Consider the following 72,089-nt stretch of genomic DNA (forward strand, 5'->3'; position numbering starts at 1 on the left):
TTCATATTTTAATTCGTATTCCAATTCTATTTTGGTGCATCCAAACAAAGAATTCAAAATTTTTGGAATACGTATTTCTATTCTGCTCACCAAACAGGCCCTAAGGGAGTATTGATGTTTTTATTAGTGCTAGTCAAATTAAGATGCCAACATGCATGTTTAGAAGCAAACTTGTTTGATCAAATGAACTCAACTTAAGTACCATAGTCCAGCGATATGAAAAAAATAACCTCGCATTATTAAGTGAAATCTCATTACAATATAATAATAGAAGCAGAGAGAATTATAATATAATAATAGAAACAGAGAAAGTTGCAACAGGTATTTTAATAACATTTCAAATCTGTAGACATTTGTGCCAATAAAAATGTCATGCTTTGTGATCTCACGAACCATACTTAACTTTGCCTCTAATTTTCCATATTTTTCTCTATAAATTTGTCCACTCTCTTACACTTACGTAATAAATTTCTTCAATACAATTCTATGAAGGTCAAATTTTCCTTTTGAAATTTTCAATGCATTTTTGCTACTCTTTCATCTATATGCTTGCAAAAAACCTCAATATGCAGTCATATGACAGTGATACATGTGTCACTACATTTTTTTATCTGATTTTTTTATAGAATTTTCCTTCTACTGCTTATTCCTCAATTCTCTGGTCTATTTTCGTTACCTAGATACACTCTCTATGACATAATTCCATAGAAAACCTTATTAAATTCCAACTGTAAGCTTTATTAAGGGCTAGCATTAATTCAATCCTTATTATAACTTTTCCATAGTGTTTCCTAAGGATGTTAGTTGAAGTTTAACCCTTCCCTTAAACTACATAATTAATTAAATTGTAATTGATATGAAAAACTAAAGATTAGGTTACCTCCATCCTTAATCAGCCATAAGGCTAATTTTGACCTAAAATGAGTGGATTTAGTGTTTTTGAAATTAAGAAGTAGCAAAAATGGGGGTTCACCCAAAAACATTTATAGTTCCTTGAATTTGTCAATAGTAATTGGGGCTAGTAATCAATCAAGAATCCATATACGGTGTGATTCATCTCCACCTCCTTATCATCGGTCCCTAGGTCTTGGTTAGTTTGCATAGTATGGAGTGCGGTGGTCGTTGAGTGCATGACTCGAATAGAGAAATTGGCTACCCTATTGAACTTGTCCTTCAGGTCCTCATTCCATTTAACTAACTCCATAATTGATTTTTCAAGTTCTCTAACACATGGTTCCCCTGCTCAATATTCTCACTTTTTGTCGTGGTGACTTTCTGCTAAGTGGGATTTCCCCCATGCTCATCCCAGGCATCTGGTTTCCCCCTATGCTTTCTACATGCAGTTGGCTATCCAACATGCCCATCTAAATCAGAGAGGTAACCATGCCATGCTCAACATTCTATGACTTTCTAGAATTTGGAGCAACAATTTTACACATGTCAGAAACCTTGGAGGGAAAAAGGCTAACTTTCTCCATATTCTCAACTTTCTCCTCACTTTCTATTTCTTAGAGATTCTTCAACAAATGCAATGGAAAAATATAAATAAACATTTTATGCCTTTGTCAAATGTGTTCATGGAAGTTTGGATACATTGATTGGCCATCTGTCAAAACACTTATGTTATTGAATGGACATATGTCAAAGTACTTTTGAACTAGTGCTTTTCTTGCTACATATTCATACAGTGTATTGACAATGGCTCCCATAATACTAGAATCCAATCATGAGCGTTAGGATTTGTGTTTACAATCTGACTTTAATGAATTGATATACAATGGAGGTTTGTTTGGAAAGTGCCCAAATTTCTAATTTTATTCATTAAATGGTTAAAATTAATTAAAACAATAATAATTAAGTAAATAGGTTTATTGTAGGAATTTTATTCCTTGAATTTTTATTTTTGGATGGAAATGTTGTAAGGCCTTCTAGGTTTTATGATCTTGTGTTATGTAAAAAAAAAAATTTTAATTTAAAAATTTAAAAATTTAAGATTCATTTTAGCATTGTCAATCTTATTAGATAGTTTTCAATTTTTATTTCTTCTCCAAAGTTTCTAATTCTTCCTCTATTTAACTTATATGGTTTACACACTAAGCTTTATTTTTCTCTCATTTTGGACATTATGAAGGATTTGGTTACCTATTTACAGTACCATTTTTCTAGATGCATGTAAAACTATACAAAATTTATTGAATTTTCTTTGTTGTCGCCAAATTTTGTTATTTTCTTTTTTTGTGCATGTTCATTGTTTTTGTTCATATATATATTTATGCAACAAGTTATTTCTAGCTCAAGCATTTTGAAATTTATTTTCCTTTTCCCTTTCAAACAATGTGATCATGATTGGAAATATGTTTATTTATATGAAGAAAAAAAATTTTAATTACATAATGTGTTTATTTTATACTAATAAATAAATTCCAATTAGATTAGGCAATTTTTAATGTCATTTAGGTTAGAGTAGTATGTTCATACTATTATCATTTAAAATTTAAAAAGTTCACTTGAGAAGAGTCATAGTCAAGATGCCTAAGGATTGACCTACCAAAATATGGAAAACTCGTTGTTAGTCCTTGGGTCAGTACACCAATATGGTGTCCAAAAATGGGGGTATAAGTGGAAGAACCATTTGAGGGTCATGCATTGAAAATGAGAAAATATGTAAAACATAAATATTGGAGTACTCTGAGTCTAGTTTCTAAACTACTAAGGTTTTTTAAAATGGATAAGATTAAGAGGGTCAAATATCACACGCACGAAAAACTATTCTTATATTTTGTTGAAAAACATAACATAGTTGTTCATGTGCGCTCAATAAAATATATAGTTATATTTAGTATTTTGAAAACCCCTTTGGTAGGATGATAGGTAAGAGTGAGATCTACAAATTCGGTATTTTTTCATAATTTTCTGACAAGAAGTTGTTTTCTATGATTCTTTGAAGTGACTTCAGCTTGAAATTCTGGTACCTATTGTTACATTAGGCATAACTTGCATCAAAATAATCTTTTAAAAAAAATAAAAATTAAAAGTGTAAAGAATCAGGATTAGAATAATAATATGTAATTTATTTTCCATTTTGTCAAGTAAATCAAAAGTTATGTAAAAAATGGTAGACATATGTCTAAGAGGATTGTCAAGACATTCATATAGAAAAATCAACTTCACAATGCTAATCTTGTCCAAAAATTAAAAACATTATATGGTTAGAAAGGTAAGACAATGTGTGAGATTATGGTGGTAATTTTAGAGATACTCACTTCACCATTTGCAAACCCGATAAAGTCAAAGATGAGAATTGATCTTAAAACTTTAAAAAATGTCTAAACCTATGAAAAATGGAGGGAAAACATCAACCCAAGCCTTTGGTTAGTTAAACGTACCTATTACCAAGCCTAAATGTCATTGTTTTTTTTTGTTAACAAAACACAATCATGTTACTCTCTATATAACTAAATTGTCATACTAGAAATAATGTGATCGCGTTATGTCTAGTATGACTTTACTAGACATAATGTGATTTTGTTATCTCTATGTAAAAGTATAGTCACTTGTCCAAAGGCCTAATTAGGCCTAATTAATGAAGTAACTACCTAAAAATGGCTTAATTTCATCAAATAAATGATTAGAGGGATGATACACAATGGGTTATATATAAAGAAACGAAATGGTGAAGGGACAATGCATAATGGGTTTTATAAAAAATTTCAAATTCAAATTCTATCAAGGAAAGTTTCACTTCTAGAACTTAGACTATGGGTTTTGGAATCATTCAATTTGTTATTGATCAAAATGGTGACCCTTATAGGGAAGACTAATTGCAGTGCAACATACAAAAATACAATGTAAGGTCAGGATATAGGAGACAAATTATTGTGGTTGAACTAGAAGATAAATCATTTTTTGAAGAAATGACAAAGACTTTGTGTGAAGGATTGTGTGAAGAAATCATTATTTTGTCAATGATGTCAAATCTACTACCTATTGGTGAGACAATTTTGTTTTGTTTTGAAATCTATCATTTAGTTGATTGATGAAGAGGTTTTAAAAAGAGGAGATAACAAAAGCACCTAGAGAAAGGTTGAGTTATTTGGTATGTAAAAGAAGCACTAAGACCAAGTAAGACATTGATACTATAGAGTATTGTTTATTTACTTAAAGATTGAAATGAAAGATTACTCAAGTTAAGACTAGAAGAAGATCAAGTAAGAAAAGTGTCTATCAAGCCTTGCCAAGCAGTTAGTGCAAGCCAAGTGAAAATCAAGAGGTGTCAAGCAAACATGACAAATAGTGCAAGTAAATATTGATATATGCCGAGTAAATTTTAGTTGGTGTTAAGAAACAATAAACTTTAGTGTTTTCTAATTAAACTAGTGTTGGCCAAGTGACATAATATTATAGATGTCGAGTGATAGCAAATAGTGTTAAATCGAAGATTTGATGAATCTGAGCCAACTATTTTGATTTACTGAATTATGTGAGGCATGTAGAAGATTACTATGATGAGCTAGTGGCACATAATTCAAGGTAAACCATTTTGAGGTGAATACAAGGAAGATTGTAGAGAAAGTTTCTAGACGAACCAAATAGAAAAGTGGGTAGATTCATTGAATCCTACCTAACCCTAAAATGGATGATTGTGGCTGTTAAATGAAAAAAGATCTAAATTCTCTATTTATAGAGATAGTTTATCAGAAACAAAGGTTTTCATGTGCAAGAACCTAGGTGGTGTAGGAGCACCTAACCCTTCAATCTCTAGACAATCCATCATTTCAAACTCTTTATGACTTCTACTCAAGGGTATTTGTGCCTAAGAGACATTTGTAATATGTAGAAATAGTTATCTAATAAATCAAGCCTACTTATAAATCCTAGTCACCATTGCTATTTTATAAACCATGGGTTTGTTACAATGGTCCTTAGGAACATCTTTGTCCCAGGATAGGATAGGTGTGTTTTGAGGCTTCTAAAAATTGTGTACTCAACTAACATTGGGAATCATTTGTTAATCGATCCAACTCGGCATGGTCTTGGAGCTCAACATGGTCTAGGAGCTCATCAGTGCTTGAGAATTGACTAGTATAGATTTTACATTGACTTTCCTTTGTTAACTAACCCAACTCAGTCAACACTCTCTCTGAACTTGGTCAACACTAAAATGCTCAGCACATATGGGAGAACTATCTTCAATGACCAAGTAGGCTCAGCTAATTCTAACTACTCGGCAAGGCTGATAGTTTTTTGTTACATTTAAAAAACTTTCACCTAATCACTCCTAATGGTCACAGCCTTTGAAAATTGGTTAGATTAGTTGGGAAAGATCTTCAAATAGCCCTTTCAAGTAGTTGGAAGATAGAGACACATAAAATATGTAATTTTGCATCTTGAATCAATAAACGATCCCATTTTATTTATAAAACATTTCATTTCCATAGTGTACAGACTGGTATAGATTGGCACATGTGAAATAATGATTATTCTAGGATCCTAAACATCATAGTAGAAAAATGCATGTATTTTTGGGGGTTTGAGGTACTCTGTAACTAAAGTTATCTGAACCTCTTTCTCAAGTGCAACAAAACCCTCCATTTAGTGACTAGTCTTAGTAATAATGCCCTAACTTGCATTGCCATAATGGAAACCTCATGCCACTTGGTAAAATGAAATTTTGGAAGATGTGCAATAAGGTCCCTAAAGAATAGGAGATGTGATAAGAGTTTACTATATTTTTTAGCAAGCCCTAAGCAAAACATCTCTATGTGTTTGGTGCAGGATAACAAGTACATAAGTGTTGCAGGCACTTGGGGGATTGATGAAACCATTCTAAGGGTAGAAAATGGTCAATAGTAAGATCCCTACATGTTTCTCAATTAGTGACTAACTTTTTGAAATAGTTATATTGTACTTCCTTCATAAAACCTAGCAATAATGCCTAAAGGGAAGTCTTGTTATCTATATATTTTGGGAGTAACATAGACTATTCAAACCCTCCAATTTGAGTTTTTTGAATGTTTTGGAACCTTTCCATTCCCCTATAAATTCATAGGTTCCCATTTCAAGCATAAACCAAATATTTGGAGATTTTTGTGCTTTAAGACCTAGTTGTGCTCTTTTGGGTGCCTAGGCCATGTTTTTGAAAAACTTCATTCGAAAATTGTAAAGCCCTCTCTTGACTTCATTTTTGGAGTACTTGAAGCAACCTAAGGCCACACCACACCACAGTTTCATATTTAAGGGAGAGTTATGCATCAAGTGGTATTAGAGAAACCTAAGATCCCTTAGAGTAAGAAATTTGACAACACCATGGAAGGAAACGATGAAGGAGTGTTATCTTCAAGGATAACCAATGTAGAGATTATAAAGTACTTGAAATACAAAAAAATAAGGCAAGATCAAAAAAGAGAGAAAGAGATGCAATTGATGAGGCAAGAGATGGTTAAGCCTAAAGAAGTTCTTTGTAACAGAAGTAGTGAAAACTTTGAAGAAGTTAGACAAGGGAGTGATGAAGAAGCCCTTGAGAAAAAGGAAGAAGAACGTCTTGTTGACTAGAGGCTTTTTGTAAGGACTCTGAAATCTATGGAAAGAATAACCATGGATGCTAATCTTGGCTTGCCCACATACAGTGGGAAGATGAACCCAGAGGCTGCAATGGATTGGGTAGATTCCTTAACTAGTTTCTTTGATTGTGAAGACATTCCTGAGAACCAGAGGGTGAAAATTGCCAAGTCTAGACTCAAGGGCTCTGCACTTCACTAAAGATGATAGAGTGAAGAATGAAAAGAATCCAGTCACCACATGGAAGAATATTTTGGCTCTACTTTGAGAGACATATGTCTCTATGGATTATGAATTTCAACTTCATAAGAAGAGAATGAGTTTGAGGCAAAAAGAGACTGACATCCCTACCCACACTAAAGAATTTTAGAAGTTGGTCATGAAATCCAAACTTGTTGAACCTAAAAGTGTGAAAATTACCAGGTATATGTAAGGACTAAGGCTTTCCATTCAAGATGAATTAAGTTTAACAAGCCCTACCACTATAAACTAGTGCTATCAATAGGAACTCAAGGTTGAAGAAAATTTCAAGAGAAGGAATGAATAAAGTGGTAGAAACAAGGGAAAGAATGATAGAGGAATAGGAAACTTTGGGAGTAAAGGAACAGAAGGAAATAGACCCCAAGGAGATTCTAGCAAGGAGAATATGCAAGGAGAGAACATTTCAAGAGGTGGATATAGAGGAAGGAGCAGAAATGGTAGAGGCAGAAATGGTGGAAGAAACAATGGGTAGATCAAATGTTACAATTGTAATCAGATGGGCCACTATACAAACAAATGTCCTGAGAAGTAGAACAACCAAGGAGAAATAAGAACTAGCCTTGTTCAAGAAGATGATGATGATGATGAAAGTGTCATAGATTGTACTAGTGAAGAAGGGGCTTCTCTTCTGATAAAGAGGATATTGATCCAAGCACCTATACCAGTGGAACCTCCACAAAGGAAAAGTCTCTTCAGGACCAATTACAAAAGCCATGGAAAGGTATGTAAAATAGTTATTGATTCTAATTCTACTAAAAATCTTGTCTCTAAAGAAATGGTAGATAAGTTTAATCTAGAAAGAAAACCCCACCCTAATCCCTCCCATATATCTTGGTTGACAAAAGGGAGAAAAACATTGATAAATGAATAGGCTTAGGTAGATTTTAAAATAATATATTGTAAGGATAGAGTCCTTTGTGACATTGTAGACAAGGAAATTTTCCACCTATTACTAGGTAATTTATGTCAATATGACCTTAAGGCAAAACATGATGGTGTCACTAACAAAAACCAAATCACAAAAGATGGACATAAATAAAATCTTCTTCCCAAGCTTGACCCTCACTAAGAGAAACCCAAAGAATAGTTAGTTGTCATGGTAGTGAACAAAATATGTTGAATACCATCAAAGACTTTCAAATATGGTAATCCCTAGTCCTCAAACCTAACATGAAAGTAGTCAGCCAATAAGTGCATAAAGAAGTAAAGTATCCACTATAGAAGTATAAAGGGATACTTATAGGTGATACCCCATATGAACTCCTACCTTTGAGGGACATTTAACACCATTTTGAATTCATATCAAGTGCTCCTCTTCCCAACAAGGTTGCATATAAACTTACCCTTGATCAGAGTATAGAGGTATCTAGGCATATCAGTGATCTATTGGCAAAAGGACTCATTCAAAAGAGTCATAGTCCTTATGTCGTCCCTAGTGTTTTGGCCCCTTAAAAAGATGGAAAATGGAGACTTTGCACTACCTCTAGTGAAATCAACAAGATACCCATAAGCTATCTAGGTTCCCTATAGCTAGGATTGATGATCTTCTAGACAAACTTGGAGGAGCATGCTACTTTTCCAAAATAGACCTTAAATCATGCTACCATCACATAAGGATTAGGCCTAGAGATGAGTGGAAAACAACATTCAAAACCACTGAAGGGTTATATGAATGGCTTCATGTCATTTGGCCTAAGTAATGCCCCTAGCACCTTCATGAGGATGATGAATGAAGTTATTCATGACTTCATAATTAATTTTGTGGTGGTCTATCTTGATGACATATTGATCTTCAACAAGTCCAAAGAGGAACACATGAAACATTTGGAACTAGTCCTTCAGAGGCTACATGAAAAGAAGTTGGAAATCAACCTTGAAAAGTGTGCATTCATGCAGATAGAATTGACATTCTTGGGCTTTGTCATCTCAAAGAGTACCTTGAAGATGGATCCTAAAAATGTTGAGGCTATCCTCAATCGGCCAACACGTAAGACAATAGGGGAAGTCAGAAGTTTCCATAGATTGGCAACATTCTATAGGAAATTTTCAAAAACTTTAGTCACCTATGTGTACCTCTGTTGGATACCATCAAGGGATGCAAGAAGATAAAGTTTCAATGAAAAACTCAAGCAGATGAATCATTTGAATTTTTGAAAGGTAGGGTAGAACAATACCCAATCTTGGTAATACCTACCTTCAAAAAACTATTTGCAATAGAAACTGATGCAAATAATCTTGCCATAGGAGCCTTTCTCAGTAAGGGGGAAGACTAGTGGCTTTCTTCTTTAAAAAATTCAAAGATGCCAAGAAAAACTATAGTACACATGGCCTAGAACTATATTCTATGGTTGAGGCTCTAAATAAATGGAGTCACTACCTGCTTCCTAAGGAATTCATTGTCTATATAGACAATCATGGACTAAGCTTCCTCAATAGACAAACAAGTTGAGTTGTAGACACATAAAGTGGCTTGAGCAACTCCAAGCCTTCACATTTTCATCCGAACATAAGAAAGGTACTGCAAATAAAGTAGCAAATGCTCTCAGCAGGAGAGTCACCTTATGGGAGAAGCCCAAGTGCAAAGCATGGGGATTGATGTCATTAATCAGTTATACAAGGATGAACCAAAGTTTGTTGAAATTCATAAGGTTTGTTCTACAATTTTTGATGCATATAACAAAATATAGTCTAAATATTTGTTACAGAATGGTCTATTGTTCAAAGGAGCATAGCTTTTCATTCCTAGATGCTCCATGAGGGAAAACCTTATCAAAGAGAAGCATTGTGGCACATTAGGAGTTCATTTTGGGATTAACGAAACTCTAGAACTCCTAAGGAGGAATTATCATAGGCCCAAGTTACCTACTAATGTCATAAAATTTGTTGAGACTTGCACAATATGCCAAATAGAAAAGGGAGTAAGGAAAAATCAAGGCCTTTATTAGCCCTTACCTATTCCAACCAAGCCATGGGATAGTGTCAGCATGGATTTTGTCTTAGGTCTTCCAAGGAAAATATGAGGTTTTGAAATTATTTTCCTATTGTAGACAGATTCAATAAAATTACTCATTTTATTCCTTGCAAGATCTCTAATGATGCTTCACATATTGCTAACTTATTTTCTAAGGAAGTAGTCAAGATTCATGGATTTCCTACATCCATTATCTCAGACAGAGATGTGAAATTTTAAGGTTAGTTTTGGAGGAACTTGTGGAAAAAGTTGGGAACAAATTTTTCCTTCAATTCTTCCTACCATCGACAAATAGATGGGCAGACTAAAGTAGTCAATAGAGAAAAATTTACCTTTATTGACTTAGTCAACAAGTAAATAGGGAAGACACTATTAGAAATAGGGATTACTGAGAGGGAGGGTGACTCAGTAATCTACAAACTTTAGTCACCAACTAGATATTATTACTTACTTTAAACCATGCATAACAAAGCAATAAAATAATGTTGAATAGTAACAATAACAATATACAAAGATAACTCATGACACCATATTTTGTTAACTAGGGAAACCCTGGCCAAGGGAAAACCTCAATGGGGATGATACCCACTAGATAATATATGGATATATATGTTCCTTGTTAAAGGATGGACCCTATTAGGAGTCAATGAGAAAATTTAGTATAACTAGTCCCTGTTAGGAGACTTTGAATCCCTGTTAGGAGTTGTAGTATAATGTATGCAAGAAGATTTCATTGCCCAAACATGCAATTTCAACTACAAGAAGAGCTCACTTATCAAACAAGTAATTTACTATTATTTTCCTTCCTTGTATGATCTCTAATCTTTATCTCAATCTTGGATCACCAGATAAAACTTTTCATATATTGCTTTCACAAAAGTTCACTCACTTCTCAATCTTACAAGATAGCACTAATACACCAAGATTGCATACTTCTTATCATAAGAATTCCTTTACATAAATCTTCATACAATGATCAAAAATAATCTTCAAGCTATTCATTCCTTTGTTCCATGTCTCTTTGGTAGACTTTTCTGATGTGAGAATTTCACATAATCCATATGATGCAATCTCGACTGCATTGATATATGAATATAGAAATTTTGTATATGTGTCCTTTGCCTTGACACATTCTTCTAGCTACTTCTCAACAAATGATAACTTTTGAGCAATGGATTCTCTAAAATCAAATGTTCTCCTAAATATCTGCTCTTTTTGAAGTTCTAATTTCTTGATATTGTTATGAACACTGGTAACTTGATTCTCAATATCATCAACTTTTCTAGATGGGTGCTAGATTAGGCTTGATAGATCCTCTAGCCCATTCATCTTTGCCTCTATTTGATTGTCCAAATTCTTGGTTAGTTGGTATGATAAGGTACAATTAACATATAAAGCTTTCCCTTCCTGTTGACATTTTTGAATTTCTTTTATGCATGTATCAAGATTGACTAAGTCATTCTTGATGTTTTTGTAAATGGTGCTAAATAGGTTAGCATCATGGTAAATTTGAGTCTTTTCCTCTACAACATTCATCAAATTAGTAAACTCTTCATCAAAAGACTTTAGCACTACTTGTACTCTCAGTTTAGGATATGACTTAGTATGTTTTACTATCAAAGTATTGTGCAATCTATCAGTCACTTCCATTAGTGATTTCTACAAACTCTTAATTGTCTTATTCTTCTATAAAATTTTGGATAATGATGAAATCAAATCAGTCTGATCATCATCATCAGTAGCCAAACTAGCAAGGGAGAAAAAAGTAGATGAACTTGATGGCTTATTCTCATCCTCCTATTTCTTTGCTGCTTCCTTAGCTTTCCTCTCTTCCTCTTGTTTCCTTTCCTTTTCCTCTTTTTCTTTCTTCTCTTCTAATATTTTTTTTTCTTCCTTCTCTATTTTCTTATTCTTTACTTCTTCTACAATCCTTCTCTTATCTTCATCTTCCTTTCTTTTTATATCTTCCTCAAGCAATTGTTGGTTGGCTTCCTCTATATTCTACTTTTCAACTTCTATTAGCCTCTTCTCTTCCTCAATTTGTTTCAAATTTTCCTCAACATCTTCATGTTTTGGTATATTTGGTTTAGAACCACCAAATGGATTGGTGTCATCAATGTTAAGAGTAACATTGGTTTGATCAATCTTCATAGTGTCACCACTAACTGTCACTTCTAAGGTTTTAGGAGCTGGATGAGATGTTGCATGTGACTTTGACAACATCTTGTTGATAGTTGTTGTAGTCTCCTTTCTCAACTTATCCTTCTCTCTAGCCATAAATAAGAATGGCCTCAACTTATTCCTTAGGTATGGTGTGAGGTTATTCATTAATCTCTTAATCTCATCTTCATCATCAGTCTTGCAAATTGTCCGTAGCCTAGACTTTTTAAGTTCAAGGTCTTCTTCTCTTGTTGGAGTCTTCTTTTCAATGAGTCTCTCATAGACTTTCTCGTTCACTACTCCTTTGATATCCTTCATACTTAGATCATTTATAATGATATGTCTCATAGTAGATATATCAATTTGATCTAAGTTCTCAAAATTTTTGTATAGATCATAAAACTTGGTCATCTGAAAAAAATTTACCTCATTTGCAGTTTTTGTGTTTATCTTCTCAATCTTTGGCTTCCATGGTTGTTAAGCTTTTCCTGTTGCTTGTTTAGGTGGAGTCACTTTTTCAACTTGCTTGGTTTCCTATTCCTCAACCTCTTCATCATCACTAGATTCAATTGTCAACAATGTTTTCTACCTCTTCCTAGGTCATGTAGCCATATGTTTGACTCTCTTAGTCTTTTTTGACATTGCTTCAAACAATGTCTTTGATTTTCTCTTGTGTTCACTAGGTTGAACATCAAATACTATTGCATAAGAAATTCTCTATCCTGAAGTTGTCTCAACAACTAAAACTGACAAGGGTTGTATGTTCAATACACCTTATTTCATTGTCTGTATCATGGCCTTAGATTCACTTTCTATCATTCTGGCCTCAGATAATGCCTTCTTCATGATTGACTCAACCTTCTTATGAGATGCCTTCTCCAAGGTTTCTTGATGAGCATGCTATGGAATCTCATCATATGTGCCAAATCTATACTCATATTTATCTTTGTTAGAATTTAACAAGTCAATATAGCTAACTGTAACATCATCACTCAACTTATAGCTCAAAGGATCTAAAAATGTTTGCTGAGGTTCTACTACTCTAATGTATGTGTAGTCAGTATCAACTAGAATATGTATGTCCTCCTTGAACCTATCCACAATTGCAAGTGAGATCCTGAATCTCTCTTTCATCTCATTTTGGAATGTCCTCATAATAAAATTACCACAATCTAATACCTTGTTTGCATGGTATCTTCTACATACCTCTATAATCTTTTCCATAGTGCATCTATCACTACTCATTATATCTATTATTGACAGGTAAGGAAATTTCTTCAGCACATGAAACAATATGTGATTTATCAATGATTGGAATCTAAATATACCATTCTTTATTCTCTTAAGATTTTCAAGGTTTTCCATGAGTTCCATCCTTAGTATTTCACTCACATTAACTTTCTCTTTCTCAACACATATCTTGTAAGTTGCATAAATAAATATTGCTAAAAGTTCATCTATCTTAGAACTTGCACAAACTGAATAAGCTATAACTCTACTAAGAAATATCACATCAACTTGCTTGATGAAGCTAATTACCATGGTTTTCCCATTGTATACTAAATTAGTGTGACTTTCTACTTTCTTCTTAACCATCGTTTCTCCTATTGGTATAGTGCCTTGTTTGCTAAGACCCATTACCTAATGAATTAGGTCAGCAGAAATGTCTACTACATTGTCTTGCATCCACAATTTATCATCATGTATCCTACTCAATATGATTTGAGTCCATTCATCTATATCTAGCTCGTGGTAGAAAAGATACTTAAACAAATCAAATTCCTTTAAGTGATTAAATCTAGGCCTCATAGTCATGTCGTGGTTAAGGAATAGTTCCATATCCTTATTCATATATTCACTATCAATTAACTCAAACTTTCTATTCAAATATTTTTCTACATCTTCAAGGTAAACTAAGTTGTTCAGAGTAATAGACAATGTAGAGTAAGGGTTTCAATCACTAGGTTTTATGGAAACTACCTTGAGCTTAGGTCTATCCTCACTCTCAACACTTTAAACAATTGACATATCTATGATCTTTATCAACAATATCTTTTACTGAACAAATTTTGTAGAAAAACAATAAAATACTTCTTTCCAAAAATAAGTTTTGCTACAAAATTGCTTTGACAAGTCACTTCTAGATGCTCTTCACTTTGAATGTGTTTGCAATGAATTAAAATTTAATTTTTTACTCTATTTATCCATTAACTTGAAAATTGTATTAATTTCATACTTTACAAATATGAAAAAGTTGTTATTTGCATTTTGCAATCAGATAACTTCCCAAACTTTCCTATCCAATCTTTGGATGTCACTTGAGGTTTACTAAAGCCTCCTTCCATCATGACAAACATTCTTAAAACTTTGCATCATGAAATTATCTGAAAAAATATACTTTTCATATTTTGTTACAGAATCAACTTTTATTGTAGTACCAATAACTCTGAATTTCATCATAACTTGTTTAGATAAGCTCCGAATCACAACCAATCTTAGATACCATCCAAACATTTTTGAATACACGTTTTGCCAACTTTTCTACGTCTAATTTGGTCTCTAACTAAAGTTCTCAAATTTTGATGTTGTGAACAAGCTTAATTCAACTTGATTGAATCAAACTTAACAAATGACTTCAATCTTCATGTCTCATCATCTAAATTTTCTTTTGAAATATCTATTCCTTTCATGAATGCTTCATTTAGTTCTTCTCAAAGTTCACCCATAATATTTCTTTGTTCTTCACTGTTAGATCTAAAGTTCCTTCCATGATCCCTTCTATCATTCCTTTTATTTTCAAAGTTTCTTCCATTGCTCCTTCTATCTCCAAAGTTTTCTTCCATTCTATAGTACTTCAATGTGTGTCTAAAGTTGTTGCACAACTAACATATAGGTGCTCTACTTCTAGAATTATGGTGATCATCAGGTACATAACAATTCTAAGCAATGTGTCCTAAGTTGTTACACTTATAACACATGATCTATCTTCTGGCATCATAAGATTGTCTATCTCTCAATGTCCTTTCATTTGATCTTCTTCTATCTGTAGGGTTAGTATTTCTAGACATTCTACTATTTCTTCTATTATTATCATACTTAGGTTTCCTACAATCAATTGCATTATGACCCATACCATGACAATTATGACAATAGAAGTCCTTAACATGATTAAATGACTTATTAGTATAATCTCTTTTCATATGACCTATTTCATTACATAAAAAGTACTTACCGCTAAATTCATACCTAGTTGTCTTGGGAATCTCCACTTGCTTTGGTTCATCCAAGATTTCAACTTCATTTATTTGCTCAATTTCTTTAGGTTTCTTAGAAGATTGACTGGATTCAATCTTATCATCAGATTTGTCTTTTTCTTTTAGATCTGATCTAATCTTAGGTTTCTTTGTGGACATGTTAATCAGATAACCAAGACCAGTCTTGTCATAAGAAGGTCTCTATATAGACATAGAATCATCAAATTTTTCTTTGCTAGAATAAAGTTGCTCAAGCTATTGTTTTCCCTGTATCAATTCACCTTTCACAATAGTATTGTACTTATGGAGTTCTTCACGATCTTCTTTCAATGTTTCAAACTCAAATTTTTTCTTTGCCAGACTTGTTCTCAGATCTACATTTTTAGTCTTCAAATTAGATTCAACTTTGAAAGGATCATTTCTCAAAGTCAACTTCAGATTTGTAATCTTCAATTCATGCTTCAAGATCTTGTATTTGTCTTCAACTTTGAATAATCATCATCGGTAGTTCCAAATTTAGTAGATTCAGGCTTTGATTTAAAATGTTCAACCTTTTCCTTCAACTAACCAATGTATACTTTGAAGTTTGCATATCTACCCTTTAGCTTGTCTCTTTCTTCAATAACTAGATGAATTTGTTCAAGAGCTTCTTTGAGGTTCTTCATCAACTGTTCCATATCCAAAGGGATCTTACTTAAGTTGTTAAGCCTCTTCAAAGTAAATATTGTTTGATACCAATTATTAGAAGTAGGGATTATTGAGGGGGTGGGTTGAATTAGTAATCTAAAAATTTTAGTAGCCAAATGGATATTATTACTTACTTTAAACCATGCATAATAAAGCAATAAATTAATGTTGAATAGTAACAGTAACAATACATAAAGATAACGCATGACACCATATTTTGTTAACTAGGGAAACCTTGGCCAAGGGAAAACCCTAGTGGGGATGATACCCACTAAATAACATACTAATATATATGTTCCTTGTTAGAGGATGGACCTTGTTAGGAGTCAATGAGAAAATTCAATATAACCAATCCCTATTAGGAGACTTTGAATCCCTATTAGGAGTTATAGTATAATGCATGCAAGAAGAGCCCATTGCCCAAACATTTAATTTCAACTACAAGTAGAGCTCACTTCTCAAACAAGTAATTTAATATTATTTTCCTTCCTTGTCTAATCTCTAATCTTCATCTTGATCTTAGATCACCAAATAAAGCTTCGCATATATCGCTTTCACAAAAGTTTTCTCACTTCGCAATCTTACAAGATAGCACTAATACACAAAAATTGCACACTTCTTATCACAAGAAGTCCTTTACATAAATACCATGCCTTTACATAAAATATTGTTGGTTTGGCTAAGACCATAATTCACTTTAGAGTAAACATCTAGAATGTCATCCCTAATTGGACAAGTAATTGTTTTGCAATCAAAACAATTCTTTCCTTCAATTCCATTGTCTTGCTTCATCAAAACACAATTAACTTTTTTCCATACAGTTCGTACAAACTTTTGAGGTTATACATTTCATCACCAACATGTATACTATCTCGATGTAACATTGCTTGACATAATATGATGTCTACAACATGTTATAAACAAAACAATACACTACTATAAACCAAATTCTATACTTAGACAATTTTTTGATAGCCAAATACTAAGTTTATTTTTGAGGTTTCCTATCAACATGTACATTATGTGTTATCATTAATGAAAACAATTACATATCACTAGTAGCCAATTGTCAATAGACACTATTCCAAGTAAACTATGGATTCCATCCTAGAGGAGTTATGGAACTGAGATACTTACCAAGTGAATTCAAAACTAGTGTATAAGGTGAAGAATTCTTAGAATGGATCAAAAAAATCCATGATCAAGTTAGAGATACTCTGAATCAAAAAACTGCAAGATATAAACAATAGGTAGAAAAGAAAAAGAGAGATGTTTCATTCGTAGAAGGAGATAAAGTATGGCCTTATCTAAACAAAGCAAGAATACCAAGGGGACAAAAAGTTGCACATGAGAAAGATTGGATCCTATCAGATATTGTACAAATTTGGAGAAAATGTGTATGAAATTTCATTGCCTCCTACCATATCAATTTATCATATCTTTAATGTTTCTGATCTCACCCTTTTCAAATATGATGCAAGTTATACTAATGATGTAATATAGTGTGCTAATGAGCAACAAGAATGGACCAAGGATCTACCACCTAGCCAACCACTTCAATTGGAAAAGATTTTGGATTATAAGGTGGACAAGAAGAAAAGGAAGAAGACCTATACAAACTACCTCGTCAAGTTGAAGGGTCTTCCAAACATAGATGATACATGGATGAGTGAGGAATGTATTGCCAAGAATGGCACCTTCATAAAACAACTATCCTCATGTGGGACTTCAATTTTTCAAGCAAGAGAGTATGATGCAGGAGCACCTAACCTTTCACTCTCCAAAGCATCCATCATTTCTAACTCTTTATGAGTTCTACTTAAGTAAATTTACGCCTAAGAGACATTTGTAATAGGTAGAAATAGTTATCTAATAAATCAAGCCTGCTTGTAAGGCCTAGTCACCATTGGTGTTTTATAAACCATGGGTTCTTTACTATGGTCATTAGGCACATCTTAGTCCTAGGATAGGATAGGTGTGTTCTAAGGCTTATAAAAATTGTGTACTAGGCTAACACTAGGAATCTTTTGTTAATCGACCCAACTTGGCATTGTCTTGGACCTCAGCATGGTCTGGGAGCTCGGTAGTGCTTGAGAATTGATTAGTATACAGTCTATGTTGACTTTCCTTAATTAACCAACCCAACTTAGTTGACACTAACTCTTAACTTAGTTAACACAAATTATTGGCACATATAGGGGCATTGTCTTCAATGTCCAAGGAGGCTTGCCTAATTATAACTACTCGACAAGGCTAAATTTTTTTTGTTACATTTAACAAACTTTCACCTAATAACTCCCAACGGTTACAACCTTTGAAAATTGGTTTTATTAGTTGGGAAAGGTCGTCAAAGCCCTTTCAAGTGGTGGAAGATAGAGACACATAGAATATGTAATTTTGCATTTTGAATCAATAAAAGATCTCATTTTTCTTGTAAAAAATTGCATTTCCATAGTGTACGGACTGGTTCGAATTGGCATATGCAAAATGATGATTTTTATAAAGTCATAAACATAATATTAGAAGAATGAAAGTGGTTTGGGGGTTTTAAATACTCTACAACTATAGTTATCTAAACTTCTTTCTTGAGTGCAACAAAACCCTCCATTTAGTGACTAGTCTTAGTAATAATGCTCTAACTTGCATTCCCATTGTGGAAACCTCATGTCACTTGGTAAAATGAAAGTTAGGAAGATGTAAAATAAAGTCCCTAAAGAATGTGAGATGGGACATGAGGCGATTGTATTTTCTAGCAAGCCCTAGGCCAAACATCTCTATGTTTTTGGTGTAGGACAATAGGTATTGAACTATTGTAGGCACCTGGAGGATGGATGAAACCATTCTAAGGGTGGGAAATGATCTCTAGTAATATCCCTACATGTTTCCTAGTTAGTGACTAACCTATTCAAATAGCTATTTTGTATTTCCTTCACAAAACCTAGCAATTAGGCCTAAAGGGAAGTCTTGTTATCTATAGACTTTAGGAGTAAAATGGACTATTCAAACCCACTAGTTTGAGTTTGTTGAATTTTTTGGAACCTCTCCATTCCCTTATAAACTCATAGGTTCCCATTTCAAGCATAAACCAAATATTTGGAGATTTTTGTGCTTTAAGACCTAGTTGTGCTCTTTTGGGTGCCTAAACCATATTTTTGAGTAACTTCATTCCAAAGGTGTAGAGTCCTCTCTTGACTCCATTTTTGGGGTACTTGAAGCAATCTAAGGCCACACTACACCATATTCTTCTATTTAAGGGAGAAATCTACATCACTAAGGAAGACGAGGAGTCTAGGGTATTACTTCATTCAATGGCCGAATAGAAGAGATTGTAGTTGGCATACAAAGCAAGAAGGCTTAAGGAAATAAATGCTTGAAGGTAAACAAGCTATCAGAGTTGAAGAGTATGAATATCAAGCAGAATGGAGGACTAAAAAAAAGATCTGTAATCTACAATTGTGTTGTAAGTGTTTATTATATCAAATCCTATTGTTACTTTCTAATAGATAAAATCATTTGGATTAAGGTTGACCTTAAAGTCATTTGTGAATCCTTTAACCAGGTGACATTCAAATGGAATGGTCTAAAGTTCTCTAACAAGGCTCACTCCTAATAGGGTGATTGAAATCCTTTAGCCAGGTCACATTTAATAGTGTTTATTGTACCATTTAATAGGGTTAACCTTTCATAGGGCATCACTTTAGAAGAGTGGGAATTAGTGAAACCAAGGTGAATGTTAACTAGGTCTTCCTAGTCTCAACAATCTTAGGAATTGCGTATGTGTAGGATCATGGTGTGCCAAAAAGTGGCAATGTGAAAAAAATAAAGTTTTAAAATGTCTAAAAGTGTTTCAAAATCTGCTCTGACTTTTTTCCACCCATCCTGATACCAAAGCTAAAAATTAGGCCCAACCCTTATTGGGTATCTGATTTCATATTGGATACCCAATATTATCAAATATTTGATATGAAATCAGATACTCGATACCTATATTATGATTTTAAAATTAAAAAAACATGAGTGCTATTTGTTCACACTGTGTTTTGTGTTTTGAGCTCTGATATCTTATCTGTGAATAGATACACGATATAGGTTAGTGATTTTTTGTTTTTTTTTAATGTTTTCAATCAATTTTATTATAAATTTTTCATTTTTAATTGAATTTGTTAAAATTTAGGTTTCTTTGATAGAAATTGTTGAAATTTGGGGTTTTTTTAATAGAAATTATATTTTGCAAATTAATAGGTATGGCTGATTGAAATGATGATACTAAGGCAAGAAATATTGTTCCTCATAACCCCCCACCAAAAAATCTATTGCCCCCTCAAAATCATCCACCAAATGTTCCCCTATCACCTCAAAACCCTTCTCAAATCTAGGATTTTCTATTTGAAAATTTTACCGAATAGAGGGCTTTGCAAACAACGTATAATACTGTACCCACATTGGCTCCTATGTTATCCACATTAAAAAGCATAGTGGATAACATTGAAACACTTCCAATGAACAAAATGTCACTCTTTCTTGGAAATGATGAAATGCATGAGATGTTTAATGATGAGTTGGACTATGATGGGGTTGTGGCCCTCAATATAAGTAAAGATGATTTGGTTTCCCTTTTTGCAAACCCAAGAATTGGTTTACCAGTTGACCGCAAAAAGCCCAAACTATCAATTAAATGATGCACAAATGATGCCATATGTGTGAACTTTTGGGATTGTTGGTGGATGGTTTTTGACATCCCTCCACATAGAAATTTAAAGGTACCATTTTATTTCCTTAGAAAAATGTATGCAGAATTTGTGTTGGGCCTCAAGGTGAACTATTGGAGCATGAAGCCCAACATGGGTGTAGGAGGAGGAGCTCCTTAGGATAGACTCTCTTCCCAGTGGAAGAAAGCTAACACTTTTGTCCCCCCTCCTCGATTTTAGCATCCTGATATCATTGCAAAGGCTAGCTCTTAGACTACTGGAGTCATCTATAGATTGAGTAGCCTATTGATATCCCAGGCTAGGTCAGTGCTACCTCCCTGTGTTGATGATGCTAGCGTGAGTTCATCATCAACAAGCTCATCACATGTTTGTGTGCCCCATACTTGTATAACATGCAAGAATATTTGTCTAGGTCCCATAAGTGATCTTTTTAAGTATCAATTTGTATTTGACAAGGATACACCAGATGCAAGTATAGAGGCTATAGACCATGATGTAAGAGAGGAGGGGCATACAGAGGCATGGACTCCTTTTGTGTCGGTACGTGTATATAATTTTTTGTTACGACGTATTCGATTTAAAGTTAATTTTTATAATAGAGTAATTTTAATTTTTAAGCCATACTGACTTATACATGTATGTGATCTTCATTCATGTTTAGTTGATGACTAAGGAGGAGCTAAGATAGGCTGATGATGCCATGCTCTTGGTTATTTCATTTGTCCTTGAGACTTCTATGGTACATTATGTTGTGTTCTCTTTTTTTTCTTTCTATTTGATATTGTAGCATATGGTTTCTAATCTTTCTTTTTTCTTGCAGGTATCACCTATCCCTGGGGGACAAAGTACGAGGGATGAGCCAAGACCCATTCACAAGGGAAAGGTAATTAGGTGTTTTCTATTTGATTAAATATCAATGCATTCTTGTAAAATGTTTTTGGTAATGAAATTTAATTACATTCTTTATTGTATAGGGTGTGGCTACTAGCAATGAGCCCATGCAAATTCTGTGTTGTAGACACTCTGGCATTTCCATTTGCACTAAGAGCCCCATTGTATCTATAAGTATCATTTATTTTTTATTTTCCTTATTTTCATAAATAAATTCAAAACTGATTTTCATGATATTAATAACTATTATTTTTTATCTCATAGGAAACTCCTAGTACACATGAGATTTGACAGCAAAGTTTTGTATCGTTGATGTTGTAGCCACTATATCTTGAGGAGGAGCCGAAACAGGTAAGTTATAGTTTGAATTCTTGATAATATGTTATAAATTTAGCATGCTATGAATTATAATTTTATATTTTAAGTTGTAGATTCATCCGAAAAACATATTTGAACATACACAACCCACAATTAATGAGGTACAAGCATTGCTAAGGACATATGAGAGGACTCCTAACTAGCGCAGGAGGTCAATGAGAGAGGTATGCATGATGAAAGTTTAATAGTATAAATATTCATTTAAAAAAATATCATTATGCATTTGAGTAATTCAATGTTAGATATAAATAATCATATAAATTTAGTAGTCTAACTTTAGGTTTTCCTTTTTTGTTTATGTAGGAGGCATCTGATCCCCCTATTGCAGTGAAGAGGCTACATTTTAATCATCCACTAGTAGCCTAGGATAGTATAGTTGTCATAGGATGTGTCATGAGACATTTTGAGATGGCATATACCACATTTTGTATATGGATCTATATATTTTGATATATATTTGTGTAATTTGTCTATGGATACATGAACCTTGATATATATTTTTGTATTTTGATTTTTTTTTTTTTCATTTATATGCACAATGATATACATATTAATTTAGTATCTAGTATTATTCAATTTATCATGGATCATGTGTATTATTCATGTTTATGGAATATCATTAATTTTGATCATGTTTGTTATATTTGATTCAAATGCAATGATTTGTGAATAACATTTTAACAACCTTTATTATCAAATTTGGATGCAATGTTTAATTTGAAATGCTATTATGAGTTATATGTTTTTTCTATCAAAAATTATATAGTTAATATATGAGAGTTCACTTTCTATCATGTGATTTAGAGTAAGCAAAATAGGGAAACCTTATTTATAGAGAGAAACCATAGAAATGAGTGACATACAGAAAACCATTGTTTTCTTTGTGGTTTTAGTTTTAGATTAGATTTATTCCTTATCTTGGTAGAATGATGCAGAGCCCTTCGATACACCTTTAATAAATAGTAATTTAAGTAAGGGGTTTCACAAAATGATGGTAGTCTATCAAGGAACTAGGATGAACTGAAAGGCTTCAACAAAGATCCATGGCATTTTAGACAATAACATCAACACATTTTTTAACCTCATACACAAGGTTCACATAACCCCAAATCTAATTTAAACTCCACCTTCAACCTTGAAACTAACTCTTGGCTTAAAATCTATTCTCAACACACTTAAGGACTCCACTCCTCAACCATGTATTCTATTCCCAACCATGAACTCATTCCTAGACTCATAATATTTGATAACTAGCCCTTGACTTTGTTACTATCCTCATACTACAACTTTTCAATTTCAACATAACCTCAAAATATCCCAACTTAAGAGACTTGATTGGATAAAACATTTTTAACTTCATTCCTCGATACCATATCCATATGAATAAGATCTATACATTTCTCACATTGATCAGATTACCCATACTAATCCACTTAACAAAATGTAGCAATCAAATCATCCAAAACATACCTTCCTGATGTTCTTTGTATAGACCCAAACACAATCATTCATAATTTTTGAACCATATTTCATTTCCTCAATCCAACCATTGATTAATTAGATAACTTGACCCTTCATAAAATATCCAAAAATCAGGTCAATCCAACGGTGGAAAATTGGGATATGGCCCCCACAAAAGCACTAAAAGTTTTGTGACAAAACAATCTTCCTTTGACAATCTCATTAAAAACATGTTACCAAAAAAGTGTAACAATGGAAAATGATACAAATTGCAGAAAGAAACTTTGTTTTATTACTTCTTATTAATCATACACTATACATTGTTTGCCCATTATTGATCTAATCAACATCTAAAGGCACTAATAAGACATTTTCTAGCCTATATAGTTCTATAAACTATAATCCCTTACATTCCCATGATTAGCCTTCTAGGCCATATTTTGCATATAATGAAAATTTTATGTAAATTGGCTTCATTAATGCATTCTATCATTTCACACCTTATATAAGTGTTTCCAACCTTGTATGGTCATGCTTAAACCCCTAACTAACTCTTTGCACTCATTTTCACTTTGCAAGAAAAAGTTGCAAAAGTTGCAATTTTGTAATTTTGCAAATTTTGTAATTTTGAGTAATTTTTGCTATAACATTAAATTATTAATTAGATGATTTCACCAAACTTGGTAAGGGATTATCGATAGCCCTCATAAGCTCTGAGTTACAACTCTTAGAAGATTGACCTCGATATGCACTTAGAGCACATTGGAGACCCTTTGATACGAGGTGGTTGTGAATGATGGAGGCTCTTTGTGGCTAGAACAAGGGTGTAACTAGGGTTTACCCACCCATTCAAAGCTAATGGTTCTGATAATTTGATGCCAAGATCAACAGTTTCAAAGTTAAGTTCTAGTGCACCTATGAATTGAGGCACACTATGAGTTTTGGCATCGATTGAGATCGTTGTGTCAAATCCAAATGGAATGTGATCTCTCAAAAATGAGATAGTTTCTTTTAGGCCTCAACATGACCATCCTATACCATTCAACATTTCATTGATAGCCCTCATGAGCTCCAACTTATGACCCTCAGAAGATTGACCTTGATACGCACTTAGAGCACCTTGGAGACTCTTTGGTATGGGGTGGCCGCAGATAATGAAAGCTCTTCGCAATTGGAACAAGAGTGTCATTAGGGTTCACCCACCCATCTGGAGCTAATAGCACTGATGATTCAATGCCAAGATTAGCATTTTCAAAGTTACACTATGGTGCACCTATGAACTGAGGCACACTATGAGTTTTGGTATGGAGCGAAATCATTGTGTTGAACCCAAACAAAATGTGATCTTTCAAAAATGAGATAGGTTATTTTAGGCCTTAGCATGACCATTCTATAGAATTTGATGTTTCATCAATATCCCTCATGAGTTCTAAGTTATGACCCTCAAAAGATTGACCTTGATACACACTTAGAGCACCTTGGAGACTCTTCGGTATGAGGTGGTCGCGGATGATGGAGGCTCTTTGTGGCTGAAACAAGGGTGTCACTAGGGTTCACCCACCCATCCAAAACTAATGGCATTGACAATTCGATGCTAAGATCAGTGGTTTCAAAGTTAAGTTGTGGTGCACCTATGAACTAAGGCACATTGCGAGTTTTGGCATCGAGCGACATCATTGTGCCAAATCCAAATGAAATGTGATCTCTGAAAAATGAGACAGGTTATTTTAGGCCTCGACATGACCGTCATGTAGCATTCAACATTTCATCGATATCTCTCATGAGCTCTAAGTTACAACCCTCAGAAGATCAACCTTGATACGCACTTAGAGCACCTTGGAGACTCTTCGGTATGGGGTGGCCATGGACAATGGATGCTCTTTGTGGCTAGAACAATGGTGTCATTAGGGTTCACCTGCCCATCCAAAGCTAATAGCACTGATGATTCAATGTCAAAATTAGTGGTTTCAAAGTTACGTTGTGGTGCACTTATGAACTAAGGCACACTATGAGTTTTGGCATCAAGCGAGATTGTTCTGCCGAATCCAAATGGAATTTGATCTCTCAAAAATGAGATAGTTTATTTTAGGCCTCATCATGACTATCTTATAGTATTTAACATTTCATCAATAGCCCTCACATGCTCTGAGTTACGACCCTCAGAAGATTGACCTCGATACACACTTAGAGCACCTTGGAGACTCTTTGGTACAGAGTGACTGTGGACGATGGAGGCTCTCTGGGGCTAGAAAAATGGTTTCATTAGGGTTCAATTGTCCATCTAGAGCTAATGGCACTGACAATTTGATTCCAAGATTAGTGGTTTCAAAGTTAAGCTATGGTGCACCTATGAACTGAGGCACACTACGAGTTTTGACACCGAGCAAGATTGTTGTGTCAAATTCAAATAGAATGTGATCTCTTAAAAATGAGATAGGTTATTTTAAGCCTTGACATGACCATCCTATAGTATTCAACATTTCATCGATATCCCTCACAAGTTTCGAGTTACGACCCTTAGAAGATTGACCTCGATACGCTTAAAGCACCTTGGAGACTTCGATACGGGGTGGCCACAGATGATGGAGGCTCTTTGTGACAAGAAAATGGGTGTCACTAAGGTTCACCTACCCATCCAAAGCTAATGGCACTAATAATTCAATGCCAAGATCAGTGGTTTCAAAGTTACGTTATGGTGTACCTATGAACTGAGGCACATTACAAGTTTTTGCATCAAGTGAGATCATTGTGCCAAATCCAAATGGAATGTGATTTCTCAAAAATGAGATAGGTTATTTTAGGCCTTAGTATAAGTTTCTTGTAGCATTTGATCTTTCATCGATAGTCCCCACGAGCTCCAAGTTATGACCCTCGGAAGATCAACCTCAACATGCACTTAGAGCACCTTAGAGACTCTTCAGTACGAGGTGGTTATGGATGATGGAGGCTCTCTGTGGCTGGAACAAGGGTGTCACTAGGGTTATTATTAAAAGTAAAAACATTAGTTTTTATCTCTCTCAAGTTTTTGGCATTGGGCATAGTGCAAGTTTGGTGTTAGTATGTATTAAAATCATCATTTTTTAGGTCCCTCCACATAAATTGCATTAAGTAAAATTATCTTTATTTCTTACATTAAATCAACAAGTATACATTAATAATATATCAAGTGTTTCATCATTATTACATCAATACACAACTACCAAAAATCATAGTGTCAAAAATAGTAGTGTCAAAAATTGTACTGTCAATAAAAGTATTATAAAAAATCAGTGTCAAAAATAGAATAGATTTTTCTTTATTCTGTTCCTTATTTAGTTTTTTATCTTTATGCATGGCTACTCTTCATGATGTACCTACATTCCAATATCATAAAAAATATTAGTAACTTATTGTATTAAACAATATAATCATCGGTTCACTGAATCATTATGAACAAAATAACATAAGAAGTAAATATAACTAGTCGAGTGTTCCAATAGGGTCCTCTCTTTATTTTAGGGTCTCCAATAGGGCTTCATGATTAGCTTTAGTAAAAGTAAAAATTTCTTTTACTTTTGGTCATCCTTGATGCTTCAACAACTTTATATTTTTTATTAAAATAAGATGTGAACATATGAGAATTATTTTCTGCTTCTTATAGTCTTTGAATATAGGAATTTCATTCCTTTTAAGCATGTATGTCCACAGCCATGTTCCAGTAATAACCACTGAAGCAATAAGATATGTGAATCAATAATCATCTATGATCAGTTGTCCAAGCTTTTTTTTACCTCTTACACAACATGCTAACCAATAATCTAATTTCTCATCATTCCCTTGCGGTACAACTAATGCAAAGACATGTCCTGGCTGAAGAAGATTTGATAAATGGTTATGGTCAAGTAAACTTTCCATGTCATCATTTATAATAGAGGGTATGATAGACAATGGAGTAAGAAAATGTGGAGCCCATGTGTCCACCCACTCACTTGACTCACAGTGATACCAATCACACTGAAAACAACTAGGACAAAAGTAAGCTAGTTGTTGTGTCCAAATGGTCCATGTACTAGAATCAGAGCTCTAAAACAAATACATTTTTGATGAGTCTCTCACTATAGCACAATCTGATCTATCACCTATGGACCCTTCCTCAACCAACCAAAAGAACTTTTATACTACTGAATCAAGAGTCCCCCCCTATGATAATGCTAAACTACACCAATCAACAATGCTACGAGCATCAAGAAGCTCTACGCCTAAAATATTCAATTGCTCCTTAACTAGAGCTCTCTTCACACATGTCATTGCTCCATAATGTTCCCCTTTCCAATGGTTAGACTCAAAAAAACTCCAAATATGAGGCACCCCCCTCTCTACGTGCATCCTACATAACCAATAAAACATGCGAGCATCCTTGAATTGACCTGTATGTTATTTGACTAAATGATATGTCTATCCATAGAAATTGCATGCTCCTATAAGAAATCAAAATAATTCTTGAAACAATGTTGCACAAACTCATGAGAGTGAGATCTATCATCACTCATATAAAAATGATACTCTCTAGTAATCTTCTAATTATCTTTCGCACTATCAGGGGCATATCTATATGTTATGTGGATGAAAATAGCAATCTGAATGGAGTTGTAATACTAAAATTATGTCTCATTTTGAGGCTATAATGTGTAGTTCTTAGTAAGGTCAACAACTGATATAATAGTGCCAATGGAAAAAGTCTTCTTACACATTCTAAATTGTTGATCCAAACACTGAGACCTATGACTATGTCTTGCATACTTGTAGAAAAGATTTGTCTTGAAATCTAAAATAAAACTAGCCACACTGATTTCTTTTGCAACCAATTCACATCTAGAGCCCTCACAACCACTCTTCAATGTGTACTTCACCATTTCATATATCTTTTTTTTTACTATTGTCTTCCCAAGATCTTGTTCACACCCCTCATGGAATCATGTGTCAAACTTGGATAAGCTGCCACATTTTGAACACTTCTCATTTAAGTAAACATTTCTATAAAAGAAACAACCATCAACTCTATGACATAAAAATTGATCTAGAAAGTCTTTTGATGATTTTGGAAAACTACTAGCACCACAATTCTCCAACATTTCTTTACTATGCAAAGTAGAACGGATGGAGTGTAATAGTTTATGGTGCATAGAAAACTTGACATGATATTTGCAACATGTATTTTCAATTTTAAGTGGCACACAATAAAATGGCTTCAAAGATTCAAAAGCCCTTTGTGATATATGAAGACTTGGATGACTCTCTCTAAATTTTTTGAACAAAATAGTTTGACTTACCTCCAAATAATGTTTAGGATGTGGCATGCAGTCTTTGATTCCAATTCTCAACTTTAGCACATGTTTAGCATTGGGTGATACTCTTGAGCTAGAGTGCCAAAATTGTGTAATTTATTCCTTCACACCATCAAATAGCTTCTTATCAAAATGTGGAAATCTCCCACCAAAAGCCCATGTTTCATTTTGAAGAGGATCATCAATTCTCTCTCGTCTACTAAGTGCTCTTCTCAAAGTAGAATGATTTAGGTACAAGTCAATACACATTTGTTCCATATATATACCTTTTTTCAAATGATGACTAACCAAAGAGGTTGTAATAACCCTTCGAGCAACTCTCTTATCCTTCTCCTTGCTATTTTTTCCAATGCTATTGAGAGCATTGAAAAAATTCTTCACAATAATGGCATTTTTTTCCAATTTTTTATTGACACAAATCTTCAATTTGGAAAGCATAGGTCTCATCTTTTGCATCTTTACTAAGTGTAAAAAAAGGTGACAATTCTCCACCACTATCTTGTTTTCGAAAAATATTTTATATAGTCTTGAAGCCCATAACTGAATGGTTCTTTGTAATTTTTTCCCTTGCAAATTGGTAATAATTGTTTCATCAATTTCAATTATCCATTTTGGTGTTCTAGAACCTTCATGTTGATTATAATTAAGAGATATGTAAGGTTCATGTGCATTGTCATATTCGGCATGGTCAATGATGCAATTTACATTATGACCTAGTGGCATTTCATTCTCCAAATTTTCATTCTCTAAATTTTCAATCCCAACATTATCATTATCAATTGGTACATTTTCATTCCCCAACTACACATATTCATTATCTAACTCTATGATTTCACCTTTGACCAATACATCATCAACTTGACTCACATTTAACATACCTTATCTTTTCATTTGGTGATTTACCTTGTCCCTTTCCCTATATGCCGCAATGTTTTCATTTGATATATTTCTTTCATGTTTAGCCTTTCAATGATTACTACTTGCCATTCAAATGATAATATTGAACACCTAATGATATATTATCGACCCTTTTTTGAACATTTGGGCCCCAAAAAGTCAGTTTTCCCAAAACCCATGAAAATGGCACACAAAAAGCGATGTTGTTGGGTCTATAGTGACAAGAAATATGTTGGAAAAATCATGCTAGTTTAATCAGGTATCCAATATGAGATCGGATACCCAATATCAGATTAGATATCCGATATTGATTCCAAAATTTTGGAGGGAATTATGGGCAATGTAAACAAATTTCATTAACTTAAGTATGATATATATATATGATTATTATTATATATTATTTATTTAGGATTATTATTATATATGATTTTTATATTATATTATTATGATTATTATATTATATTATTATTAAATATAATAATATATCTTATTATTATTGTTATAACCTATAAATATAATATATATATGATTATTATTGCTATTATTATTATGGCCTATAAATAAAAATACATATATATATATATATATATATATATATGATTTTTATATTATATTATTATGATTTTTACTATAATTATTAAATATAGTATAGACAATATATATTATTATTGTTATTATTATTATTATGACCTATGATCCATTTGGTTGGTTCTAATGTGTCAACAGGGGTCATAGGTCAACCTATGACCCCTTGCAATGCCCCACTAAGAGATTCAAAAGAATTAACTTAAAGTTTTACTAAGTTTTTCAAATATATTTTTAAAAAGAAAGAATAACATACACATCAAACATAAAGTAGTGAAAGCAATAACATACAATCATATAGAAGAAAACATGAGAGATTACATTCCTTAAGAATTCCAAGACATTGAATCACATTTAATTTTTAATTAACATTAAGTATAATAAAAAACACAAAGAATAATTAAAAGTCCAAGTCCATTTAAATAATATACATTTGTTCTAAATGCCACTTGGCAATAAAATTTGGCATGCTCAATCATCCACTGTAGATATCACAATGTATGAAGGCTAAAAGAATATACATTTATAAAAATAGAATTACATTATCCTTCTCAAATCCATGATACACAATACAATACAATAAATGAAACCATCCATCATAAAAGACATAAGCATCCATCATAAGATAAAACCATCCATCATAATGATACAAAGATAGAATGAAAGGAAATGTAGACAAGGAAACTCCAGCCATGGTATCAATAGATGGATCTCAATGGTAAGAGTAAAAAGTACTACCACCCGACCACATGGAACCTAAATGCCCCACTCCCACCGTGCTGAGGAGATAGTCTCAAGTCCCAAACAGGATATCAATCCAAAAATCAAAAATACTCTCTAAGTCCAGGTAATCCTAAAAGTATTCTAACTCAAGGGTTCCAAGATAAATCGACATCTATATCTAGAGGCACACAAAGACACGTAAGGAATCTACTATGTAAGCAGGCAAGTGTCATTGCACGAATCACGCTAGAGTTACCTTGGCAATCTCTCAAGATATTGGCCCCCTAGTGATCCCCATGTAGCCACTAGTATCCTTTTGAATTGACAAGGCATACTACGGTTGCAAGGTCACAACCAAGCATTCTCTCTACTCTCATCCTAGTATGTACTAGCACTCAAGGCATGGGCAAGAACATACAAAGACTCTTATTATGTTCTTTTTTATTCCATTTAGTGTAGCATTCTCACTTATTGAAAAACTTACAATGAGTTACCCTAGCAGCCACTTAGGGCCCCAGCCCCCATTGCAAGCCACTTGCTAACATTATATATAAATAACCTACCCTAAGCTCATAAAAATATAAATCAAAGAATCATATATAATAACCTCAGTCCTAAACAAGTGAATAGAAAGCATCAAAAGATAAATCACAATAACACATTAGTTCTCTATGAGCAATTGAAAAGCATCCCAAGAATATTGATCGAAGACTCAAAATGATTAAGTCAAGTAGGACATAACATTCACCTCAGCTTCACACAAGAACACTGAAAAGCAATAACAATCAATAGATCAACACACATCATAAAGCATACCAGACACATTACCATGGTTGAGTTAAAAAATATCAAGATCAATTCATCATAACATCACAATCACAGAACTCCCAAGCCTCTGTTAAACATCCTAAAATTTCTTAACACTCTAGTCAACCCAAACCCAAAACATAAAACAAAACATAGAAAACATAATAGTCTCACAATTTGATTTGATTGAAAACACACAATTGAGTTAAATAGTAAGTTTTCAGTTTTTGTTCAATGTAAGTTTCAAGTAAATAAGTCTCACAGTTCACCCTTACAGTTAACCCATTCTTATTTTTAAAATATTTGTGCAATGAGCCCTATTCAGTTTAAACAAATTTTCTAAAATACTCCTAGGGAAATTATTTATTTATTTAAATTATTAAACTAATTCCCATTGATTTAAAATAAAATCATTTGCATTTTTTATTAAAATCAAGATTATTAATAATTAAATAAATCTCCACTTCTATGAAATAATCTTTCATTATTAAATTATTTAATACAAATAAAATAATTATATTTTAAATGATTACTAAAATGTATACAATTAATAAAATTTAATTATTAAATAGCAATTCAAATCAATAGCAATTATTAATTAAAATTTTATTAATAACCATTATTATATAATAATACAATTAATATTAAAATACTTAATAGTAAACTATATTAATAAGAAATGAAATTAATATTAAACATTTATTAATAAATAAAATTAATAATAAACATTTTTAAAAAAAATAAAACATCGTGCATCTCTTTTAAAAGTCCATCGGCTTGAAAGGCAGGTCGTGCGGTCCCTCCCTGTTGTCATAGGGTCTGCAACGGCTATCATAGTACATAGGACAACAGGTATAGCTTTCGTCAGCCATGGGTAGTGCGAGGTGGGGGGTGTGGTGGTCCCACCTCCCCTCCATATATATATATATTTTTTTTTAATTTTAGTTTTTTTTTATAAAATTTACTTTTAAAAATTAATTCCCTCCCTAACAAATTTCCCATTAAATATATATATATATATATATATATATTTTAATAAAAAGTTCTAATGGTATTCTGATAGAAGAAAAATGACCAGCCCATCAAATTTATTTGCTAAAATTTTGATTTCATAACAACCCTTCCCTATTTAATATTCAAATTTTATAATCTATTGAAAGAAGGATTATATTGATCATTTAAACCTTTCCATGTACAAAGGATTTAACAAACATACTGGAAATTCATAATATGAAACATTCATCACAAGAATTATTCAGAAATCATTCAATAGACACAATGAAGATAGGAAAGAAAGAGTGCATTAAATTGAGCGAATAATCACAAGCATCTACCTGGACTCTGATGCTATTCGCTACGCCCAAAATGATTGTAGAGAAATTCCTCCTCTCAGAACCTTCTTTCTTATTGAATTCTTTCCTCTTCCAAAATTTGTGGTCCTTTCCCAAGACTTTGGTCCCTTGAAAATGAACTCTCAATTGGTGATAAGGAGTTCTCTTCTAAAATCGAGGCACTAATTGTGCCTTCACCCGAGAGGACTCTTAGCTCACCAGTCTTCAACTCCTTATTAACTTTTCTTTATCTTTTCTTTATCTTTTTCATGCATGTTTATGAATTATAAAAAAAATTTATTTAATTTGACATGGCTTCTCCTTTCAATTAATTTATTAAATTTTAATCTCATGTACACATTATGCAATCTTAAAACTTTTAAATAAATTAATACCCTTTTTTCACTTTTTAATTAATTTGTTATATTTTAATCTCATGCATACTTTATGAGATTTTAAAACTCTTAATAAATTAATAACTTTTCATGCTTCAATTAATTTTCAAAACATTAATTGATAAAATATTTATTAACTTAAATAATAATAATATTTAGCATTCATTTTCAAAATGAACTCTAAATATATTATTATTAAATTAAATTAATATTATCAGGTTATAAAATTATTCTTATAAATTTAATCTTTTCATTTTATTCTTTTTATTTAATTAATTTTCCAATTAATTAAATATATTTAAATATTAAAATATCATAATAATTTTCCATTAAAATTAAATCATTAATTTAATAATTTAATTTGACTTAATTCATAGAAACATCACCAAAGACACATAAAAAAAAAAACAAAAACACATCATAGGAAAACACATACAAGATCAAACTAAAGGGTTTTAATCACGAATTAATGTCATTCGATGCATTCATAAAGAAATCAACTCAAATACTTGTCCTAAATTTTTAAGACAAATGGCTTAAAGGTTTAGGATTTGGACATAAGAATTTATCTTCCCTCTCTTACCATTGAGATAATGTGATAAGGTACGTTCATCCTGGTAATTCAGGGAAGTTGATACCTGGTACCTACAATCTACATTATATACACGCATGTACAAACACAATATTCTAAGCTAAATAGGCAATGGTAAGAAGTGGTGCATCGTGTAGGTCCCGACTAGCAGGTCACTAGGACTCCCTTTCTTAATCACATCAAAAATGTCACACATAAAGAAAACATACACACACACTATACACATGCAATATGGGGTAAGTATCTATAAGAAAACACATATGATAATCCATCTAACTAATCATCATCAATAACTAAAAATACTAATAATCATCATCCATACATGAAGTATAGAGTACCAAGTAATCTCATTATAAAATCAATTGAATATAAAGCAATATCTAATAATCTCAAAATAATGTTACTAATCAAGCATAAAATTGACCTAAAAGGGTTCGGCAATGATAACAAAATGCAAACTAGGGGCAGGATATACACCCCTCTCAATGCATTTCATGACAACGTATGTCCCTAGAGGCCCAAGGAACCCTACAAACACATTTGGTTGCTTCTAATGTGTCGAGAGGGGTCAAAGGTTAACCTATGACCCCTATTGATGCATTTCATGACAACATATGTCCCTAGGGGTCCTAGGGCCCCTTAGGAAGAATTTGGTTGGTTTGAAATGCATCAAGAGGTCTCGACACATTTCATGACAAAATATGTCCTTAGGGGCCCTAGGACCCCTAGGGATGCATTTGGTTGGTTCTAATGCGTCGAGAGGGGTCATAGGTTAAACTATGACCCCTCTTGATACATTTCATGACAACTTATGTCCCTAGGGGCCCTAGGACCCCTAGGGAAGCATTTTCTTGAATCCAATGTGTCAAGAGGGGTCATAGGTTAACCTATGACTCCTCTTGATGAATTTCATGACAATGTATGTATCTAGGGGCCCTAGGACCCCTAAGGATGCATTTGGTTGGTTCCAATGTGTCAAGAAATGTCATAGGTTAACCTATGACCCCTCTCAGTACATTTCATGATAACATATGTCCCTAGGGGCCCTAGGACTCCTAGGGACACATTTGGTTAGTTTGATGCATTTCATGACAACGTATGTCCCTAGTGGCCCTAAGGACCCTAGGAATGCATTTGGTTGGTTCCAATGAGTCAAGAGGGGTCATAGGTTCCTCTTGACATATTTCATGACAATGTATGTCCTTAGGGGCCCTAGGACCCCTAGAGATGCATTTGCTTGCTTCGAATGTGTCGAAAAGGGTCATAGGTTAATTTATGACCCCTCTCAATGCATTTCATGATAACATATGTCCCTAAGAGCCCTGGGCCCCTAGGGTTGCACATGGTTGGTTCCAATGAGTCAACAGGGGCCATAGGTTAACCTATGACCCCTCTTGATGCATGTTACGACAACACATGTCCTAGGGACCCTAGGGATGCATTTGGTTGGTTCTAATGTGTCAAGAGGGGTCATAGGTTAACAAATAACCCCTATCAACATATTTCATGACAACATATGTCCCTAAGGACTCTAGGGCCCATAGGGATGCATTTGGTTGGTTCCAATGCATCGAGAGGGTCCATAGGTTAGCTTAATACCCCTCCTGATGAATTGCATAACAACATATTTCCCTAGGGGCCCCAAGACCCCTAGGGATACATTTGGTTTGTTCTAATGTATCAAGAGGGCTCATAGATTAACCTATGACCCCACTCAATGCATTTCATGACAACATATGTCCCTAGGGGCCCTAGGAACCCTAGGGACACATTTGGTTGGTTCTAATGCATCGAGAGGGGTCATAGGTTAACCTATGACCCCTCTTAACCTATGACCCCTCTTAATGCATTTCATAATAATGTATGTCCCTAGTGATGCATTTCATGACAACATATGTCCCTAGGGGCCCTAGGGCCCCTAGAGAAGTATTTGGTTGGTTCTAATGCATCGAGAGGGGTCCTAGGTTAACCTATGACCCCTCTCAATGCATTTAATGACAACATACATCCCTAACGGCCCTAGGACCCATAAGAACACATTTGGTTGGTTCTAATGCATTAAGAGGGGTCATAGGTTAACCTATGACCCCTCTCGATGCATTTCATGACAACATATGTCCCTAGGGGCCATAGGACCCCTAGGGATGCATTTGGTTGGTTGAAATGCATCGAGAGGGGTCATAAGTTAACCTATGACCCTTCTCGATATATTTCATAACAACTTATGTCCCTAGGGATGCATTTCATGACAACGTCTGGCCCCTAGGGAAGTCTTTAGTTACTTCCAATTCATCGAGAGGGGACATAGGTTATCCTATGACCCCTCTCGACACATTTCATGACAACATATGTCCTTAAGGGCCCTAGGACCCCTAGGGACACATTTGGTTGGTTCTAATGCATTGAGAGGGGTCATAAGTTAACCTATGACCCTTCTCGATGTATTTCATAACAATGTATGTCCCTAGGGATGCATTTCATGACAACGTCTGGCCCCTAGGGAAGTCTTTAGTTGCTTCCAATTCATCGATAGGGGACATAGGTTATCCTATGACCCCTCTCGACACATTTCATGACAACATATGTCCTTAAGGACCCTAGGACCTCAAAGGACACATTTGTTTGGTTCTAATGCATTGAGAGGGGTCATAGGTTAACCATTGACCCTTCTCGATGCATTTTATTACAATGCATGTAACTAGGGGCCATAGGACCCCTAGGAACACATTTGGTTGCTTTGAATGCATCAAGAGAAATCATAGTTAAACTATGACCCCTCCTAATGCATTTCATGACAACATATGTCCCTAGGGGCCATCAGGCACCTAACGACACATTTGGTTGGTTCCAATGCATCAAAAGTGTAACTTATGACCCCTTTCAACACATTTCATGACAACATATGTCCCTTGGGGCCCTAGGACCCCTAGGGACCTATTTGGTTGGATCTAATCTGTCGATAGGGGCTATAGGTTAACCTATGACCCCTCTCGATACATTTCATGACAACATATGTCCCTAGGGGCCATAGGACCCCTAAGGATGCATTTGGTTGGTTCTAATGCATCGAGAGTGGTCATACGTTAACTTATGACACCTCTTAATGCATTTCATGACAACATATGTTCCTAGGGGCCCTAGGACCCCTAGGGATGCATTTGGTTAGTTCAAATGCATTGAGAGGGTTCGTAGGTTAACCTATGACCCCTCTCAATGCATTTCATGACAACATATGTCACTAGGAGCCCTAGGGGCCACATTTGGTTTGTTCCAATGCATCAAGAGGGGCCATAGGTTAACCTATGACCCCTCTTGATGCATTTTATGACAACATATGTCCCTAGGTGCCCCAGGACCCCTAAGGACCCATTTGGTTGGTTCTAATGCATTCAAAGGAGTCATAGGTTAACCTCTAACCCCTATCAATGCATTTAATGACAACATATGTCCCTAGGAGCCCTAGGTCCCTTAGTAACACATTTGGTTGGTTCAAATGCATCAACACATTTCATGACAACATATGTCCCTAGGGCCCCTAGAACACCTAGGGATGCATTTGGTTGTTTCAAATGCATCGAGTGGGGTCATAGGTTTCCTCTCAATTCATTTCATGACATCATATGTCCCTAGGGCCCCTACGAACCCTAAGGATGCCTTTCATTGGTTCTAAAGTGTCCAAAGGGGTCCTAGGTTAACCTATGACACATCTTGGTGCATTTCATGACAACGAATGCCCCTAAGGATGCATTAGGTTAGTTCTAATGCATCGAGAGGGGTCATAGGTTAACCTATGACCCCTCTCAATGCATTTCACAAAAACATATATCCATAGAGGCCCTAGGACTCCTAGGGACCCATTTGGTTGGTTCCAATGCATTGACAGGGTTCATAGGTTCGATGCATTTCATGACAACATATGTCCTTAGGGGCCCTAGGAGACCTAGGAAAGAATTTGGTTGGTTCTAATGCATTGAGAGGGGTCATAGGTTAACCTATGATGACACTAATTGCATTTCATGGCAATGAATGTCCCTAGAGGCCCTAGGGGACCTAGGCATGCATTTGGTTGGTTCTAATGCATCGAGAGGGGTCATAGGTTAATATTAGAACCAACTAAATGTGTCCCAAGGGGTCCTAGGGCACCTAGGGACATATGTTGTCATGAAATGCATCAAGAGGGGTCATAGGTTAATCTATGACCCCTCTCAATGCATTTCATGACAACATATGTCCCATTTGGTTGGTTCCAATGCATTGAGAGGGGTCATAGGTTAACATATGACCCCTATCAACATATTTCATGAAAACATATGTCAATACATTTGGTTGGTTTGAATGTGTCAAGAGGGGTCATAGGCTAGGTCATAGGTTAATGTATGACGCCTATCAATGCATTTCATGAAAAAATATGTTGATACATTTAGTTGCTTCAAATGTGTTGAGAGGAATCATAGATTAACCTATGACCCCTCTCAATGTATTTCGTGACAACGAATGTCTCTATAGGCCCTAGGGCCCCTAAGGATGCATTTTGTTGGTTCCAATACATTGAGAGGGATAATAAGTTCCCTCTAGACACATTTCATGACAACATATGTCCCTAGGGGCCCTAGAACTATAAGGGATGCATTTGGTTGGTTCTAATGTGTCGAGAGGGGTCATATGTTAACCTATGACCCCTCTCAATGCATTTCATGACAATGAATATCTTTAGGGGGCCCCTAGGGATGTAGTTGATTAGTTCTAATACATTGACAGGGGTCATAGGTTAACCTATGACCCCTCTCGATGCATTTCATGACAACATATGTTGCCAGGGGCCCTAGGACCCCTAGGGACCCATTTGATTGGTTCTAATGCAATGAGAGAGGTCATAGGTTAACCTATGACCCCTATCAATGCATTTCATGACAACATATGTCCCTAGGGGCCCTAGGGGCCCTAGGGCCCCTAGGGACACATTTGGTTGGTTCCAATGCATCAAGAGGGGTCATAGGTTAACGTATGACCACTCTCGACACATTTCATGACAATGAATATCCCTAAGGGTCCTAAGGTCCATAGGGATGCATTTGGTTGGTTCTAATGCATCAAGAGGCGTCATAGGTTTACATTAGAACCAACCAAATGTGTCCCTAGGGGCCCTAGGTTCTAATCCATCGAAAGGGGTCATAGATTTACATTAGAACCAACCAAATGCATTGTTAGGGTCCTTGGCCCCTAGGGATGTATTTGATTGGTTCTAATGCATCAAGAGGGGTCATAGATAACATTGGAACAAACCAAATGGGTCTGTAGGAGTCCTAGGGCCCCTAGGGACATGTTGTCATGAAATACATCGAGAGGGGTCATATGTTGGTTCCAATGCATCGAGAGGGGTCAAGGTTATCCTATGACCCCTCTCAATACATTTCATGAGAACATATGTCCCCAGGGTCCCTAGGACCCCTAGGGACGCATTTGGCTAGTTTGAATGTATTGAGAGGGGTCATAGGTTAACCTATGACCCCTCTTGACACATTTCATGACAACATATGTCCCTAAGGGCACTAAGGCCCCTAGAGATGCAATTTTTTGGTTCTAATGCATTAAGTCAAGAGGGTTCATAGGTTAACCTATTATGCCTATTAACATATTTCATGACACTAATAGATTTGGCATCGATTTGCAATGGCTATGTGTCACAATTATGACAGAAATGTGTGGCCACTGCGATAGACATAGACGTCATAGTTATTTAGTTGCAAATTATGACATCTATTCTTTGTCATTGCAATTACGATGCCTATTCGTTGCTATGCAGCCACCTATATTGACATCAACTCTGCCACAATTTCTCTATTTTTTGTCGCAATTGCGATGGGGTTGCCGTCACATCTACAACAACCCCGTCGTAGTACTTGACCAAGTCATCACAATTGTGACGCCAACCCTAGCAATTGCGATGGGGTTATTGTAGATGCACTGATAATCGCATTACAATTTCTGGGATTGGCATCACAATTGTGATGGTAAGAGATGTAAAATAAAACAAAAATATTCCATTTCTCATTAAGCCCACACCACTCCTTCCATTGGTCTTGATCTTCTATTCACTCCTTCTTTCTTCCCTAGGTCACTGTCCTGATGATGGATCATGATGTACAATTAGGAAGCAAAGAGTGCACATACTTATTCAAATAGGTTCCTAAACTTACATGCCAGTCTATATGGAAAATATTAACAGCCTTTACACCTCAAAATTGGGCTTGATGATAAATCATCATATTTTAGGAGGCCAAGGTATGCCAGGCAATTGATGTTAGCTAATATAAATATTCCACAAGGAACCAGTCAAAGACATTCTTCAAGCTCTAGAGTTGCACAGTTATCGTCAGGTTGTGTGATTCAAATATGCACTCCTAATTTTTGGGCCATTTCATTGGAAGGGAACCATGAGATATCTATAGATGACTAGTCATTTTGTTCGAATACTATTAAATTAGCAGCATTTATGTGTATGCCTGGAAACAAAGATGGAAGATAGCCTTGGCGATGCTTCTGATGTTAAACTGAGATTATTAAGAACTTTAATAGTAGACCCAACAACTAAATTAGTCACTATAAAAAATCTAAATTGCCTTCAATAAAAATAAAGAACTATTGTAATGTAAAAAACATTACAATTATAGCACTGCCACCCTAGTTGACAATAGAATTACAATTTAACAACTCCATCTAACAGAATATTTACTAGAAGACCTAAAAATATTTCACACTCTAAAATAACCTTTAGAAAGGTCAGCATGCAATCTTTGCATGAAAAGTGAAAATGCATGTTGAGACATCTACCTCTAAATTCCCTAGCAGTATGCTATGCATACAAAGTACAGATGCTGCATCATATGATCTTAACGAAGTAGATCTAGTTGAAGGTGCAGACTGTAATAATTGTTGATAGGAAAATATAGTGATAAAATATAATTCCCTCAAGCTTGCTTAGAAATGAATGCCACAAAAAATGATAGGCAATACCCCAAGTACAAGATGTGAAAATTGAGCTTAATTCAACAAAATATTTAATTAGAGCATATAGCTCATGAACCAAATCTAAACCAACTTAAAGTATGAATAAGAATGAGGGTATAGAATATGATGAATGCGTGCATGTTTTCTGACAAATAACATAAACACTATTAAATAATCTCGTGTTTAAAAATGATTTACCTATAAGAAAACATATACAACAAACAAATAGGTAATTGAACCAAGTTATATATAATTGTAAAGTGGATTACAACCTCACTAGGACAAATGTCATCAAACCAAGAGATCCAAATCCTAAAAATAGAAAATCTAGTTAGGTTTGATTCTAAAGAAAGTAATCATGTTTCCTTCCTTACAAAAAAAATAGATATATGTAAGATTAGATATAATGATCAGTTCAAAGTCAGATTCAATGAAAAATAGTATTTTGCACCACCAACCCTGCGCAACGAAATCCCTCTGCACATCACCGTCATAATTTTTGCATGCCCAAACATAGGCACCATCACTCTTCAAAGCATAGGCTACCATATCATCAATAATCATATGCTGACCTATTCATGAATCAATCATTGAAAGAAGTTATTGTGTGCCTAATAGAGTCAAGATAATCAACATTGCAATCTTCATATTATTGTGCCAAGAAACAAAACCAACTAGATTCCTATTGCGTCATATTTAGCTTTCCAGCTGGCATCATATACCTCCTGGAAGATATCTTTAAACCTACCAATTTAAGTCACATATAAGAAGAATCTCCGAGAATACGAGGATCATTAAGCTAGAGAATCATAAAGAATGATAACATGGGAAATAAGGTGTGTTAGAGAAAAAGGTAAAAATAAGATCATCAATCCTTGTATTGATTTGAAAACATACCTTCCATGATATTTTTAAAAAATTATGTTTTTAGTATTCAGGTAAAGTGGCCATTTCTTCTCATAAGCTATTTCCATTGATGCATCAACAAATGCACAAATAGACTGCACAAAAATAATTAATCATAATTGAATATTTGAGATTTGCTCAATTAGAATTAGAACAGGAAATTATATTTTTCATAAAAGAGAGGACTACATACCTCATCAGTATTGTACATAGCTAATGCTATTCTTCCATCTCCTTTAAAGTCATATACCTCGAACTCTGTAGTTACACCTTCGTTCTCTGGAACTGCATCAGTTGATAGAAATCACTATTGCATGCTACAAAGAATACTAATGAAACAAAAAATAAGTGTTTTCCGATCTCTGACAGTGAAACCACAATGATATTCACTAAGTTGAAAGACAATAATATTATAATTCAATGTGTTCACAACTTGTCAAATATGGAAATAATCCAAGTATCCTTAGAAGTGGAGTTCAAAAAGCAACAAGCTCTTCACTTTTAGTGATAAAAACCTCATTACCTTTTTTAACAGCATTACCTTTGATTATCTTTTGTGACCTTTTCTCGGCTAAAGACTTATGAAAACTATAATTTCATTCCTAAATGACTCTAAAAGATCTTTTAAAACACTCTTCACACACCTATAACCTTAACTAACCCCATTCAAGCCTAAGTTGGGTTATGTTGCCAATGTTGGTAATTTTACAAGATCTTGCACTTTGAGTGCATTTTACATCATTTACGGGCTTTAATAGCGTATTACATCATGTAAACACTACCATCCACTCATAACTCTTCCTAGGACACCCTAGGACTTCAAATGACCCCTTACATCATATTGACTCCCTATTTGTGCCAATTTGAGCTTCACTTACATCTTATTGAGCTTCACTTTGTTTCAAGAATAGTTTAATATTCTCTACTAAACAAGGTCAACCACATGAAGGTGGAAGCTCATTTGGCCCCACTGCCCTTCCCCTAATATCACTCTACATTCCTCATTAACATCTAACATTCATTCATTCTTTCAACCATTAATAAAATGTAACATTCAATCAATATCACATGATAACATTCATTAACACATTAGATTCGTAAACATGCAACATTCATCAATATTTTTCATTAACACATAATTCATGAACATTCATTAGCACATAATTAAATTCACTAAGACATGAAATTCAGTCATTATCAATTAAGGTATGTAGATGAAAATCATTTCTTTTTTCTATGTAAGCTCTAAAAGGAGCATCAGTGTCATCATCAATTCCCCCCTCATCAGTTCTTTTATCTGTTCTTGATGATATCAAATTCCCATGATGTTGCAAACGGGGGTCCTTTGCAATAACAAATAAAAGAGTTAAATTAAAAATAATTTATTATAATTGTTACAAGTATTTAATTATTTTAAATAACATAACTATGGCGCTCTTTACCTGATCTGACCACATCATTTTGTCTGGACTCAACATCAACATGCTCATGAACATCAACCCCTTGATCCTCTATAGCTGCTATACAAAATGCTATGTTAATCCAAACACCAATTGCAATTGTACATATAAAAAATTTAATAGCAAACGTATACCTCCACCACTAGGATGCAAATCATGTGAACCTTCAACATTCATAGATTGTGTAGAAGGATTGTCAGGCTGCATTCCAACATCCTACACATTGTTATCATTGCTTGCTTAAAATAGATATACTCGCTTTATATTAGAACTTAACATCAAATAGACTAATTGGTAAAGTATTCAATTTGAAATAAATTTCATTTAGCTTGTTTACCTATGGCTCAGATGCATCATTATTAGAACCTTCCACACTAATTTCAACTCGTAGCCATTCATCCACGGCTCTATAGCCTTGTTGGAAGCTAATTCTCTTATCCTCTTCTGTGAGGCATCTCTTGAACTCCGAGCCCTGCATTTTTGCATGGTATGGTGAATTTTACTTGCATTGTTTCATCAACCAATGGAGGGTAGTTAAAATATCAAAAGGAAATACAAAAGTTTCAAAAGTTGAGGATCAAGAATACTTACAACTCATGCTTGAAGTTTTGAAAAACAACCACAACTGAGCTTGTGTGTTTTGTGCTTTTCTAGTCTTGCCTTTGTTGCCTTTGATGTGTCAGGCAATCTATGAAAAGTTTGAAATATGTTAGATAGTATAAATATAGAGGTTAATTAGTACATAATTACATTCTTAATAGTATCACATACCTTGGTGTACTCTCTACTAGTTTAATTGTATTTTTCTTGTCAGCTTTATACTTTCCATTAAAAAACAGAGCCTGCCACTCAGCCTTAGGAACATAGGGTGGATGCTTGTACCTTGGGTTATCCCATAATTTTTTTCTATACTGGTCCCTAATATAATTCAAACATAAACCAACTTTTTCAAGGAGCTTGTTTCTCTCATATGCATGAGGTCCAAAGAGTTGGGTCATGCTCTCTATAAGGATAAAACACTTTTATATTAGTTATCGCATTTATTTCAATTTTTCTATAGAAGTTTATCCAAGTGTAACTTTCATTACTTTCTTAGTTTGCATTTATTTGGCATAGTGAAAAAGGAAGTAGAGGTAATTATCCCTATTTCCTTTCTTATCCAAAAATGGGATATTACATCTATAATTAATCAATAAATATGAGTGTCCATATTTTTCAGAATTCCTAGGAAATCTGTGCATAATGTATCCAGTGCCTAGTTTAGGCCACTATGTTGGTGTCCATATGTGCATTCATCCTCTTTTGATGAATAATTTGTGCAAGCTTGGTGTACTCATTGAAATAGCAACTGAACAAGAGTTAGCAATTGTAACAGTCAAAAGAAGGTGATGATTCATGCAAGAAGATGTGAAAAATACATGAAAAAGTAATGTTTGAGTTCAAAGAAAGTAGACATGTGAGTCTAGTTAATCATTCATGTGAATTATAAAATTCAAAGGTGTATCAAATAAATAGTTGTAAAAAAATTGTGAAAAAGTTTAAACGTTGAGTGACTACCAAAGGGGGGTCATTACAATCTACATCGTAAACACATAACAATTAAACACATAACAAAAGAGAGAAAAAGAGGAATTTGTGTACCAGTAGATGGTGCAACAATCGACGCCTGTAAGCTACATCTTGTCGACTCAGCAGTCAAAAAGAGATTTTTGGTTGTCCTGGATGGAGGTAGCATCATCAAAGGATTTGAAGCTGAAGAATAAAATTGTTAGAGCATGCATAAATATAGAATGCGTGCATAAATTCAGTCTTAATTGCATGTATTGTCAATGATTATGATAATTCCTATCTATATTCAATGAAAAACACAAGTGGGGAATGGAACATGCGATCTACCTAAACCACCTGCAACACCCTCATCATGGGAATGAGGCTCGAAATCATGCAAAAAACTCTATAAAGACAACACATCCATATTTTAATTAATGTCATAAAAGAGCATAACATAAAAACCATTATTGAACTCTTGTTATAATTAAAAAATTCATTAATACTTACTTTTAAGGTTTCTGAGCTGTGCAACAATTCAGATGCCCTATTTTTTATTTCCTGAGTAGTAGGCTTAATGGTTGCCAAACATATAATTTCTCTGCCAATTTTCTTTAGCAACTTTTTAATTGAATCGATCAGGTCATCGGTCTCTACTAAATCAATATAAAATGAGTCCTCCTCAGGGGAAAACTGCTAAGGGAGTGCAGGTTCCTTTCCCTCGCTTTGACCACTGGCCCTTTGTGACAACAATAGTATTAGTATTATCAAAATTACTCCAAAATAATGAAGAAAACAACATTAAAAAAATAACATTTTGCTTCTATCTAGTTTGCACAATTACAATGAGTTTTACCTGCTCATGTGTAGATGAGCCGGGAACATCGCCAGCATCCCCTCTAGGCAGTTGCTCCATATTGTGCCCCTGTGTCAAAGTTCAAGTATAAAAATGTTAGCCAAAAATTTATTGACTAAATGGTATGTTGGAATCATTGATTAGAAGTTGGTTTAATGGTATGTACCACCCCCATGATAGTAGCCTCGTTTGTATCTATGTGGTTCAAATTGTAATCAATAAGAAGCTCTTCCCCTGCATGTATTGATTTTATCACACAAATGAATACACGATTTCCCTCATGCACCTCAAATATGCAATTGGGTTGCTTTATAGTTGACCTGAGTCATGTACTATTTATAAAACCCACAATATTTCCTGTTGCTTTTGGCCTTCCATTAATGTATATAGCCACACTTTTACTTTGATTATTGTCTTGTTGTTGTATATAATTTTTCGAGAGGGCATACCTATACATACTTTTTTTTTATTGAACAATATGCATCCAACTTTTGTAATCGTAACATGGTCCAATATACTCCATCAATTTAGAAACTTTTTTGTAAGACACCTTTATGCCGTCCATAGAAAATAGGCCCAAACCATGTAATGATGATGGTGCTATGCAATATATCCTCTCGTAAACACAAAAATTAGTGCTTATTGGGGGAAGTTCCTTGGGTACCTAATGTTTCTGTAGATGTTGGTACCTCAAGGGCACCTCGATGTCACCTTCCATCTCATCATCATAAGAACATGACCCCCCTTGAGCAAGGAAAAATTTTATGCATTTATTGAATTTCCTTCTAGTCCTTTGACCTCTAGTTAATCTCCCTGTTCTAGATAAACTGCATGTCTCACTTTCCTCTTCTATTCCTATCTTTCCCTCACTCGAGGAAGACACTTCTAAAAAATACCTATTCGCAGCTACCTGCAAATGGGAGAGATCTTAGAAGACATTAATCTTACTATTGATAAGTGTATTAAATAGACTATCTATAAGGAGTATTGACTTATACCTATCGATCCATGAGACTGTGCGAGATGCTCCTGAAAGGGGTTCAGTTTCCTACAAATGTAATTCAATTATCATGAGTATAATCACATCATAATCATAATCACATCCATCATAAGAATCACATAAAAATTAGAAATATTAAAAGGTACACAATATAACACTTAAATCAGGCTCACATTATAAGCCTACTAGGGAAGTAGGCGTAGTGAAGGGCTAAGCACTTATATTATGTTTTCCCTGTGAATTTTATTCTAGGTACAACTCCTTTTTATAGATATTTAATGAATTCCCTTTTCTAAACTATACACTTACAAATGCTTTTGACCTGAAAGAAAATAAGGCTCAATACATTCATGCATCAATATGTGTTTTAAATAGTTTTATTTAATTAATTTAGATTAATAGTTAGTTTAGATTAGCAGTATTCTATTTCTAGTTGAAACTTGTAGCTTTTAAATAGATAATGATTAAACTATGTAACCATATAAGACAAATATATTTCTATCAAGAAATTAATATTAAATAGATTAAGGATTGATGGCATACCTCTAAATTTCATCATCATCATCCTCGTTGTCATCATTATCATCATCATCATCATCCTCATCATCATCATCATCCTCGTCGTCATCATCATCATCCTCCTCGTCATCATCATCATCATCCTCACCATCATCATTGTCATCATCGTCGTCGTCATCATCAACATCATCATCATCAACATCAACATCATCTTCATCATCATCATTAGTAGCACCATCTACATCATCTTCTGCTTCTTCGGTATCTTCTTCTTACATCGCATTATACTTTATTGGTCTTCCTCTCAGTTCATGTCTAACAAGAAATGACCAACCCGGTTTATGTGGAATCTCTAAGTAAAATACCTACTCACGTTGGCTTGGAAGAACATAGGGCTCATCCCCAACTGGCTCAAACAACCTTGTATTAACCATTGTAAATCCATTATCATGTTTAATAACAATTCTATCAGGATCATTTGGATTAAGTTGTCGCTTGTACCATTTGACAATGAAGAGTACTAATTTGAAGGAACTAAAATAACACTCTAGTATATCATCCAAAATGCCATAGTATCAATTTTTAAACTCTCGAGGATGTCAGTCATTTCTAGATGAAATATTAGTCACTTGAAAGACTGTAGTTATTCTTAAATCACAAGTTTTCTTCTTGTCATCCAACACTTTGATGCAAAATTTCTAACCATTACAGAACATAGCCTTGTGGTGTTTAACCTACAATAGTATGTGAAACATGTCAAAATTATTGTATCATGAGTTGATAAACATATGGGTGATTAATAAATTTGTACATACCTAGAAATCTCTTAAACCACATGCTAAATCTATTTCCTTTTGCATAACATTGGAATCTCCATTATGATGAGCTTCTTTAACTAATGAAGATACACCTTCCCATGTTAATTTCTGACCAGAATGTTGACATCATTCAATCCATACCATCATCCAATCAAGATTGTTTGCAATATACAAATGTAGTGCATCCCACTCTCGAGAACTTATACAAAAAAAAATAGACAACTTATAACCGATTTATTTTGAAAATTAAGAAATAATTTATTATAATAACTTCTTATAATTTATTACCTCTCACTTTCCTCAATGTACCTTTCCACAACAAGTACTCCCCTTCTAATTTTTTAAAAGGCTCGAGATCCCAAATGCGATCTACACAAATATTTGATGCAAACTTAGGAAGATATTCAGTAATGTACACCATAGTCTGGTATACCATATATCCCTCTATCATAGAACCCTTAGGATGTGCTCTTTGTTGAACCAAAGCCTTCAAAGATTTCAAGTGCCTCTCAACCATCCACATTGACCTAGTGTGTACAGGTCCACACAATTCAATCTCCTCAACTAAGTGTATGAGGTAGTGTTCCTGTGCATTGAAAAAAGTTGGAGGTAGACACTTTTTCATTTCACATAGTAAATGAGGAATTCTTCTCTTCCAATAGTTTATATCTTCTTTATGGATTTCTTTAGATGACAACCACCTACATTAAGAGATTCAAGTCACAAAAAATATATAGATATGAGACTTTACAAAATAATATACAATAGATTACATAGCAAGAAAAACAAATCATCAATATAATAAATATATACAACAAATTGAATAGATATTTCTGCTTACCTCATGTATTTTCCAAGATCGTATATCACTTGTTTGATGTTATTGTTGAAGGGCTCTAGGAGAGATAGAGGAAGCACGTGCTGTAGTAATTATAAACCAATCATTTCATTTTTTTTCTAACATAACATAATGAACAGTACACATAGTTTATGAATATATTGTAAATACAGAAGAACATAACTTACCTTGATGAAAGTATGCCAATCATGCGTTTTGAGCCCTAGCCCAAATTCACTTTTTTTTGATATGAGATTATTTATGTTTGCAGAAAATCCTGTGGGAAATCAAATTTTTCGTATGACTTCTTTTATGGCATCACTTTGCTGCATCATTAATAACCAAGGAAGGGGACTTATATTAATCTGATCTCTATTGCTATTTGAGTGAATGGAATTCTTCAATGCATGATTAGATTCATGAATGTCATTACAAATTTTGACAATTTTTCCTTTGTCACACCTTTCATCCAATATTTTCCACAACATCTCTGTTATATTCTTTCCAATATGCATAGAATCGAACAAATGCACAATTTGTAAGTGCTCATAGTAGGGCAACCTAGTAAATTTTCTAGGATAGCTTTTTAGTCCCTTTGGAAGGTTGTCAGTACTGACTTAACGACCTTCACTATCATCAATTACACAATTAGTAAAAAAAAGTCACAATAGAAATATATAAATTACAAACATAAACCATTAGGTGGAAGGACATTACCTCGACGATTAATTCTATTATATTCCAACTTCCATAGGCGAGGTTTCATTCTTCGTGGCTTTGATGTAGTCTCTTCTTTCCCATTGAAAAGATGTTTTTCTATACTTCGATACTTATGATTCCTGTGGAGGAAGTGTCTACACTCATCAAACACCTGCTTTCCTAAACTTTTTGAATGACAAGATTTCATTTTTGGACCACAAATTGGACATGCAAATTTTCCCTTTGTTTGAAGACCTACAAAATAATGATATAATTGGATTATTAAATATGTTGATTTTTATAATTAGAATTATCGTGTGCAACTTGAATTCACTATAACATACCACAAAAATGTGTTAGCCCTAGGGCATCATGTATTGTCCATGCAAGTATTGCATGGAATTGAAATTGTCTTTGTCCTATTGGTCTAGACATGTCATACATAGTGAGACTATTCCATAACTCCACCAACTCATCGATAAGAGGCTTAATATATACATTCATATCTTTAACTTGATATTTACCTACTTGAATGAATAGTAACATTACATAATTATTGTGACCATTTTACTGCAAGATTTGTAAGTACATGTAAATTAATAACTATCAAATGATAAGATAGCTGGAACAATCATTGCCAACATAATGTGCTCCCTCTTTATTGACATCCACGGAGGAATGTTATTGTTGATAACAAAAATAGGCCACATCGAGTAAATAGATCTCATCTCTCCAAATGGATTGACATCATCCACTGCCAATGAAAGCCTGAGATTATGAGGTTCTTCTTTGAAGTGTTGTGACTTTTCCTTTATGTGCATAAATGTCGAACCATCCGCAGGGATTCAAATAATGTCATCTCTACTTCTATTGCGTGCATGATAATTCATAAATTGAGCCAAGCTACTACACCTGAATAATTGTTGCATCCATGGAATAATGGGGATGTAACGAAGAACCTTTTGAGGCACCTTTTTTGTTAGTCAATATGTTCAATATCTACTCGTATGACATACAGTGATTGTGTTGCAAATTCATGTTCTTTATAATATATAATATGATCATTGGGACAAGCATGTATTGCTTGATACTCCATTCCAATATCTTTCATAACAACAGATGATTCTCGATATGAGGGAGGTAGAATATTTGATGATGGTAATAGAAACTCGCCTATCAATCTACAAAAAAAAAATATAAGTTGTTAATATAAACAATATTAGTGGTACATTATTCACCCTTTGTTAACTATAAAGACATATATGGCATACCTTAACATACGTGACATTGTTATGTTGGATAAACAATTCATAAACTTCAAGTTCAACAATAACAGTATACTAGAGAGAAGAGTTGTTTGGGAGTCTTTGTATAGGGGCTCGTATGCCTTCTCAAGTAGAGGTACATCGAGGCTATCATCATCATCATGATCAGATATGCTTGGACTAAATGTGTCATGGATCAATGTATTTATACCATCATCTTCAATTGTGTTTTCTGGCACATGATTGTCATATTCCATGGGATCATTATCTTCACCTTGGATATCCGCACCTCCATGTTCCTCCATTTTGAAAACCATATTCTTTAGATTGTTGTGGTTCATATCATGTACTTCCTTGGGGAGATCAACCTATATAAAATTGATTAACATAAATAAACCATGATCATCAACTCATCATCAAGTGATTTCATATGTATATAAATTGTTAAAATGATATAACAAATGACTTACCAGTGGATGATAGTCATGCCCCCCTTCAATGTGACCATTCTTCCTACAATGTCTCTTAGTTGTTTTGATTAGCAGTCTTCTACAGTTTAAGCCCTTACAATTTTGGCTAGGACAATAACATTTTCCATCACCTTTTCTTTTCAAGTTAGACCACAATCTAGCAATTGTCTCCTTGTTTTGTTCTTCACTTATATTATCTGACATGATCGTTCTTCGCAGAAAGCAAAAATTGGGCTATGAAAACTTTGGTCTACAACTTTCACAAACTAAGAAAAACTGTCAAAACTACACAAATCTTCTTAGACCTAGCTAAATACTTTAATATTTAAAAAATACTTTCTTTGACTTTATTCCTAAGACATTTAATCTAATCACCTTTTATAACATTAAGTCAATTTCTCTAGGAAAATTTATGGATAAGATTATTTGTAAAACTTTGACCAACCACCTGAAGGTCTTATTTCAAGAGACCTTACAACATTAAGCCACTAAAAGAAATTTCAAAACATATAAGCTAAAAGTCTAGTTAAAATATGCATTAGATTAAAAAATATACAATTTTCATACCTGAGTGTGCGGCTATATAACTCGTGCAACAACCTTCTTGCTTAGCTATAGAAGCTCTCCAGCAATCAAATCATACAACAAACAAGGGCTAACAACAATTTCAAGACATATAAGCTAAAATTCTAGTTAAAATATACATTAGATTAAAAAATATGCAATTTTCATACACAAGTGCGTAGCTATATAACTTGTGCAATGGCCTTCTTGCTTAGCTATAGAAGCTCTCTAGCAATCAAATTCTACAAGCTACAAGGGCTAACAGAAATTTCAAAACATATAAGCTAAAATTCTAGTTAAAATATACATTAGATTAAAAAATATGCAATTTTCATACCTGAGTGCGCAGCTATATAACTCGTGCAATGACCTTCTTGCTTAGCTATAGAAGCTCTCTAGCAATCAAATCATATAAGCTACAAGGCCTAATAGAAATTTCAAAACATATAAGCTACAGGACTAGTTAAAATATACTTTAGATTAAAAAAAATTACAAATTTCATACCGGCTAAGCGTGCGGCTATAACTCGTGCAACAACCTTTTTTCTTAGTGGTAGAAGCTCTCCAACAATCAAATTATACAAGCTACAAGGCCTAACAACAATTTAAAAATGTATAAGCTACAAGGCAAGACATATTACATGACATGGAAAAAGGAACAAAATTTACAAGATTTAGCAAGACATATTAAATGACATCATAGTGCTAGAAAGATCACAATTATATGAGTCAAGCATAGTTGTGAAAAAGCACATAAATTAGTTATTATATGCAATTAAAAGATATATAGTTAGATAGAAAAATCCATAGGGCATATTGAAGAAATGAAATGGTCATATAGATTTCATATGGGATTTTGAAGATGTTAGTGTTCTAAGGCAAAGAATCCATTCATATAACCATAATGACTCTATTAAGGTTGATTCTAGTGAAGAAAGACTTGAAAATTTTGAAACTCTCGTGCAACAAGATATAACTAAGGAGGTTGAGATGCACCTGGTGGAAAAGCAGGAAACTCAACCCTAACCCCAATAAAATAAAAATTGAACCCTAACAAAAAAAAAACATTTTGAAGTTTGATCCCATGCCAAATCAAGAATTTTTTTAATGGTAGATAGCTAAAGTTGTGTTGTAGGCTCTTGTTGCCAAATCAAGAACCTAACATTAAACCACTTAAATTTAAAAACCAAATGAAACAATAAACTAGATTGAACCCTAATATCACCACCAAGTCTAATTGAATACTTAACCATGTTGAACTCTACACTTACAACTTAACCAATATGAACTTTAACCATAAATCCTATATTGAAACTTCGCTAACTGTATATCAATAATATTTTAAATAATTTACAATATTAATTATTATCTTATCAAATAATTACATATAAATATTTATTTATTTATTTTTCCCAATAATTAATATACATCCTTATTACATATAAACCTTACACCAAATCAAATCTCAACCCTAACATAAACCCAATTCTATAGTTCACTTGAACACTTAAACTAAAGATTACGACAAGTAGAACCACCATATGCCAAATTGAACTTTAAAATAAATTTCAGCCTAAACCTTACAACCATCATCATCAAGCTTATCTACGATAAGGTTTAGAGTATTTGGCATTCTAAAATCTGTGATATTGCTATCAGGATTTAACTATGTGATTTTGAGTCAAACTCATTGACCCATGTTTCATGAGTAGTGATTCAACATGAATCCATCTCTCATGAGAATAAATGGAACACTTATCACTCATTGGAACAAGCAATTTTTGAAAGGTTCTAACTCATTTCATCACAAATCCCTTGATTTCAATTCCATATCCTTGATTAGTTTAGCCCAACTCTTGGTCACACCTTCACACCTTGGAAAAACTCAACTGCTTAGTAGGCCAAAGTTGCCCAAACTCATCTTTTCAACTTGGAGACTTGGAAATTTCCACCAAGACCATCTAAGACCAATTAAGAGCACTACCTCCACTACTAAAGAAAAAAGAGGGTGGTTTCCATTTGCAATGTGCCAATGATGTGTAAAGCTCACAACATGTGTATTACATACATTATGATTATATTATTATTATCTAATTGATTGCAGGTTCCAAGACAAGCTTATTTCTTCTTATTTTTAGGTTAGAGTTATATCTCTGACTATAATTTGTTTATTATCTAATTTGGATTTGTGAATTTAGGGTGAACTGTAAGGCAAACTACGAAAAGGAAATTACACATTGAAAAGGGGGAAAACTTGATGAAGAGGTGCGACTCTCCCTCACATGCAAGGTATAAACAAGAGAATGTTTCATTTGAAGAGTACACCCAAGGGAGATCAATTTGGGGGATAATATATTACTCTCAAAGGAAAAATTGAAACATAGTAACTCAATTAATTAAAGGTGGTGATCCTTTATTCCTTATACCAATAAAGCACAAAGGACAGTTCATTCCAAGCTCGGAAGGGTGACTTATCAATCATCACTCATGGCTCCATTGAAACAAATCCTTAATTCATCCGTCAATCATTAATCCCTCAAGAAATCAAGCATCAATCAATCAACAAGATCAAGCAAAAAATCATCAAATCACATCAATCACAACTTCATCTTGGGACTACGAAAACAAATAATTCAGAAATTAAGCATCTCTCTATCAAATCAGCATTCATTCAATCATCACTAAAAAATGTATCAGACCAGAATTTATTACATCATCACACATCAATAATCTAATCACCAATCACTTAAATCATCACTCAGTAATACCTCATATGACATAATCAAGTAATTGGATTAGATCAGTATTGGATACAGTAGGCATTATGTGTTGTAGCAATTATTAAGATATGTATGATGAAGATGCAATCTAACTTATAATAACTTATGAATTTGGTATAGTTAATGATGTGAAATACTAAACAACTTAGATTCTTTGTCTGTTTATCAAATTTTGATATTCTCCTACAAAAAAGTCATGTATAGGTTAGCAAAGAAATACAAGGGGGGAGGGCAGATATAGGTTCCCCTTTTAAATAGACCACCCCATGGTGGATGGATGTATTATTGCCACTCATGAGCCAATGGGCATTGTATCATGCCCTTGGGCTTTGTTGTGGCAAAAGTTCTAGAGCAGCCTATTGTTCTTTCCTTTCCAATGTCTACAATGGTTGCTTGTAGAAGTGAGCTAAAGGTTGGAATTTATCATATATGGCTTAATAAGGAGACATGAGTAGTGAGGGAAGAGATGGGTTCCCCTTGTAAGTAGACCACACCATGTTGGGTGGATGTGTTCTTGCCACTTGTGGGCCTAGGGGTGTTGTATCCTACCTTTGGGATTAGTTGTGGCAAATGTTTTAGGGCACCCTATTCAAACCCTATTATGGTTGGCTATTCTAAATAAAACTATAAATTATGTCTACATATGAAATTTTAGTAATTTAGTTGTTTATTTACTTTAAGTTTCAACAGCTATCATATGTTTAATTATAGACAACAATTTGTATACAAAGTTTGTTGTGAAATTCTTACTTTGGGTAAAAATTAGTAGGGGACACCATTACACTTTTAACAAGATAGTTTTTAAATATTGCATGGGAGGATATTGTAGTTACATCCAATCATTTCTCACCTAATAGAGAACTACTACGTACACTTGTGTGCCTGTGCACACAATTATGTGTTTATGGAAATATAGGTTTTCGTACTCTGGATCTTAATACAAAGCTAAATTTATGTTGTTAACAGCGTTATTAGAAAATTTTATAGGAAATTTATGAATATGGGCTATCTATCTTATGTGAAAAAGTGTCTTAAATGTTGTGCCATATTGCTTCTTTATATTTGCCCATAACAGATTAGTTGTGATTGTATTGCAAGTGAATTAAAATATTTTCAGTGAGTTACTCATTTTGGAAAGCTAATTTTGGTTGCTTTTCTTAGGTTTGGTCCATACTTTTGTCAACCAGTGATTGTTGGATTAGGGGATGACAACAAACCATTTATCTACACAATGTATTCTATTGGAGCTAAGTACGTATTCTTTTTCTTGTAAAAAGTTCATTTAACTGTTATGGAAGCTGTATTTTGCACCTTATTCATGCATAATGGAATTAATTTTGGAATAATGTTATATTTTAAAAGGTTGCACAAGCAAGATCATATGTTGGAATGTAATCTATTATATTATTGCTTTGTATGCACAAGTGTTAATGGTGACCTCCTAACATCTAGCTTTCACTGTCATCAAATAGAGAACTTGTAACATTTTAGGGTTAGGACATACTTTGTGAAAAATGAACAATGTTTTGCTATGTCTGGGGACATGGTGGGGATCAAAGCTCAATTTTTGATGCAGTGAAGGCTTATTAGGTCAAGATTGATTAGATTTCTTTGTACAGTATTTTCTAGAGTTGGGTCTTTTTATTACGTGAAAGAGATATATAAGAGAGTTGAGATAGAAAAAAATAAAATTACCCAGGTCAAGGTTCATTTGACTAAAATTGAATGGGGCAGTATACCTTGTATTTTCTGGAAGTGTAGTTTGATTTGATCTTTCTTTTTATAGAGGATGTCCTGAAAGAGGTATATGTAGAAAGGTGAGCTAGATAGGGGTTTGCAACACAAATAGTTTATGGGAGAAATCAAATATTTTATGGGGTTTTCCCTCATATATCTAATCTATATAGGGGCACACCATATAGAGAAGTGGGAGATCAAAGATGCCAAGATCATCCATTTGATCTGTTGACCTATGAAAAATATGCAAAATTCAACACAAATTTCAAAATATTTAAACAACATAACCTTTTTTAGATGCATGACAGAGGCTTTACGCACTTTAATTGGTCGTAGGTGAGCAGGCAAAGATTTGAATCCTTAATTTTTTAAACTCCTGCTAGATTTTGAAGAATAGCTTTTACTTCTGAGACAATTCCTTGTAGCCCACCTACCATGGTCAACAGATGATGTTTAGATTACGAATGAAACTGAGGTAGCCATAATAAGCTAGTCTAGTTTAGGGCTTGAATCACATCTTACCGAGGATGCATACTTGTACAGCTGCTTCCAGCAAATTCCTTGGAAAATCTTTGTAAGTTTGTGAGCCTCCATTTGATAGAACACAGATAGCTAGATATGCTCAGCTGCTAGAGTGTTTTGCTCGCAGATAACGCGACGAAAATGTTTAAAATGCATGCATATATTGTATGGCACATATATATGTTTTTTTTTTTCAATTAGAGCCTGATGCCATCACAATTGCGACACCTAAGTTTCTTGATGTCACAATTGCAATGTTGTCGGGCTATATTTGAAAAAAAAAGCCAAAAAATACATTGGCATCACAAATTGGACCCTAATGTATTAGTGTGACAACATATGTCTCTAGGGGTGCTAGGGCCCCTAGGGATGCATTTGGTTGGTTCCAATGCTTTGAGAGGGCTCACAGGTTAACCTATGACCCCTCTCAATGCATTCCATGACAACATATGTCCCTACGGTCCCTACGACCCCTAGGGACCCATTTGGTTGGTTCTAATGTGTTGAGAGGGGTCATAGGTTAACCTATGACCCTTATCAATGCATTTCACAATAACATATGTCCCTAGGGGCCCTAGAGACATATTTGGTTGGTTCTAATGCATTGAGAGGGTTCTTTGGTTAACCTATGACCCCTCTTGATGCGTTTCATGACAACAATTGTCCCTAGGGGCCGTAGGACCCCTAGGGATGCATTTGGTTGGTTCTAATGTGTTGAGATGGGTCATAGGTTAACAAATGACCCCTATCAATGCATTTCATGACAACATATGTCTCTAGGGACTCTAGGGCCCCTAGGGATGCATTTGGTTGGTTCCAATGCATTGAGAGGGGTCATAGGTTAACCTAATAGCCCTCTCGATGCATTTCATAACAACATATTTTCGTAGGGTCTTCAAGACCCCTAGGGATGCATTTGTTAGTTCTAATGTGTCGATAGGGGTCATAGATTAACTTATGACCCCTCTAAACACATTTCATGACAACATATGTCCTTAGGGGCCCTAAGCCCCTAGGGACGCATTTGGTTGGTTAAAATGTGTCGAGAGGGGTCGTAGGTCATCTTGAAACATTTCATAACAACATATGTCCCTAGGGAAGCATTTCATGATAACGTATGTCCCTAGGGGCCATAGGTCCCCTAGGGAAGCATTTGGTTGGTTCTAATGCATTGAGAAGGGTCATAGGTTAACCTATGACTCCACTCAATGCATTTCATTACAATGAATGTCCTTAGAGGCACTAGGGACTCATTTGGTTGGTTCTAATGCATTGAGAAGGGTCATAGGTTAACCTATGACTCTACTCAATGCATTTCATGACAATGAATGTCCCTAGGGGCACTAGGGACACATTTGGTTGGTTCTAATGCATCAAAAGGTGTCATAGGTTGACATTAGAACCAACTGTATGTGTCTCAATGGGTGCTAGGGCCCCTAGGGACATATGTTTTAATGAAATGCATCGAGAGGGGTCATAGGTTAATCTATGACCCCTCTCAATGCATATCATGACAACATATGTCCCATTTGGTTGGTTCTAATGCATTAATAGGGGTCATAGGTTAATGTATGACCCCTATTGACATATTCTATGAAAAAATATGTTGACACATTTAGTTGGTTCGAATGTGTCAAGAGGGGTCATAGGTTAACCTATGACACCTCTCGACATATTTCATGACAATGAATGTCCCTAAGGGCTCTTGGGCCCCTAGGGATGCATTTGGCTTGTTCTAATGCATTAAGATGGGTAATAGGTTCCCTCTTGACACATTTCATGACAACATATGTCCTTAGGGGCCCTAGGACCACTAGGCACGCATTTGGTTGGTTCTAATGCATCGAGAGGGGTCATAGGTTAACCTATGAACCTATGACCCCTCATGATGCATTTCATGACAATTAATGTCCCTAGGGGCCCCATGGGGATGCATTTGGTTGGTTCTAATATATTGAGAATAATGACATATGTCCCTAGGGACCCATTTGGTTGTTTCTAATGCATTGAGAGAGATCATAAGTTAACTTATGACCCTTATCGATGCATTTTATGACAAAATATGTCCCTAGGGGCCCTAGGGCCCATAGGGATGCATTTGGTTGGTTACAATGGATCAGGAGGGGTCATAGGTTAACCTATGATCCTTCTCAATGCATTTCATGACAACGAATGTGCCTAGGGGGCTTAGTGCCCATAAGGACACATTTAGTTGGTTCTAATGCATTGAGAGGGGTCATAGGTTTACATTAGAGCCAACCAAATATGTCCCTAGTGGCCCTAGGTTCTAATGCATCAAGAGGGGTCATCAGTTTACATTAGAACCAACCAAATGCATCCTTAGGGACCCTAAGTCCCCTAAGGATGTATTTGGTTGGTTTTAATGCATCAAGATAGATCATAGTTAACATTGGAACCAACCAAATGGGTCCCTAGGTGTCCTAGGGTCCCTAGGGAAATATGTTGTCATGAAATGCATCGAGAGGGGTCATAAGTTAAGGGTCCTAGGGCCCCTAGGGACATATGTTTTCATGAAATGCATCGAGAGTGGTCATAGGGACATATGTTGTCATGAAATGGATCGAGAGTGGTCATAGGTTAACCTATGAACACTTTCGATGCATTTTATGACTACATATGTCGCTAGGGGCCCTAGGACCCCTAGGGACACATTTGGTTGGTTTCAATGTGTCTAGAGGGTTCATAGGTTAACCCATTATGTCTCTCGATGTATTTCATGAGAACATGTCCCTAGGGGCCCTAGGACCCCTAGGGATGCATTTGGTTGGTTCAAATGCATTAAGAGGGGTCATAGGTTAACCTATGACCCCTCTCAACATATTTAATGACAACGTATGTCCCTAGGGGACCTAAGGCCCCTAGAGATACATTTGGTTGGTTCTAATGCATCAAGAGGGGTTAGAGGTTAACCTATGAGCCCTCACGATGCATTTCATGACAACATATGTCCCGAGGGGCCCTAGGACCCCTAAGAACCCATTTGGTTGGTTCCAATGTGTTGAGAGGGGTCATAGGTTAACCCATGACCACTCTCGATGCATTTCATGAGAACGTATGTCCCTAGGGGCCCTAAGACCCCTAGGGATGCATTTGGTTGGTTCAAATTCATTGAGAGGGGTCATAGGTTAACCTATGAATCCTCTTGACACATTTCATGACAATGTATGTCCTGACAGGAGGGGCCCTAACACCCTTAGAGATGCATTTGGTTGGTTCCAATGCATCAAGAGGGGTCATAGGTTAACCTATTACCCCTCTCAATGCATTTCATGACAACATATGTCCCTAGGGGCCCCTAGGACTCCTAGGGACCCATTTGGTTGGTTCTAATGTGTCGAGAGGGGTCATAGGTTAACCTATGATCCTTGTCAAGGCATTTCATTACAACATATATCTCTCTAGGGGTCATAGGGCCCCTAGGGATGCATTTGGTTGGTTCCAATGCATCGAGAGGGGTCAGAGGTTAACCTATGACCCCTCTCAATGCATTTCATGACAACAAATTACCCTAGGGTCCCTAGGACCCCTAGGGACCCATTTGGCTGGTTCTAATGCATTGAGAGGGGTCATAGGTTAATCTATGACCCCTCTTGATGCATTTCATGACAACATATGTTCCTAAGAGCCCTAGGGACACATTTATGTCATGAAATGCATTGAGAACCTATGACCCCTCTTGACGCATTTCATAACAATATTATATTTAATAATAATAATATAATACTGTATATTTTAATATAATAATAATATAATACTATATATTTTGGTATAATAATAATATAATACTATATATTTTAATATAATAATAATATATTATTATATTATATAACAATAATAATCATAATAATCATAATAATCATACATATTACTATATATATTAATAATAATTATAATCATATATAATAATAGTTAATAATAATAATAATCATAATCATATGTAATAATAATAATGCCCACACTTCCTGAAAATAAAGTTCCCTCTAAAATTTCCCTCTAAAGTTTCCCTCCAAAAATTTCCTCTAAAATTTCCCTCCAAAATTTTGAATATAGGTGGTTTCCCTCAAAATTGGAAAATTTGGAGTAATCAAATATCTGATTTCATATCGGGTATCTAATCTAAAATCGGATACCCGATTTGAATTCAGGTATCTGATTAGGCTTAGTATTTACCAAATCTATTTGGTCAACTCAAAAAATGTGTTTGAGAAGGGTTTCACTAACACTCAGACTTTGAGTAGCCATTTGACAATGTTATTTTCATTGAAATTGAATAAAACAAAAAGGGTTTTTTTTATAACACTCTCAAGATTCCATTGATATAATCTCTATCAAATTCTGAATTCAATAAGTATTTATTAATTAATTTTCAATGAAGATGACTATAAAGTGTTGATTGACATACTGATTGAAAAATAGCTATAACTTTCAAATGATATAACTTATTTTAAATCCAAAAGTTGCATCACATTCTATGCTTCACCTAGTATAAGGAAAAATTATCAGAACTTATCAATATATGCCACGACCACCAGATTTGGAGGGCATGGAAATACAACAAGTTTTTTCTATTAAATAAATATTTCTTTTAGATTTCTCATGAAGCTTATGTACAACCATTGAATCCTAATTCACAAAAAAATATAGAGTAGAAAGAGAAAGATCAAGAATAGAGTGATTGGGTCTAATGTGTCGAAAGGGGTCATGAAAGGTCTGTTGTATCAAAAGGGATATTAGGAGCCCTTAAAATCCCATAAGATCCCTTAAAATATTATTTTTAAGTACATTTGCATTGAAGACCTTCTGGCACTACTAGAGCTACTCGTAAATGTTGAGTATTCATCATCATCATATGACATCTAGGCTCGCATGCATATCATGTGTTAGTTGCAACCAAGGTAAATGTTAACTAGGTCTTCCCAATCTCAACAATCTAAGGGATCATCAGAGCCTATAAATGTATGAGACTCTTGGGGCTCAAAAACTATCACAAGAAGTACATGAAAAATAGGTGTATATTTCACTTGTCATCTATTTGCACATGCTTTCGGTAGGAGAAGGCATGTATATGATTATCCTTGGATGTCTTGCCTATCCATCATTAAAATTATTGATAGGTCAAAGGCATCAAATTGTTAAAGGTCTTTTAGAGTCTATAGCTTGTGAAGCTAATAAACCTACAGTTATGTGTACACTCTAACAATAATAACTAAAGATGATAAGATGGAGCACATTACATTGGTTGTGAATTGCCATGTATGTTGGGAAAAAGACATCTAGAGGATTTTGATACTAAAATCTTATCCACACAACCAAAAGGAAAAGATGTGCTTGGTAATTGAATTTTCTAGTAAGAATGTTATTCCCTCCAAAATCATTGGATAAAGAAAAACTAAACAGCAATTCAGGCCTTCATCTTATAAGAATGATGAGGGATGTCTACCTTAAAATGCCAATTATTTCAAAAGATCTTGTTTCCATCGAAAACTATCAAATAGCAGAATTTAAACTTGAAAATTTACTAGGTGATGAAGTTTTAAAATTGGGGATCCAATATTATTCTTCTAGTAGATCTAGATTTCAACTATTTTTTGGATCTAAAGGATCAATCCTATGCCTAAAGGATTAGCTAAGAGAAAAATGTGATTGTATATCAATTGATTACAAAATGTTTAGTTGAGGAAAAAATATTGTAGCGGTCAAGAAGAAAACTAACTTTGGAGAATCTAATTATGAATTTAGTTAAGAATGAAACTATTAACCAATTATTCAGGATTAAGAGACAAAGCCCACTTGGTTAGTGGAAAAGAGTGTGAAGAGATCCTTGGACCCATGACAAAAGTTATAGATAATGACTTGAAGAGCTAGCAAGGGGAAACAAACAAATGAAAGAAGTAAGATATGCATGTGATCCTATGCCAAATGATGATGATGATTATGAATACTCACCATCTACTAGTACCTCAAGTAGTGGTAGAAGATCTTCAATGCACATGCACATAAAAACAAAAAAAATAGATAGAGAAGTGACAAGTGTTGTGGAATTATCCATAGAGCAATGTGAAATCTCTCTCTCTCTCTCTCTCTCTCTCTCTCTCTCTCTCTCTCTCTCTCTCTCTCTCTCTCTCTCTCTCTCATCCCTTGCATCTCCTTCACCCCCTATCTCTATGTATATTTCACTCTAGTCTCTCATTGCTTCTAGTTCTTAATAACGCAATCACATTTTGTTAATCATAACACAATCATCTTTAGAACACAATCGTATTTCGTAAAAGTTCAATTTTTTTAATGTGTTTTCCTTGGCTTGTTATCGAGCTAAGGCCCATTTTGAAATTTGATCAAAAGCATACTTAATGCAATTATGTTGTGTACTTTTGAATTTTTTCATCGTGTCCACTATTTCACACACCATCTTGGTGTATATGCCCCCTTAAAATTTTGAAACTCATCACAAACTTGCTTTCCCAGTGCAAATGTCACGTATTTTTAAATAATCACCTTGAAATCATTCTCCAATGTGATTGCTCTCATCCCATTAAATTCAAATTGTATAAATTTTCCTTTCTTTATATGTTTACATGAAAATGTAATAATATAAATATTATGTTTTACTGAAAAGAAAAATACTTCAATTCCATTTATTTTCTTATGTTATATCAACTTGTAGGTCATTTATTATGTGACATGGAGATATCAAAACTTCAATCAACATCCAAATCAAGTCAATATTCAATTAAATACAAATTCTGCATTAATAGTGGATAAGATCAATCAAACAATTTAATAAGTATTTGTTAATGTTTAGTTAAAGAAAAAGATATTATAAATTATTAGTTTCTATTTATAATTTAAATTTAATAATTAATTTTATTAAATGTATTTTAAAAATAATTTATAAGATTAAATAATTTTATATTATATCTAATTTTATCGATAAAAGATTTTATTAAAATATTAAAATTTTAATTGGCAGAATCTTTTTATACAATTAGATGTAAATTATAGTTTATATTTATAATTAAGTTTTGATAGTTAATTTGATTAAATTTTTCAAAATAATAATCTATGAGATTAAATTATTTAGTACTTTTATTAAAATTTAACTTTATATTACTCATGTATAATATTATTCATAGTTGATTAATGTTATAGATGTGAAAATATTTTTACAAGTTGGTCTAACATTTTTAAAATTATAAATGATAAAAATTATATTGTAGTAATAGTTATTCCAAATTTGATCAAAAATATATTTGTGAGTTGCTCCATAAAATATATATTTTTAATAATTATTACAATAAAAACAAATTTGATTTAAACATTTAATCTAAAATATATTTTTAGGTTGTACTTTAATTCAAGTCAAAAATGTTATTAATCAACCTTTTATTCATATACAATAGGCTTCTTGAATAAACACATCATTAGGGTTTCTAGCTGTTGATGGTAGGAGATTGTTGATTTAGGGTGGAGAGAGCATTGGCCAATATAAGGAGCTTTTTTTCTGTTAGTTTTTTATTTCTTTTAAAGCATTATATCTGAAAAGATATAGAAAATAGGGTACTAGCAGTATCAGGCATAAATTAGATTATTGTACAATAGATTACGAAGTATGAGCAGATGTAAAAAGTAGGGTACCAATAGTTATAGTTTTAGACATAACTTAGATTAATGTTAATAAAATTTCATAGATCATGGGGTGTTATCTCAAATGTTGATGTCAATAGGTAAGTCATTTTTTGGTCTTGTGGCCTACATTCTTTCAGGGATGGGAAATATTTCAACTTGTAGACTATACATCACCTTATTATCAAGCAAATCACATTGTCACATCTAATATTACGGTCATTAAGTGTCTGTAAATTACTACAAGTTTTTATGATTTGAGTGTAATGCCCTACTTATTGCACATTAATTGCCTCCATGCATTATTGTGATTTTACATAATTGGACTTCTAATTATCCTTCAAGTCCACCTAGCAACAACAATAGCTTGCAACCTTCCACTATTAACCAAACCTGAGTGTTCTAACCTATGTCATATTTGTGTTGATGTTTGGTACCTTTAGTCAGATAAACCTATGACTATATATAATTATATATGAGATATAAGTTTATTATATGAGAGATATTAATGTAATAATAATATTTATTTATTTATTTATTATTATTATAGTAATTATCAAAATAATGAATAGACATGTTTCATGAAGGGACATGTCTCTTCTTAGCCTTTGCTCATTATAAATAAAAGGCCATTGCCATTTAGAAAACACATACCAATTATTATGGCATGTAATACATTTGCAATAGATCCAAAAATCAACATAGTATCAAATCCTAGTTACAAATGTAAGAGAGGATAGAAAACATGGAAATAAAAAAAGTCATGTTAATAACACTTTGAGCATACATGGATACAACTGGAGATATAATCATTACCATAGGCTCCTAAACATATCTAGATGTTGCGTGAGAAAATTGTAGAAATAATATCCTAGCACAACTAATGCATAGCTACTTAGTTTTCTTCCCCTTCCAAAGAAATACGCTCTCAACTTTCTCTGCTATGGTTTACAAAATTGTACAAAATATTCAAATAGATGAAGTTCTGGCTGAAGACAAAATTCTTGCACAAGTTGTAACTACTCCATCAAGCATGCCATAATTTCAGTTGGGCACTTGAGTCATCCACAAGCATCCATCAAATCCTACTTTGATATAGAGAGGCATAAGAGAGATTCTATAAGCGAATGATATTTTTTGACATTTAGTACACAGAGCATGTGAATAGTTGAAAAGGGAGTCAGACATCTCAACGAGTCAATCTTTGTCACATTAATGATCTCTTCACTACACACATACTCTTATATCAAATGTGATATCGAAACAATGGATATCTTCTAATCAAAAATATCCTTAATCTTGCTAACTTAATATTACTTTGAGATAATACATGTGTTTACCTTCCCTAGCTAAGAGGGTGTGTTGATGTTTGATAACTTAATTTTATATATATTATAAACCTATGACTATATATATTATACATGAGCTTTTATTTTATATGATATATATTTATATAGCCTTTGCTCATAATATTATGACACTGTTGATTCATTTGCAGTAGATCCAAAAATCAACAATTTGGAGCTTTGTGCTATGAAATTTGAATTGTATCTAATGTACACCCATTTTTTCAATCATATACACAAGCAAAGCATAATGATAATAGAATCTGGAAATCTACTTTCCCTTAAATGTATCTTTGTAAAAAACACTTAAAAGTATTTTTGTATAATAATATAATATCATATTAATTTTAATAAAGATCTCTTCGTTTAGTACTTTATAGAGTTTTATTTGTTAGATAATAAAATAGAATGGAAATTTATTTGAATTTGTATCATTAATTAAGAATTTGAGAAATGTTTAAAAGATGAGAGAAAATAATTAAACTATTTAGATAGAAAAAATATCTTAAAGATAAATTGAGTGGATACTTAATCAATTGAATGGGATAAATCAAGCTACAACAAATAACTGTTTGGGCTCATAATTTTGAATGCATTTAAAATATGCAAGAATTCACTCACTATTAAGCAATGATTATGTTTCATATCTCTTATCTTTTCTTGTTTCTATTTTCATTAATATGTCTCTACTTTTTTCCCCTCTAACTATTGACTTATTTTCTTTTGTAAATTTAATGTCTTCAAATCGAGACATGATCTTGAAACAAAAATTTATCAACTTGTTTGTCTATTTAATTTTTAACTTTAGAAATTTTTGGATCTATTTGTGCTCAAATGTGAAATTAGTATAAATAATAACCTTATGTAAATACAAAGTTTATACCCATTTTTTCTAATAGTGAAAAGGTGAAAGTGATTGAATATGGTTGGATCTAGGTTCTTTTTTCTTTCATGCACCTTGATTGTAATTATAAGTTATTTTGTCCCTTCAAAGTTTTGGAAGTTATTTTTATTTAAGTTGTTTTCTTCTAGTGTATATGATTTATAGGCCCTTCACAACCATTTTACCTAATTAAAAGAATTAGATAGTCGATTGTTAATTGCTAATGGTGTAAATATGACACCAACTATAAAAATGTATTTTGATTAATGAAAAATCCATTTTTGTAGGAATTTAAATAGTGTTTAATTCAAGTGTCAAATTTTCTTTTATGAATAGATATTTCATCTGCTTTGCATTGGATCTCTTATCATGATGGTGGATTAGAGAAGGTGAATTGAAATGTTGATGCAAAAGCTTACATACATGAGACTCAAAAGCATGAGCAACTACACTTCATAGAAGCAACTTTTCTTCATAGATAGTGGAAATGATTAGAGTGTGATTTGAAATGTTGATGTAAAAAACTACATACAGAATGAGATCCGAAAACATTAGCAACTACACATTATAGATAGTGAAAATCTAATATCATTTATTTCTACTAATAATTAAATAAAAGTAATGTTGATAAAAAGAAATTAGGGAATATAAGATCACTTCTCAGAAGTCAATTTGAGAGTGCTTGAAAATATAGAATAGGGTAAAAGCACAAACCTATGTCACCCTTTTGTAAAGGAAAAGGCTAACAAAAGTATATTTGTTCACCTTGAATGACATAAAACTGGTATTATTATTTAGAATTTGAAAATGAAGTAAACTAATGAAATGTACATAGAAATGGATGGAGTTTAGGATTATAAATTTTAATAATTATTTGGAATAAGAATTGATATATATTCCTAATTTTTATAGATAATTTTTAAGTTGTTGAAAAATGCTGAAAATTAGGAGTTTAGTTCCCACCGCAAAACTATATGGAAATAAACTTATTCCCATTTGAACTCAGAGTATGTTATAGATAACATATATAGCTAGAACAAATAAAAATAAAAATAGGCTTTAGACCTATATTTTCTCTTTTATAATGATTCAAATTTCAACACATTGAAATCAATAGTTTTTACCTCCACCACATTTTTCAAAACAATCTATTCTAACCAAAAGAAAAAATTATACATTCTAGAAGAGTACTCTCTCCTATAGGAAATCATATAATTTTTAAAAAGAATTTATATGATTTGATATTTTTCTCTTTTTGAAAATCAACATCTTTTTGAGTGTTCAAATGCATGCTTGTAGAATTTGTTAATTACAATAAACTGTATCTAATTAAAACACTATAAAATCTATATGAGAATATTCTTAACTTTGAGTTCTATAAAATGGTGTTTATATGTTTGTAAAATAATATAATAAAAAATAGTAAGAGTTATTGAAACATCAGTTTTCTAAAATATTTTTATTTCCTTACTATTGAGCTATTATTTTGTATGATGTTTAACAACAAGAATCCTTTCCAACTCCTCCCTTGAAAAGCTAATCTGGGATCAACTCTAAGGTTTTGGGTGATCTTGCGACCTACTGGAATCAACTTAATTGAAGATAAATGTTTTTTGTTCACAGGGAAGCCTTTTTTGGTTCTGACCAATTTTGGATAAGATGTTCAATCTGCTTGTTGCCTCAAAAAAAGTAATCACACAAAGATATTTTTTTTGGTATTTTTTTTTTAATGATAAAATTCAATTTTAACAATGCAATTATATGAATTCCTAATTTAACCAAGTGTTAGCAAACCAAATAACAAATATAAGGTAACAAGAAATGAAAGAAAATAAATGGAAAGGGAAATTTCTAAGGGACATAAACCATGGTAACAACACATCTACGAGTTAAATCATCAAAAATATTGGGTAAAAAACCAATGAAAATAGGAGAAGTGCTTCCTCAAATCCACTGACGCAATCATCAATGGGAACTTTGTAAAAACTGAAAGATGTTTCACTTCTTATCGAATCGCAAGGTCATAGAAAGTGTGCTCATGAGAGACAAGCAGCTATGTAGGAACAATAGGGTGATCTCTTCTCCAATTTGATATGTCAACGAAATTCATCAACACACGTCAAACACCCGAATTAAAAGATCGCATAATCAAATCAACACAACATAACCATTGGTTCCATTATTATTCATGAACAAGAATTCAAAAAAAAAACACTTTCTGGCAAGAATAACTACACTCAGAATGAGAGAACCAATAGCAAATATTATTGCATCAAAATAATAGCCCGAAATACATATTACATTCCTAAATTTATATGAAATCATATCCTCAATTTGTGTTGACAATGAGAGATCTCTTAATGTAAACATATTCTTAAACTTAATAAAATAAATCTAATTATATACAAACTAATGGGTGCATGAGCCTTTACATGTCTTAAAACAAAGAAATAAGAAGTAGATAAGAAGAAGGAAGTTGTAAGAGGATCTGAGAGTCACTGGAGACTCTAAAAATAGAAGCTTGACCTTCTTTAGGCATTTTTGGGAGTTGAACTGTCATCACAATGCATTTCCAATGAATGGAAAGCTCTAAATAGCAACTGGTAGTTAACTATTAGTGCAATGTTACTTCTTCAAAATTGTCGGTGCACCTTGCAAACCTTAGTGGCAGGTTCAAAAAATCCAAAATTTTCCCCCAAGTGTCAAAACTAAGTTTCTAGCTTCTGGGTTTTCTTCCCCTTTATACCAGAGTGATGTTTGGATGTTTGCTTTTGAATTTCTCTATAATCTATGTCACTTGGGTAGCATTTGGAAAAATTCAAAGTGTTATACTTATCTTTTATTGTTTGTCGATAATTGCTAACCTCCATATGAATATCTGAAAAATCCTCAAGCTTAGTGTCCAACTCCAATACTGCATCTTTAGTCTTGAATGATTATCTGATATCTTCTACTGATGAAGCTTCTTTGAAGGTTTTCCAGAACTATTGGAAAATTGATTACACTGGAATGAGGTTATTTTTTTACTCATCTTCAAAAATATCAAGGTAGGGATCATTGTAATACTTCTCAGCTTCCAAAAGTTGTTCTTGTGTTTGATCTATCAGCTTCTATATACTCTAATGTAATGTCTCCATTACTTTATTAATAGTTGATATCTTCTCAATCCAATCCTCTAACTGATCCAGTTCCTTAGTCGAGTACACCTCCATAAGTGTAAAATAACTTTGACCTTTAATTGCTTGAAGTACATGGAGGTCCTTTCCCCAAGTATGTATATCATCCAATAGCCCAAAATCCTAGTTCAATATAGACACTAGCTTTTTCATACTAGATTGAACAAGGTACAACATGTTCAAATTAGCCTATGTAATTCATACACATTTATCTGCAAAATTGTCACACCATTCTGACATGCGCTCAAAAATGAATATATTTGTACACTCCACTTATATCTCATTTCTAATGTCATAGCAAGGGTGATCTCTGGATTATCCAGTAGAAAGGTTGGACAAATTCTTCTTCAAAGGAGAGTTAAGCAGCATAGACAGACAGATCAAGACAAAAATACTAATAGGATAACATAAAAAATTGGTGGCAAGAAGGACAAGTCCAAGGATAAAAAAATGTTATGTTTTGTGTCTAAACTAAAAATGGTCAAGGAAAAAATTGTAAAATGGAACAAATCACAATTTAACAATATTTTTAAAGAAAAACTTGACATAGAAGAAAAGCTGGAAAAAATAAATAAAGAAGTTATTAAAAACAGAATGAATAATGCAACATACACTCAAGAAAAAGAACTCCTATCAAAACAAGAAGATATTTTAGCTAAAGAAGAATTGTTCTAGAAACAAAACTATAGGGAGAAATCACTAGAAAAAGGAGATTGAAATACGTAATACTTTCCTACAACTGTCATACAAGATAGAGCAACTAACAATATATCAAAAATTAAAAATATAGAGGGAAATTTAGTAGACAATCCAGCCAAAATCATAGATATTTTTGTTGATTATTTTAAAGATATCTTTAATAATTATGAATCCTCTAATCGAGTAGCACAAGAGGAGATGTTGAAAGAAATTCCTAAGATTCTCATAGAAAATAAGATAAGATAAGATAAATATATTAACATTTTATGAGAGACCACAATGCAGGTCTATGGGACTAGAAGCTTACAACCAATAAGATAGCACTAGATGGAACACCAAATGGTATCGATAGAAGAGCAAGCACAAACCTAGAAAAGAAGAAGAGATCACGAGTCACCACAAATAAGACTAGGGATCTTTCCTCAAAGGGAAGAATAATAACAATGAATGAGATGGACAGGGGCAACTAGGGGCTTTGTTCTATCACTAAATTTTTTAGGAGTGTCTTTGGCAAAGAGGAGGAGCATTATGGGGTTTCATTGATCTGGAGTGGTTGTTTTCAGGTAAACTATATGGTCATTTCATACCTCGAGCAGGAGATAAGGGTGAGAAGAAAGTCATGATAAGTTGTACCTGGGTTTGTCCCATGGGGGATGATAACTGCAAAATGTGGTCACAAAGTTGTATGGCTTCATGAAAATAGAGTGCAAGGCAACGCTAATCTATGCACCTAAAGAAGTTTGAGAGAGATCTACACTCTCTAGAAAAACAATAGAATCAGCCTCTTATCTCGTAGTATATCAAGCATCTAAAAAGGAAATGGGTCTCATATTTTGCCTCTATCATAGTACAAAGTCTACAAACTAGATCCTCTCTAACAATATGGTGTTTGGTCTAAATCTGGAGTCGTTGAGAGCTCACCCTAAAGGAGCCAAGAGAGATGTGTAGGGCATGGGTCCAAAGTTTATATAAGTGGTCAGGGTGACAAATGATCCCATCTCAAATATCTAAGAAGTTTTTGACATAGAATGTCATCCTCGAGCATAAACCCCCTCAAGGATCAACCTAGGTGTAGATGATATACTATCTATAGATGTTGAGTCTAACATATGTGTTCAAATCCTACCAAGAGGGGAGGAGGTGAGCTGGAGTGTCCAATGAGAACTAGTAGGGAGGGAGATAGTTGATGTCTATCTTAACTCATCTCAGTAGGATAGTAGCCTAAGCATACCAATAACGGGCCCTAGAGGTAGGATCAAAGTTTGTAGTAGCAACTGAAGAGCAGTATTCCAAGTAAGGGTATCTATGTCAGCCTTCAGTAGATTCCAAAATGCTCAAAAGGTAGTGGAGGAACCAGATCAAGTCAA

Source organism: Cupressus sempervirens, chromosome 6 (assembly GCF_028749045.1).
Source record: "Cupressus sempervirens isolate cs-2001-9-10 chromosome 6, ASM2874904v1, whole genome shotgun sequence".
In the NCBI taxonomy this organism is placed as follows: domain Eukaryota; kingdom Viridiplantae; phylum Streptophyta; class Pinopsida; order Cupressales; family Cupressaceae; genus Cupressus; species Cupressus sempervirens.